This window comes from Denticeps clupeoides, chromosome 7 (genome assembly GCF_900700375.1).
Source record: "Denticeps clupeoides chromosome 7, fDenClu1.1, whole genome shotgun sequence".
NCBI classification, from domain to species: Eukaryota; Metazoa; Chordata; class Actinopteri; order Clupeiformes; family Denticipitidae; genus Denticeps; species Denticeps clupeoides.
The window spans coordinates 20,726,871-20,798,193 of NC_041713.1; the positions used below are offsets into that span (position 1 = coordinate 20,726,871).

The 71,323-nt window shown below is 42.5% G+C and overlaps 4 protein-coding genes across 9 annotated transcripts in view; 2 read left to right on the forward strand and 2 right to left on the reverse strand.

The window, feature by feature from the left end:
- Positions 1-11,569, reverse strand: part of LOC114793856 (zona pellucida sperm-binding protein 4-like) — a 12,099-nt gene extending 530 nt beyond the window's left edge. The window contains exons 1-9 of the mRNA XM_028985988.1: positions 11,557-11,569; positions 1,926-2,174; positions 1,668-1,855; positions 1,364-1,461; positions 1,138-1,295; positions 876-1,068; positions 661-808; positions 498-573; positions 372-424 (exon numbers count right to left, since the gene is read on the reverse strand). Coding sequence (XP_028841821.1) covers positions 372-424; positions 498-573; positions 661-808; positions 876-1,068; positions 1,138-1,295; positions 1,364-1,461; positions 1,668-1,855; positions 1,926-2,174; positions 11,557-11,569 — 1,176 coding nt within the window. The remainder of the gene's footprint in view (positions 1-371; positions 425-497; positions 574-660; positions 809-875; positions 1,069-1,137; positions 1,296-1,363; positions 1,462-1,667; positions 1,856-1,925; positions 2,175-11,556) is intronic.
- Positions 11,570-15,686: 4,117 nt separating this feature from the next.
- sgsm3 (small G protein signaling modulator 3) lies at positions 15,687-40,181 on the forward strand. Of its 3 annotated transcripts, none has more exons than XM_028986124.1 (21): positions 15,687-15,886; positions 22,259-22,334; positions 22,435-22,520; positions 24,292-24,352; positions 26,986-27,197; positions 27,852-27,959; positions 28,658-28,801; positions 29,536-29,731; positions 30,787-30,932; positions 31,010-31,234; positions 32,279-32,461; positions 33,990-34,145; positions 34,293-34,347; positions 34,473-34,522; positions 34,650-34,802; positions 36,036-36,106; positions 36,330-36,378; positions 36,825-36,910; positions 37,244-37,366; positions 37,467-37,527; positions 38,738-40,181. In XM_028986124.1, exons 2-21 carry the CDS (start codon positions 22,328-22,330, stop codon positions 38,819-38,821), a joined length of 2,256 nt encoding a protein of 751 aa, XP_028841957.1. In that variant the 5' UTR covers positions 15,687-15,886; positions 22,259-22,327; the 3' UTR covers positions 38,822-40,181. The 3 variants fall into 3 exon arrangements, with proteins under 3 accessions (XP_028841957.1, XP_028841958.1, XP_028841959.1); XM_028986125.1 differs by lacking the exon at positions 15,687-15,886 and adding an exon at positions 16,310-16,363; XM_028986126.1 differs by lacking the exon at positions 15,687-15,886 and adding an exon at positions 22,076-22,129.
- On the reverse strand, positions 39,788-47,098 carry gtpbp1 (GTP binding protein 1). Of its 4 annotated transcripts, none has more exons than XM_028986128.1 (14): positions 46,706-47,098; positions 45,217-45,328; positions 44,631-44,811; positions 44,172-44,355; positions 43,907-44,071; positions 43,710-43,833; positions 43,339-43,453; positions 43,110-43,254; positions 42,830-43,012; positions 42,341-42,476; positions 42,026-42,204; positions 41,739-41,903; positions 40,812-40,862; positions 39,788-40,624 (listed from the first exon to the last, which is right to left on the reverse strand). In XM_028986128.1, the coding sequence occupies exons 1-14, from the start codon at positions 46,889-46,891 to the stop codon at positions 40,523-40,525; spliced, it is 2,028 nt and encodes a 675-aa protein (XP_028841961.1). In that variant the 5' UTR covers positions 46,892-47,098; the 3' UTR covers positions 39,788-40,522. The 4 variants fall into 4 exon arrangements, with proteins under 4 accessions (XP_028841961.1, XP_028841960.1, XP_028841963.1 ...); XM_028986127.1 differs by having other exon boundaries at positions 41,739-41,915; XM_028986130.1 differs by lacking the exon at positions 40,812-40,862.
- Positions 47,099-48,088: 990 nt separating this feature from the next.
- lgals2a (lectin, galactoside-binding, soluble, 2a) lies at positions 48,089-54,191 on the forward strand. Its single transcript, XM_028986610.1, has 4 exons — positions 48,089-48,164; positions 49,843-49,922; positions 50,059-50,230; positions 53,844-54,191. Exons 1-4 carry the CDS (start codon positions 48,159-48,161, stop codon positions 53,988-53,990), a joined length of 405 nt encoding a protein of 134 aa, XP_028842443.1. The 5' UTR covers positions 48,089-48,158; the 3' UTR covers positions 53,991-54,191.
- The last annotated feature ends 17,132 nt before the right edge of the window (positions 54,192-71,323 follow it).

The window sequence follows — 71,323 nt, forward strand, 5'->3', positions numbered from 1 at the left end:
CAATCCTGAGCACCCCAGTCATTTCCCACCTCCACTGCAATTGTGTGCCCCCCTTAACATGTATGCATACAAGGGAGCACACAGTCTAGAACAAGCCCTTAGGGAAAGAGTAATATCAATAAAGCTGCTCATGTACATTGGCCAGTAACAATTAGTCTTGTCAGTGCAATGAAATTAGAAACCATTTGCAATGTTGCATTGGATGAACCAACAGAGTAGCCCAGAGAAAAGGAACATTTCCTTACAGCTGTACAAGATCATAAAATACTTGGAATAAAGCCAGTTAAGGGCATTCACCATTACAAAAACCACACTGCCAGAACTGGAGTCATTTAAGAAGGTTTATTTCAATAAAAATATCCCAAGTGAACCTCGCCACTGGAAACCAGGGTTTCTTTACCAGTGTTCACATTTGTGGACCTCCCTGCAGGAAGAAAGAAGGGGGTCAGCAACAACCACTACTAGATCATTTCAGATGGACTGCACAAGCTACTCACTCTGTCGACCACACGTCTGTTGACAGGATGTTGTGGGAGAAGGATAGCAAACTGCAGTATTACAGTGGATGAAAACCTAACACAAGAAGGTAGGATTAGCACATTTAGCCTAGCATGAGCCTTGAGGGGGGGGGGGGGGGGGGGTCATATTTAATAAGAGTACCTTCTCAGTCAACGCCACATAAGATGTAGGGTTCACAAATGTAAACATCTGAAGGATGAAGCGTTTGTAGTGCGTTGGATACTGAAGCACGGAGGAGCCAGATACAGGAACCAAGGTGGACAGGTAACGGTCATCCTGGTACGGACATCTAAAGAGAACTCATTAGTGAGGACACTGCATACAGTTTTATCCAGTTAGCCAAAACCGCTCCTTACCCATCAACCAGGATGTCCCACTGTGGGGAGCTGTAGGGGTTTGGGTTGGATGTGGCCCAGCAGCGGCCCAGCATCAGAACAAGGTTGGGATCGGTTCTCCCCACAATACGTACTTCAGCATACACTGGGTCCCGCAGAATTTTAGTGACTGGGTAATCAGCATCACCGTAGTAGGAATTGTACGCGACAGTCGCTACAGAGAGAGGAAACGGCAAAGCTCACAATTCAATAGAGGAAAGGACGAATTTATGACGTGCAGTACCTTCCACACATCCTTTGATGGCACAGCGGCCATTAGCCAGCCTGAGCTCCACCTGGAGTGGACCAAGAGCAGCAACTGGAAGTGGGGAGTCAGAAAAGCCAGTTTGAACCACCACTGCCTCCACAGCAGCACCAAAATAGCGACACTGAAAGAGAAGCCTGCAGAAGACAGTGCATTAAGACCTCCCCACACTCATTCCACACACAAAATAGAACTGCTCACTCACTCAAATTGGCTGTCTCTTGTGATGGAACCAAGAGGACCAACTCCCACCTCATAAGAGGAGAACATCCTATTCTCATAGATCACATAGCCAGCCTCCACCTGCAACAAGACCGTACAGGATAAGCGTTTGTTCTGGCTTCACTTACAGAAAGGGCTCCTGAGCCTGGTTGAACCTCCCTACTGAGCACATTCAGTCCAAGCTTAATTAGGCCATTGAACAGTGGTTACAACCAGAACTGCCAGGAGGGCCTACAGGGCAAAGATTGGAAAGACCGGACATACAGGAAAGAGTATTACATGCCCACCGTCACAAGGGTTCCACATGCAGTCACAGGGAACTGGAAAATGGCAAAGGCACCGTTGGAATCAACAGCAGCACAGGGTGCATGGCTTCCTCCCAACAACGTAACGGAGTCTAAACTCAGCCGGGGGAGGGTTGCGTCCATGGACACCACAAGCACAAACTGTCCATCCCTGGTGCACTGGACAGTTACTGAGGAAAGTCAAAGAAAAAGTAAAGATCCTCCTTACACAGTCAACCATAAAGTAAAATGGACACCTACCCATTTTGCCATAATAACATTGGTGACCATCAAAACAGCATCTTATAGCACTGCAGTTACTAGCAGAGATTCCAGGTTCCCCACAGGGTACCCGCTCAAAATTATTCACTTGACATTGGTCTGAAACTGGCAGGCCTGGATCACGGGCCAAGGTGGGGATCTGTGGCCCAGAGGGAGAAGGAATGGTCTTTATTTGGGCAAAGCACAAAGGGCCCCCAAAAACCAGCACCAGGACACCAAACATGCTCCCTCCTTTACCCATATCCACAACACTACAAACACTCCCTATCAACCTGCATGCTGAGGGACTCTTTTATAGCTCACCGATTCACTGGTGTATAAGTGGAAGTTGTTTAAAACCACACCCCCTCATTAAAAATCCTGCCCCACTGCAATAAAGTAATCAGTTAGTTTAGGAGATTTCTGGTGTAATCAGCTTGATTTGCATCCGCACATTTTGCCTGATATACATTGATGTGAATAATCCTACCTTGCCACCTGATATTGCCACACTCATATTTCAAAACTGTCAGTCTATCTAGCTATTTATTTGCTCTGGTCTGAGCCAATAGGAGACGCCATTAAAGTTTGGACAGGTTCAGCAGTTTTCCCTTCAACCATTCTAACCCTCCAGCCCCAGCCAAAAGCCATAAATTTTTCAGTTTTAACTAACCTTTCAGAGTGCCCACCTAAATATTTCATCACCTCAAGCCCTTGCAGTGGATTGAGATGTATGTCACGTTCTCTTTCCCTGTCCACCTGTCTGTCTCTCTCTGTAACAGCCTGAAAAAGAGGTGGTTCTTTCTGAGGACCAAACAAGCCACATGTTCAGATAAGTCAGGTATCATTTTCACACACACACACTCTTTCACACACATTTATGGCAGATGCATTCTGCTGATTCTAGAAATGTGCTTTTTGTCCTGGTGTCCATATTTTGACCCCATTCATTTAGATTCATTAAGACAGTATCCTGTTAACCCAAGATTGTTGTTGAGACTTGCCTGTTCTTGCCTTTACTTACATTTTTAGTTTTACCCCTAAATTGTTGCATGTTGTATAGTGATGGGCCGAATCTCAACTTAAAGTTCTAAGCAAAGACTTCTTCCTGAACAAAACACAATTCCAACATCAAGCAAATAAACAAACATCTATTTTGTGAGTGTACATCCCAGAAATATGTCACTACAAATTAAGCTAACCAGCCAAACCATGATTCACATTAGTAGTAGTAAAGCCTGCTATCAAAACTGATTTGCAGTCCATTTCCAGGTTTAAAAAAGGGGACATATCCATGGAAAAGAGGACATATTGTCACCTTACACATTGTATTATATCAGTTTCTTCAGTCGGCTAAGGAGTCTTTTGGGGAAAAAAAACTGCCACAAGAAACACAGAAGTGGGCCAGAGACCTCCCATTCTGTAAATAGACAATGTAGGGAAGGAGGGAAAGATACAGACCAGGCAGGGAAACCAACTGGGTTACCTGCAGAAGCATGGCCTGGGTCAGTGGCAGAGGGACAGACTGGACTGGTGAAGATGCAGGAGAGTCAGAGAAAACTGGCTTTGGTGGATTCTGCACAGTCTCCAGCTTTATCTGGGTTTTTCCTGCCCCGGTTCGAAATTGCTTGCTTTTGTTCTTTATCACACAGCTAACCTCATCTTGGCCCAAACTCTGTTTGTGTGCAATGCAGTTCCAGGCTCATTACAGTTTCTGGATCTGGATTGTGTGTAAGCAACAGGCCTGGTCTGTCTCCCTAAAAAGTCACACAGTCAGTATGGGTTCTCTTGATCTTGGTTCTCCTCACTGGCCCTCAAAGCCTTGGTATGCCCAGGGATACTCTTCCCATGGATCTGCTTGTAAAAGTGTAAGAGTGGCAGCGGGAGCAGCTACAGCTTTAACTGGGGAATACTATTTTATTAGGAAAATTTATCAAACAGAAGGGGGAGAGCTTTCCTATCCCAAGCACTTGGGCAGATGTACAATTTGTTGGGGATTAAGAGTATAAGGACCACTCCCTAACACCTGCAGACAGATGGGCTGGTAGAGTGATATAACCATACTCAAGGCATGCTGTTGAAGTTTGTTGCAGCCAATGCAAAAAGACGTGTATGGACACATATGGACGTGTGGTTGCCCTACCTCCTGTTTGCTTATTGGGAGGTGCCTCAGGCACTCCACTAAAATCCTTGAGCGGTGTGTCTACAATCAGCTATCACTCCATCTATCACAGAACAACCTCCTGGATCCTAACCAGTCTGGCTTCAGAACTGCTCATTCTACTGAGACTGCCCTTCTGGCGGTTACCGAGCAGCTGCATGCAGCCAGATCGGCAAAACTGTCATCTGTACTTATTCTCCTCGAGCTCTCCACAGCATTCGACACTGTCAACCACAAGACTCTCTTGTCTATCCTGAAGAGGCTTGGAACTGAGGGCTCAGCATGGCAGTGGTTTGCTTCCTACCTTGATGAGTGATCTTACCAAGTGACTTGGAATGGATCCACCTCTACCTCACGTAGACTCTCCACTGGTGTCCGTCAAGGCTCAGTTTTAGATCCTTTCCTTTTCTCCCTCTACACAAGATCACTTGGTGAGGTCATTTCCTCAAATGGATTATCCTACCACTGCTATGCTGATGACACACAACTCCTCTTCACCTTTCCTCCCTCTGATCTACATGCTGCTTCCAAAATATCTGCATGTCTAACCAACATTTCATCTTGGACGGCAGCCTATCACCTCAAACTCAATCCCCCCAAAACTGAACTAATATTCATTCCAGCAGATTCTTCACCACATCAGAATCTTGTTATTTGCCTGGACAACTCACAGCTCTCTCCTTCTGCAACAGCCCGCAACCTTGGAGTAACAATAGACAACTAACACTCTTTCTCGACTCACATCAGCAATCTTTCCCGCTCATGTCGATTCCTTCTCTACAATATCAGACAAATCAACACAGGCCACCCATCTAATGGTTCAGTCCTTAGTAATCTCATGACCGGATTACTGTAACTCCCTTCTAGCTGGTCTACCTCTATATCTGATCTTCCTAGTTGGGGGTCCTAATGAACCAGAACTGTTCACTTCATCAATGGTAACTTGGAATCACGTTGTAAGTTGCTCTGGATAAGGGTGTCTGCCAAATGCCTTAATGTAAAAGGAAAAATCAAATAAAAATGAACTAACACAAAAAACACATACACATACATATGCTTTACATCTGTCTAATATATAGACTTTTAAAATAAAGTGCCACCTGAGCTACACAGCATGTCCACATGCTCCTGGCTCAGGCTAGCTTTTTATCTTTTTATCTCCAAATGTTGCCTAGTGCAGAAAAAAGGCACTCAGATGGTGTTAATGTGGCAGATATGCAAAGGTAAGACGTGAAGTGACTGCCATTGTGAAACACAGCACAGCACACGGTGATGCAACAAAATGTGTCCTCTATTTTTAAACATCATCCTTGGTGAAACACAGCGTGAAAGGGGAGCAGTGTGTGAGGATGGTGCTTTGCTCAGTGGCACCTCAGTGGTTCAGGATTCTGTTGTCACATGGGCTGACGAGCACGCTGTTTTGTTGTGATAGGAGACCAGGAGTCTGCTAAAACAGACCACGCATTGCCGACTCTTTTAGTAATCAATTCTTATAGATTTAATCGATTTGTTGTTGCTGCACTCCAGGAGGGGTTGGAGAGGATGCAGCTGTAAAATACAACACAAGCACTGTATTAAACACACTCATCTGATGTTACCTGGCATGAAAGAGGCATGACACAACAGAGGTTACAAGAATGAACAGTTTCTAATTGATCAACACCAGTAGATTACTATTGCAGTCACATATAAATATTGTATGTAAGAATGGTACCAATGTTACAGAAAAACCCGAAATAAAAGAAAAGAGACAGAGGGATAGAGGAAGTTGAGTTGAAAAGTCAGGAGCCAATCTGTAGAGCAGATGAGAAACAGGGAGGGAAAGCAAGACTCAGAACCCACAGCTCCCAATGAAGGAGGAAGAGAACATTTTTTAGACATTTGACCTCCAAACAGACCATTACCCACAGACCATTTAGGATTTGTCCTTTGATGTCACTGACATTTCTTTCTCAGCGTGACACCTCAAGCCATTTGCTGGTTTTTGACACCTTTTATTTGGGGGATGTCACAGTTTGACAAAGATACAGGCGGGGGGACCTTCACGAAAGACAAAAGCACAAAATGCTATGGACCTTAGAGTTCCCATCTTACAGATGACCACTTGATTCACTGTGACACTACAGAGTCAAATGGGGATCACAATTGGTCCATGATTGGGCATGTGCTTGTTTGTCCTGCTCCTTCCTGGTCAATTGGGAATTCAAATGGAGCTGATGGTGGTGGTTCTGTGTCCTTTATGATCTTCAGGCATTTGATATCACACTTGCAGGGAACCTGCCTTCTTGACAGAGATCAAACACAACAGTGGGTGCAGTAGAACCAGCTTTAAAATACTGGAACTGGAAGGCATCTGGTTTTAATAGTTGTCTGCGGGCTTGGATCGGTTCACAGAGAGGGGACAGTTAAACTGAAGCTCCAGCCAGTGAGAGTCGAGTGGTTGGGGAGGGAACCACTAGCTGTGGAGTATCCAGTGGTAGAAATATCAGTTGCAAGGGTGAGTGTGGATATGTGGATTTTTTACTTTATTAAACAGGAAAAAAAATGCATAGACACACATACGTACATGACCATTCACTGTATGACTGGCAGTCATTATCAGTTTGACAAAAAGGTTTTTAATATTCAGTTTGCATCTATTCTTCATCACCCTCCAGTATCATAAATCATAAATCAAAACTCAATCTGTCTGAAGATGGGTTCACATGCACTGTCATGAACACAAGCTGCAGAATGCAAATACATGGGGTAACAGATTCATATATAAATAATACAATAATGGGAATAATGAACTGTTATCCATGAATTTGCAGAATCCATGAATGTTCCCATGACTAATGTTAAAGTCAGATATTGGAAATAATCATTAATTTTTGAGTTACAGTATAAGATTTTAAAATGAAATGTTTTATGAACAAGTTCCAATGGCCCCACCAGGTCAGCCCTTCGGAACAGCAAACCAAGAGGCAAACTTCATCGAGTTATCACAATCATCAGCCTTTCTTGCCACTCCAGAACCTTACACAACCGTTTGTGATGAGAGTGGAGATGCATGCATATCCCAAATCAAAGACAAATTCCACCATAATCTGCACCAAACGTGGCACACTTTGCCATGTTTGCACGTCTGACAACACCAACATCCCTCATGCAGTATTCATGAATATGTCTAATTCATGCCTCTCCCAGGGCACTGGCTCCGAGATCTGAGCAGTGTCAGTCTGAGCAGTATTACTGAGGCGTGACAATTGCAGCAGTGAACCATTGGCCTGACTCAGCTGCTGAGCTTTACAGACACAGAAACGGCAAGGGTTTTTTATAAATTTGATGTATTATTTATTTAAATGTATAAACAGTGTGGGACATGCTGGCTGTAATCCACGGAGTGGATTAGGGCCTGGCATGTTTCACTTCTTGCTGTGCCTTCAGAGTATTAGGAGGCTTCTGGGAATCAGCATGTTTTTAATTAAATCAGCATAACTCCTTCACCTTGCTTGTAAGCTTTACACCGTCCGCATATGCAGCACATACACACACCCATACGTGCACAGACTGTAGTGGAAAATGCATATATTGCATATGCTCATGTTATTCTTAGGTGGTGCATAGAGACTATATTTACCATATTTTCACAAGAAGATTGTAATCAAGCTTTGCACAGAGCAGAGATACTGCTACGTTGCCCATTCTCAGTCATTAGTTTGATATTAAAGGTCCCCTTTTATGAAAATTTCACTTTGTGAGAATATTTAACATTATTACATTATTTTAAATGATTAAATTATATTATATTATAATGGCATTATATTAAATTATAACATTATGTTCCCCTAGCCTGTCTATGGGCCTGCAGTGGCTAGAAATGGCGATATTTGTAAAAAGTGCTTTGGTCATTCTGCTTCGCCGCTCAGAGAACGACAGCTCAGACGGTTGGATCTGGAATGTGTCCCCTTATATCGTAGGTGTGCTGTGCAGGTTTTTAGCAATGACAATCCCTTCGCTTTTTCACTTTACTTACAGTTCCTTGTTGATGTGCAAAAGCAGCAATTATTTAATTGTGTGACATTACAAATTTAAAATTGTTACGTCGCGTGACGAGGCCTGATGGAAATTAATATTCTCAGCATTCTCTTTTCTATAACCATTTCATCAGACCTTGTCAAGGGAAAGAGATGGTATATACCAAAAAGATGTTCATATTAAGTCTCTTAGACCAGGGACAGAGGCCACGGGTAAGCTATGAACATGACTATGTAATGATACTGGAAACTCACCCACCTTTTGCACCACACCACTATTGGGATAATCGTTTTCTCCATTATTCCTTCTTTCTCTCTGCCCGGTCCCTCCAGCAAGACAAAAATGCTTAGCACTCTCCATCATAAGGTGTGTATCTTTTTTGGCATGTAAGTGAATGTAGAGTAAATTATTTTAAATAACTTGGCGGCAGTTCATGGTACATTAGATGGCTGCCTGTGTTGACCCACACAGACCGCGACAGACCTTAGTAAAAGCAGTAACATATTTTTATTCACCTTTACTTGCGTGTGTGTTACAGTATCTCACAAAAGTGTATCTCGCTTCAGTGTTTTTAGATCTTTTTGTCAGTTGTTTCTGTGGTGTATTGAATTACAAGCATTTTACAAGTTTCAAAGACAATTACATTAAGTTTATACAAAGTATCAGTATTTGCTGTGTTCTTTTCTAGACCTCGGCAATTCGCCCTGGCATGGTGTTAGTGACCTTCTAGCCCAAATCCTAACTGATGACAACCCATTACTTCAAAGTCAGTGCTTGGAGTTTGTCAGAGTTTGTGAGTTTTTGTTTGTCCACCTGCCTCTTGAGGTTTGACCGTAAGTTCTACATTGGATTCCGGGGAGTTTCCTGGCCATGGACCCAAAATGTCAGTGTTTTGTTTCCTGAGCCACTTAGTTATCGATCACGATCTAGCATGTGAGGCGCACAAGCGGCTGGCACTGGGAGTGGAGGCTGTGGGTACCTGAGCTGGGACCAGGTGTGTGCTGTGGGTCCTTCTCAGCTCCGGTGGAGGGTGAGGAGGAGACACTGGAGACTCTGCACCAACCTCTGAGTATTGGTACAGGAAGGATGGAGGTTGTAATCGTGGTCGTCAAGCACGGTTGTTCTTGGAGTCGGATGGGGTGTCGGGGGTGGAAAAAGTAGTTGGTATCATCAAGGTCTGACAAAAGGCAATAGGGATATCCAAAAATCGTTGTCGTGGTTTAAAGCAGTCGGCTTCAGGCAAGATCTGTTCAGAAAATGCTTACAACACACAGGAACAAGTTGTCGTATGAGTTCACATCTGTAGTTTGTTGTCTAAGCCCTTTTATGGTGTTTGCTGTTTGGCTTCGGAGTGCTTCTGAGTCAACGAGGTTGGGTTGTGTTGGCGCCCTCTGGTGGCCCAGCGGGCAGGGACCGGCCATGAAATTATGACTTTGGCCTTATGGCACAGTGCTCCATCATTTTGGGAAAAGCATTGTTCTTCACCAAACTGTTCTTGGATGGTTGGGAGAATTTGCTGTTGGAGGATGTATTGGTACCATTTTTCATTAATAGCTGTGTTCTTAGGCAAAATTGTGAGTGAGCCCACTCCCTTGGATGAGAAGCAGCCCACACATGAATGGTCTCAGGATGCTTTACTGTTGGCACGGGACAGGACTGATGGTAGCGTCACCATTTCTACTCCGGACAATCATTTTCCCAGACGCCCCAAACAATCGGAAAGGGGTTTAATCAGAGAAAATTACTTTACCTCAGACCTCACTAGTCCAATCCCTGTACTTTTTGCAGAATATCAGTCTGTCTGAATATCAGAAGAAGGCTCTGGTGCTTGCTGGACTTTCTGGGAACTTCTTGTGTTAACGAGATAATCATCAAAATTGATCTCAGCAGGTCTTTTTGTGGCAGGGCTGAAATGGGATCACAAAGAGGGATTTTGCAGTTCATTTTATCACTCTTCATAACATTCTGGAGCTTGAGGTCTCAGGTTATCGGTCTCACACTCTCTCATACTGGTCACTGTTCAATATGGCACCTCGTGGCATAGAACTCTCTGAGGATCTGAGAAACGAATTGTATCTCTACATAAAAATTGTCCAGGCTAGATTGCCCACTCCCTGAAACTGAGCTGCAGCATGTTGGTCAAAACCATATAGCTACTGAACAGTTTCCACCAGCATTGCTGCAGATGTTGAAGGGCTGGAGGGTCTGCCTGTCAGCAGCAGACTAAGGATATGGATTACTGAAACCATGTCCTGTGGTCTGATGAGACCAAGATAAACCTAGGTGGTTCACATGGTTTCAAGGGCCTGTGGTGGCAACCAGGTGAGGAGACATGATAATAATGGACATGATTGATTTGATTTTGACTGTCCCAATTTTTTCCTAAACTATACATATTAATATAGTTCAGCGCAATTGTTTTAAGTAACAAATTATTTTATTATGTTGATCATGCATAACTTGATATTGAATCTACATTATGAAACACATTTTTCTTACATAATCAAATTATTTTTGTGAGAGTTGAGACAGTGCTGGACAACATTGACACGTTGGTCACAATTTGGACATTTTCACTTAGGTGTGTGCTCTCATTTGTTGCCAGTGGTTTAGACATTAATGGCTGTGTTCAGTTTCTGAAATAGATTAAGCTGCTGCTGACAACTGCAGGGAAAAACACGTTCACACGCACGGCACCAGTTGATCCGTAACACCAGGACCCAGGACCTGCCCGCCTCAGCCGGCGCCTGGCACAGAGATCTGGCGCTCATCGAATGGCGTCAACTAACACTCTGGTCAGCACACACAAAGACTTGCACTGCATGTGGCCAGTCCTATTCTTGAATAATTTTCTTTCCCATTGCAAGTGTGCGTGATGTAAGAGCTGATCCAGGGTTTGGAATTTGGTTGGAAAAAATGATCTAATCTTTAACTAGTGATAGAGAATTGCAGCTATTTGCAGCTTTCCTTTGGATGACACTGTGAGTTTGGGCTTGTAGTCGCCTATGAGCCAGAAGTTCACAAATTCACAGGTTCAAACCCCACTTACTACCATTGTGTCCCTGAGCAAGACACTTGAGTGTCTCCAGGGGGACTGTCCCTGTAACTACAGACTGTATGGTGGACTCTTCCCACGGCTTTCATCAAACACCCCACAGAAGCCGCAGCCCCCACCGCCGCTCGGGGCTCGGCCCTGTCTCCTGATCGCTGACTACCAAGGTACCTGCAACAACCCACAAACAACCACCTGAGACCGAAGCACCAGCCACTATTGCATCCGATGTGCATCGTTCTGACAGTGTTACATCTTACAAGAAAGCATCACATTCAAATCTGTGACAACCAGCAATATCCCCCCCAGATACCTCCAAATATGTGACTAATTGTGATGAACATGTTACAGGTTTTTAATTCAGTGACACTCCTGGGCATAATGTGTGAGTTTGACACTAAAAACCTCCATCTAGGGGACGGGGATGGAGATGTGTGAGGTGCTTACTTGAATGGTTAATTAGCTTTCACTGAAAAGCCGAAAGATACATCCGCACTATATCAACGTTTAGTAGATGCAGCTTTTTTTTGCTTTTGATTTTAAAGCCAGAGAAATGTTTATTAAATGAGAAATTGTTTTTGGGTTTAGGTCACAATTATTACAAATTGGCAAAATTATTTCAGCAGACTTTTTTTCGCTTAATTGATTCTGCTCATTTGTATGAAGAGAAATGCTATTATCATTATTTTATTGTTTTACATCATTTCTGTAAAACTGTGAAAATGGAAAATAATCAATAACTGAGTTGCAATGCCAAATGCTTCAGCTGTGTACTCATTCTGGTTTTAAACAAATGAGAAGAGAGATCTTGGAGCAAGTGATCATTCAGAGGGGTCGTTCAAAAGTGCTTTTATGACAAACGTCCAAACCCACCTTAACTATACCCAATAAGCTGAAGATGGAAAGAAAACCACAACTGCAGTTCAATCTCAGTAACTGGCTACTGCTGAAGATTTACGGATATATATACGGCGCATTATCGTCTGTGGTTATGCAGACATCCCATCTCTTCCACAACCCTCTTCCAGGGGTTCACTGACTCCCATTAAATTTTATACAAATGAAAATGTGTTTTTACAGAAAGTGCATGAGCGCAGTAGAAACAGTAGTAACAGAGGGAATGGAGATGATTTTTATAGGGTTCCTGTTGAGATGGTGATGAAATGTACAGCAACAACAGAAATAAACTGATTCTAAATGAAGTCCTGTTGCACTGCTTTATTGCTACTGATAATTGTATATATTAAACAGACTTTACATAACCATACAAATATGAATATATGTACTCTGGACGCACCTACTCTGTGGCCATTATGGTGGTCAAGCTATGGGGGCAGAATTGGTGGATTTTTAAAAATTAGAATAACTGGCCACAGCAACGCATGGTGGTATTATTCCACATTCTATCTATGAACCTTAGGAATTAGTTTCACAGTCTGTCATTTACCGTCACATATGATTACATTCAAATACCATCACAATATAATGCTGTAAGGTAATAAGTTTATAAGGTTGTAAGGTTATGGACAAGGGGCAGTGGTGGCCTAGCGGCCCCGTAATCAGAAGGTTGCCGGTTTGAATCCCGGGCCGCCAAGGTGCCTCTGAGGTGCCACTGAGCAAAGCACCGTCCCCACACACTGCTCCCCGGGCACCTGTCATGGCTGCCCTCTGCTCACTAAGAGTGATGGGTTAAATGCAGAGGACAAATTTCACTGTGTGCACCTTGTGCTGTGCTGCTGCACCTCAGTGGCACCTTGGTGGTTCAGGATTCAAACGGGCAACCTTCTGATTATGGGGCTGCTTCCTTACCTGCTAGGGCATTACTGCCCCATCTATATGCTGGCTTGGGCCATCGACACTGTGCTGGGCTGACATTGGGTGTTTGCTGCATCTAAGACTAACATGGCTTTTAAGCATTTTCAGGTTTTCATTTAATTATTCTTTTACAGGGTGGAATGATTGTACGACATGAACTATATGGACAAGAATATAGTGACATCTGACACATGACAGCCTCATACTTCAGTATGGTGTTGGTCCCACCTTTGCAGCCATAACAGCTTCCACTGTTAGAATTCTATTCTAATTTAGGCTTTCTAAATTAGAATAGAATTAGAATACAATTAGAATGCAATTATTATGATGTCTATCAAGGAGATCAAGAGACAGAGAGTGAGAGGAGAATACGAGGTGGTGGTTGCAGTCTTAACAGGAGGAAAAGCAGAGTAGTGATCAAAGGGATGTATATTTTGAGCTGTAGCTCAAGAACGTAATTCTGGTTCTAATAAAAAGGTGTTAGAACACACAGTTTATTTGTCAAAGTAGCTATGCCAAATGATGTCCAATAATAAAACTGTGGCATTTGAGGATCAGAATTGGACCACAAGGTAAGGAAAGACAGTGGCCTGGTCTAAAGAATCACACTTTCTTGGTGACTGGCCATGTGCAAGTGCCTCTCTTACCTGGGGAGAACATGGCTCCTGGAAGACAGGCAATGTTATGCTGGGAAACCTTGATATTTATATAGCTGTTACTTTGACATACCGGCTACCTAAAAATTGTGCTGACACTGCCTCCTAATTCTCAAGATCTCAGTCTAATGAAGCATCTGTGGGATGTGATGCAAAAACATGTCCAACCCCCCCACGACCTTCACCTTGCAATTTCCAAGACTTAAAGGATCAGTTACCAGATACCACAGCATACCTCCAGAGGTCTAGTGGAGGTCTAATGCTCCAACGCATTAGGCCTGTTTTAATAGGTGGGTGGTGTTAGCGTTCTGGCTGATCAGTTCATATATATACACCAAAGGTATATATTTGCACAGGCATGCAAACAAAGACGAACAAGAGAAACCAGCAAGGCACAAAACACAAGGAAACAGATGGAGACAATGAAATGTTGAAACAGCTCAACTCAAACCAACAGCATTTCACAATGAGGGGGGAAAACACCTTTACTGTTCCTGAAATTGTATTCCTGAAGTATTCCATTTCAAAAGAATACTTTCCCGTGTAGTGCGGTGTGTACACTGTGCATACATAACATAAGTGTCTGTGTTTTAACACAATAGCATCGGCTAAAATTATGCAGCAGACGTTGTGCGTGTATCAGAGAATACATCAATTTCAGATGATTTTATTTGCAGTAGCTTCAATTAGGTTTTTATTGATCTCAGTACAGCAGCATATAGTTCATTTGTCAATTTATATAAAAAAAAGGAATGAATAAGTTCTGAAGACTCATGGTACTAAGCCTTTTTCCCATTAATTTTATAATCTCTAATATCCCCTGTTTTTGGGTGAAATAGGCAGGAAGTTTTTCTCTTCTGATTAATTAACACTTACGCTTCTAGAACTACATGGGAGGGGGTGGAAGAATCATCTTGTGATCCACATGTAGTCATATAAAATACGTCTTTTTACAGTACTTTTAGTCAGAAGTCTCCTAATTATTTTACACCAAACATCAAGCTCAAGCAATAAAGAGCCAAGAGCAGCATATGTTACTTCAGCTGAAAGTTCGAAATGTCAAACTGAAACATGACTAGAGAAAAGCCAGTGATGTCCATATTGGTCTTGTTTCATGACAGTGAGTAAATCAAAGATGACTCTTGCTCCTTGGGTTAAGATGGGGCTCCACAAACTTATTACAATGATCTATTGGGAAAGACTGCACTGTTGTTTCTTTTTTATTATTCAAGCATTTGGAAAGGTAAACTAGTAAATGTGACATTAGTGATAATATCCAATACATGAGGTGTTAATGTCACAATCACTAGTTTACATTTACATTTACGGCATTTATCAGACGCTCTTATCCAGAAAGACTTACAATCAGTATTTACAGGGACAGTCCCCCCCTGGAGACACTCAGGGTTAAGTGTCTTGCTCAGGGACACAATGGTAGTAAGTGCGGTTTGAACCTGGGTCTTCTGGTTACCCACTAGGCTACTACCACCCTACCAGATACCCTAGTAGTTACTTGAAGATGTTTGAATCAAGGGTCATAGTTTCATAAATATAATCACAATGTCTTTTAATCAAACAACACTAGATAAAATAATATCCCAGTCAGTGTGGGCCCTAAAAACAAAAGTACAAAGCAAACTTCATCTCAGACTATTTTCTATGCATGTAAATATTTCCTGAAAGAAGTCATCGTATTCTTTAATTTTCACGTTTATTTTTCAAGCATCACATACATTTTTGCAGGTTGGGGTATCTGCCTTATGATCAATGGGTTGGGCCAAGAGAAGCAGACGCTTTAGACCAAGACCAAAAGGGTTTTGAATGGAGAACTTTATTGAAGATCTCTTTTCGTCTAGTACTAGGCTTAATAGATGAACGAGAAACGGACTCATCGTGTCTGAACAAATCATCCCCCGCATAAAGGTCAACCTTGCTGGAACCCTTGGACTGAGTGACAGCCTATTTTAGTGGAATACACGCCAATGATACGCCGATCTGGCAACACAGACGGTGGTCCTTTGTTTTACCGGGACTACTTTTATTCCGTATAGACGCGACGTCGGAGGGATACGAACTGTATCTCCCAGGCGCAGGTGTATGAGACCAAGCGCTCCGTCCTGTCAGCGTAGCGCCGTAAACGCCGTCGCCCGAAATATTGTGTCATTCGTCGTTTTCCGAAGACCCCGCCGAAGTGTCCTCGAGTGTCGCAGGACTCCGAACAGCGTTTTGCGGACGCGGCGGCAGCATGGCGGCGAAGGTGAGGTGGTGATGTCTCGGGGCGAGAGCGCTTATGTTAGCATGGCTAATGCAGCTGTCTGGCGTTTTCTGATTTTCCTCGACTCTCCCTCCGTACAACCGCGCTGAACTGACAGCGACGTTTTCCCAGCGATTCCCGCCGAGTTTAATACGGTGTAATGTTCGGGGCCAGCTCTGTTAGCTGTTTTCACTGCAAATGGAGCACTTTCATATGAAATAAAATGTAGTTTGCAGCTCCACGCAGCGGCTGACATATGGCGTGTAACACGTGTAAACATAAAAATGAGTGTAACCGGTCTGCTCACGTCCCTGTACGAGCATGCGCGCGGTTCCGCGACGGTAACAGGTGTGGCGGCGACCGTACGCGGTGACGTATCTGCTGACGTCATGGCGGCAGGATGTCTGTTACTTCAGCTTCGCTCCAGTTTCCCGGGCGGAAGGGAGGAAGGAGGCTGAGCTGTAATGGCCGTGCTGACAGGTGACACGAGCTGAGAAAGCTGCACGGTTTTTAAGAAGTGTGTGTGTGTGTGTGTGTGTGTGTGTGTGTGTGTGTGTGTGTGTGTGTGTGTCAGAGAGCGAGAGAGAGAGAGAGGGTAGGAGAGAGCTTCTGACGTCATTATTAATGGAGATATCTGGACTGGGAATGACTCATGGTGTGTCTCACAAGGAAGGAGGTGGGTGTGGTGAGACAGACAGACAGACAGACGTACTGGATGAAAGGGCTCGCTATATCCACAGTGGCTGTGGGCTGCGTGGACAGTAGGTCCATAATGATGGTTGAGGTGAAGTGGATAACTACTTTTTTTTTGTCTGTGTATGGAAGTAGCCTAGTGGTAACACACCAGAAGACCCAGGTTCAAATCCCACTTACTACCATTGTATCCATGAGCAAGACTCTTAACCCTGATTGTAATTCGCTCTGGATAAGGCCGTCTGATAAATGCTGTAAATGAAATGAATGAAATGGCGGCACTGCTTTGTGTGGGAACTCTCATTGTAGAGAATCGACCAATATCAGTCTGTGAGTTTGCATGATTATGAATTTTTCTCAGTGTGGTTGATTACTAAATAGTATGATGTTGATTCAAATGTTGAATGTCACAATATTATCTCAAAGATCTCATATTTACAGCATGTGTGTAAAGCCAGCTACAGAAGCTGACTCACAGAGGCAAAAAAAAGTATGTGAACCTTTTGATCATGGTTTTCTGCATTAATTTGTCATAAAGATCTGTCATAAAGTCAAGGGATTTTACATATATATTGAGCCTAAGAATAACCATAAACAATTTCATATTGAAAAATTAAGTTAACCCTTGTAATGAATAACTGGTTGGCAGCAATAACCTCAACCAGGTATTGTATTCCTGCGCATCATTCAGCAGGGATCTTAGCCCATTCTTCCTGGCAGAACTGTCCTGGACGTCTCATCTTCAGGCTTCCTCCTAGTCATTCCTGCGTTGACGTCTAGGCTCCGACATGATCGCTCCAAGTGGCGGATTTTTTTTTTTTTTTTTTTTTTTAGTCGTTCTGTTAGGTCATTGTCCTGTTTCAACACTCAACTTACACAGAGTTTCATCTGAAGTAGAGATACTCTCACGTTATACTGCAGAATGTTTTATACACTTGCGAGTTCTACAGTCAGCGCTGTGGAATGTCAGTGTGCCCTATTGCAAAGTTCAGGTGTTGCAATGCTGGATCCTATGTGGTGTCCTGCCATAGACACTCTGCTTGTTCAATCTTTTACGTTACTGTAGACCTATGAACACAAATGTTTGCCAATTCCAATGAAGCCTTCATTGCCTTTGGGTGTCACTTTGGGTTGTATCCTTAATTCATTGATGAGTCTTCGTTGTAATCTTGTTGGAATTTTGACTGGGTACCCATTAGGGCTGCAACTAGTCATGGACTAGTCAGATTATAAATTGCATAATTATAAAGTAGTTCCCATTTAGCTACCAGTTTCACATTTAGCATGAGGTTATTTAAATTATGTGTCAAATATGTGTCACATTACTTTGTATTCATACAAAGTAATGTCAGAATTTCAACATTGTTCTGGGGTCACACTTGATACAGTGGGGCAAAAAGGTATTTGGCAGCCACCGATTGTGCAAGTTGTTTCTCTGATGAGATTTATGAGAGATGGAATGTTAAAAAACATCCAGGAAATGACATTGCATGATAATGGTGACTAAGACGATAAGTATTTGGTCAATAGCAAAAAGTTCACCACAATACTTTGTAATCCTTCTTTTCTTTAAAATGGATCAGTTGTCGTGTCCCGCAAAAGCATAATGTTTCCATCTCCATTCTCACAGTGGGTATGTGTTCTTGGTCTGCACTTCAGCATTCTTCAGCATTTTGGTCTCATCTTACCACATGACAGTCCTGACGTGGTGTGTTACTAATAGTAACCTTTGTTACTGTGGTCTCAGCTCTCTTCAGGGCATTGACCATTTCAAGATCATTTGTACCCCACGAGGTGAGATCTTGCGTGGAGCCCCAGATCGAGGGAGATTGTCAGTGATTACATTTTCTAATAATTGCTCCAATAGTTGATCTCTTCAAAGTGCGCACATACGCTATGTATTCCTTACGCATCTACATGCAAAGGTATTATAATGAGGACCATGCAGAGAGCATTGCCATTGGCCGGTGAACAAAATAAGATGTTGAAATGTAAAAGAGGTGAGAGGTTGGAATTATGACGACATGCTTTTGCGTAAATCTTGCTCTTTTTCAATTTCACTCCGTTTTACATTTTACGCTGCCTGAGGATTCAGTTGGACTTCTGGCACAGTTCTCTGAACTAGTGATGGGAAGTTTTGTTTTTTCAAATAGCTGGGTCTTGTGGCACAGCTCTTAATTTATCATCTGTAGCCTCATATTTTAGCCTTATTTGGCAGATATAAATGCTTTGTCTGTTGATAAATCCTATTTGCCAAATAAGACACTCTGAAAATGGACGATCAACAGCACGATTTACCAATTGTAAGTATAAATCAAATACGCTGATTATGTGATCTGTATGTGATTGCTAATAGCTGTTGCTGCTCTTCGTGTTCTTGATGCCCACGTATCTCGCAGTGATAGTTCTGGGGAATGGAGCGGTCACTCAAATACCTGCTGGCAAATGAGGCAAAGCGCTGCCTACACGAGAGATCTGTGCCAGAAGTCCAACCAAATCCTGAGGCTGCCAAAGAGTGACTAAAAAGCAGCGAAATTGAAAGTTTCACGTCCGAAAATGAAAAAGCGTGAGATGTAAGGAAAAACATAGGTTGTCAAGTTGGGTGTGTAATGGCAAGTATCATGATACGGTTTCCGCCTGGAAACCCAAACAACCCTATCCTATCTGCTTTTGCTTCCCCTAATCAGCAATAGCCTCGACCAAGGCCGCTGCTGAATCAAAAACGCCCCCCTGGAGAACAAGGCAGTCAGACTCTCTGCCTTCCTCAACCCAAGGACTCCCCTACCCCCATCCCAAACGTGAAACATTTTTATTTCACAAATGGAACAATGTGTAATATTGTGAAATTGCACATGTTATTTACATGTAAATGGTTTACAAAAGCAAATAGTAAATGTCCAAGCACTCTGGTGAACGGGGATTAAATGTAATTTGTCATATTGCATTTGTTCCTTTTTCACATCCATTCCATAATCACACAGGTGAAGAAATATGTTTATAATGCAAAACATGGAATTTAGAAGAATTAAAATGGAAAAAATTGCATTTAGGAAAAAATATAAGAAGGCAGCACAAACGAAGGAAGAAAAAAAAACTGTGTTTCTTAAAACTGGTTTGTATTAATGTCTTAATATGAGACCACATTAATTATCCTGCGTGGCAAACCTGTTATTAGAAGTTGAGGTAGTAGTAGGAATAATAATGATACGTAAATCACAGCGCATCCTTCCCCTTCCACTATGGCAAGCCAACAGACCCAGTAATTGGCATGTTCAAAGTGTTAGTAGGCTACAAGTGCAGCGCACACTATGGTATTTGAGTGAAAATTCAAAACCTGACTGCTTTGACAGTAAATCTGAATATCTGGCACGTAACATCCACACCATGCATGTTTTTTAGGATCATAGAATATATTAATTATGTATTTGCCTTGACAAAATTAAAATGGTACACAGTTGGTCTCCCACCATGTGCACTGTCATCAGCACAAGATATGTCTATAAAGAAAAAAAATTCCCATCCCCCCTGTTTTTACAACTTGACTACTGAGTGTATTGAAACAGCAACAAAGGACTCATCACGACACATGGGCCACAATACGATTATATTTCGATGTATTGTGTTGCTGTACATATTGTTCACTGATCATTTAAAAACAGAGTTGAAATACATGCTTTGCAATTTCACTCTACCTGAAATGCCAGGCTGGAATTCAACGTACCCAGCTGTAAGGCGCCATCTGCAGGAGTGGAGGTTGTAGTCACACATTGATTCTCATCTCTGTTGAAAGCACCACCCTCAATTTGTACACAAAAATGTTGATATTTAATGTCCCTGTATCGATAAAAAATCTCCACGTAAAATATCATGATGCATTATAACACCCCTATTCTCAAGATGTCATCCTTACAGTTCAATGTTACTTTTTTTTTTTTTTGCTTGTTTGATTGTAGGAAAGAGTCACAAATCTGATATTAGGCATATAGTCACAAATCTGACTATACCAATGGCACTATGGACTGGCCAGACTCACAAACCAGTTAACTGGTTGTCCTCTGTTCAGTTGGGTGAAAAAAATGTATTGCTTGTGTGTGATGAACTTATGGTTTGGTTGTGGAAAGTGTAATTACTATTTCCCCCCATTGGCTTCATTACTGATTCAGATTATTCCATATTTAACCATGTGGTGTGTTTTGTGCCACTCCTTGTCCTGCCTAGTTTACAGGATCTCCTGTCCTGTGTAGCAGTTTGAGTTGAAGGGTGTGTTCCACTAGTAGACAAACTGAAACTGCAGCACTGAGCTCAGACGTTTCATGATTTTTCTTCTCCTTCCTGCTCCTGTTAGTGTTCCAAAAAGGTTGCTAGATTAAACATCCATTTATCATCATTTAAGTTTGCTTGAATGACTAATAACAGATTTCCTTATGCTGTGATCAACTTTTATTGCTTTAAGGGAGCTAGTTAGGTCCATAGGAGACTGGGGTGGGAACTCTGTGCGTATATGTTAATGTCTGATAAAGCGATAATGTGATTTACTAGTAGTTTTCTAAACCTACAGCTTTTCTGTTGACCAGTATGCTTTGTTTTTGTTCTGTTGAGCTTTTTAAGGGCTGGATGATTTAAGAAATGATTCATTCCTTTAAGTTCAATTGAAGTAGCCTGCAATATTTGTTTTATTTATTAATAAAAATGGTTAATAGCAGTTTTGGCTGTATCAGTGGTGGTGTGAAAGCAGGCCAATGGAAGGGAGTAGCACCAGGTCACTTCTGGTCACTCTTCAGCAGTGTTTCCACTGTGAAATTTACTGAAGCGTTGTCCCTTCAACATGTTTTGCATTGCACCAAATGGTTTATAAAATTGTTGGCTTTGTGAGATTTTTCCAGAGAGGTTCAATCAGATGAAGGTCGGGCATTTTGTGCTGCCACAGACCTAATGCATTATAACAAAAACAGCACTAAATGTGAAATACATCTGCAATGGGAACTCCTGTAAAAAAAGAAATAACTCCAGAAAAAAGCAAGAATGTCTTTAATGATTAGTGGAGTTTGTCTGTTTGTCCAGAAGAGGGCGCTTACATGCTGTTGCCAGTTCTTAAGCTGTATAAAGAGTTCCGGTTGTTTGATGGGACAGCAATTTGCAGTGGTTGTAGGCTAAGGCAATTCTAGTGAAGGCTTGCTTAATTATTTTAGAGCTGGTACCATGTGGAAAGTACAAGTTAAATAGTTGTGCTTGTGTTGAGCCATGTGAGGTAAGATTTGCCAGTAAAGTGAAGTGATTATCACATGTGATACACAGCAGCACAGCACACGATGCACACAGTGAAATTTGTCCTCTGCATTTAACACATCACCCTGAGTGAGCAGTGGGCAGCCATGACAGGTGCCCGGGGAGCAGTGTGTGGGGATGGTGCTTTGCTCAGTGACACCTCAGTGGCACCTTGGTGGATCGGGATTCGAACCGGCAACCTTCTGATTACGGGGCCGTTTCCTTAACCGCTAGGCCACCACTGCCCCAACTGAGTCCGAACAGAACACGGAATGTACATACAGAACAGTATGTACTATCAGCTTTTTGTTGCTTGTTACATCATTTTCAGATGCAACAGATGATTGATTCCTTGTTCAAAGTGAAGGTCAAAATGGACCATTGGGTCTAATATTATTAATATTTTTCTGCCTCCAGAACTGCTGGTGTTAGGCTCCTTATTGGCTCCTCAGATCCAGAAGCCATTTTGAGCTACTGAACACCACCATGTCCGGTAAGAAGAGTCTGATTGAGAGTCATTATTCTGTCTTTGTGCCTTTTTGTCTTTCTTGTGTGTCCTTTCAATGGTACTGTGTACACTGGCTGTGTTCCAGGGGTTTACACTCCAGCCCCAGGTGGGCCCTTCTCAGCTCTCACACCCAGCATGTGGCCGCAGGACATCCTGGCCAAATACCATCAGGTAGGATCTTTACTACAGATCAACCTGTATTGGCTTTTCACCACCGATATTGATTATTAATAGTTAATGGGATCCATTAAACAATATTTGGAACCACTGAAGTACACAGTTAAAGCAGAGATACACCTTAAATTTAACTAGTATAAGTCTTTAAATGGACTTAAGTACCAAAAGTAAAAGTACAGTGTTTTATTATGGACCTAATTTTCTGTTATTGGTTTTGAAATAGAGCTCCTGCTTAATCAACTAATCTTAGGTGAAAAAACTATATTTTAATAGAATTAGTCTCATATTTGTTAAAATGATCATAAGCACAAAATATTGAATGCAAACAAGATTTTCCAAATTCCAAATCCTAATTACTGTAATAGGATCTTATGTAGGGTTCCTTATGTCATTACAAAAACCTTTTTCCTCAGAATTCTACACACAACACCTCATAATGACAACATGAAAAAAGATTACTTGAAGTTGGAAAAAAAAAAAGACATATTTACATATGCCTACATATTGACAGCATTTGCACAATATGTTGTCGATGCACCTTTAGCAGCAATTACAGCCTCAAGTCTTTTCGAATATGATATCACAGGCTTGCCACGCCTATCCTTGGCCAGTTATGCTTTGCAGCACCTCTTTGCGGCACCTCTCAAGCCCCATCAGGTTGGATGTGAAGCGTTGGTGCACAGACATTAGATCTCTCCAGTGATGTGATGAGTGGTTCCTGGTTTCCTCCAATTGTGAATACCTTGTGTAAATCATACCAAAGACCAGGGAATTTTGTTTCTCATGGTCTGAGAGTCATTCAAGTGGCTTTTGGCAAACTGTGCCTTTTACTAAGGAGTGGTTTCAGTCTGGCCACTCTACCATATAGGGCTGATTTGGTGGATTGCTGCAGAGATTGTTATCCTTCTAGGAGGTTCTCCTCTGTGCACAGAGGACCACTGGAGCTCTGACAAAGCTGATAATCAGGTTCTTGGTCACCTCCCTGATCCTTCAGGCCCTTCTTCCCCGATCACTCAGTTTGGGTGGCCCGGCCAGCTCTAAGAAGAGTCCTGGTGGTTTTGACCTTACCTTACAGATTGAGGCCTTTGTGCTCATTGTGACAATTTTAAGTTTCATGGCAGAGGCTGTGATTACTCATGTATATGTGCTTGCTCAGTTTTTTTATTTTTAATAAATTTCCCAAAACTTTTTTCAAATTGTCTTTAGGGAGTTGTTGTGTGTAGAATTCTGAGGGGGAAAAATTATTTAATCCATTTTGGAATATGGCTACAACATAACAAAATGTGGAAAACGTTATGTGCTCTGAATACTTTCCGGATGCCCTGTATATGCTTTTTGCCTGTGTACTCCGTACATTACATTGCTCAAACTAAACCAGAGTTTTACAGTCTAAAACTGTAGTATTCTGTGCGGAATGGACAAAAGGACAAAAGCAAGGACAAAAGAACAGTTTGTTAAATACGAATTGTTGAAGATTTTCACAGTTTTGAATACTTTGATTTTGGCTTTATTAATACATAGTTTGTGCATTATATCGCCTAAAAGTTGAATAAAAACAGCTAGTGCTGTATTGGATTTATTACTAGTCTGTTAGGTTTCAAATAGATATGGTCACAAATAGCATTTGGACATTGCTGATCAGCCGACAGACTGTGACCTCAAAATTGTGTTTAAAGTTGTGTACACCAAACTAGGCGTAAAAAAATTGCATGTGTGTTTTTATGTCACATATTAATGTTAAGTGTGTTTTGTTTTCATCATTCAGAAAGACTGTGTGGATCCTGAGCCTTCTTATGATGAGTTTGGGTTCCGAATTGACAGTGAAGGTGGGCTAACAAGTGCTTCTTATGTTCATTTAATCAAATGGAATTTTAACCATTATTATTTGCATGTTTTACACTTTCAAAGTGTTCTTTCAAAGCTAATAAAAAATATACAGATTTTCATGTTATTTTTATTTAGTTTTGTTTTAGACTGGCAAGGACTGAGGTAGAATGGAATTCACCTGTTATGCTTGAGAAATACAATGATCTTTTTTTCATTCATTTATTAAAAGCACTGAAAACGTTCCAGTGCTTGACCGCCATTCCCTCCTTTTTAAATATCAGTAAAAGTGTAGGGGTTGCTTAGGATATAGGTAACGTTTTTATAACTGTTTTATAAAAGTCTTGTTTTTCTTTTCTTTTTTTTTTTTTTTTTTTTTAATTGTTCTTTTTTTGAATGTTTTGAAGATGAATTCATATCTGGGTCAAGGGTGCTTCCTGATTTTAAATAACTACTTATGAACACTGTATTTCAAGATGTTTTGGGTGACCGGAAGGTTTCCGTTTTGAATCCCCAACCACCAAGGTGCCACTGAGGAAAGAACCATCTCCACAGTTATTTTTAGTTATATTTAATTTCTAAACTCATAAATTTCTAAATTTCTAACTGTATTATTATATTATATGCTTAGGATATAGCCTTTAACCTTTATTAACCAATTATTGTAATGATTATTGTTATGGTGCGTGGAACTGAAAGTGAAGTGATTGCCATTGTGAAACAGTGCACGCACTGAAATATGTCCTCTGCTTTTAACCCATCTTTTAACTCACCCTTAGTGAGCAGTGGGAAGTCATGACAGGCAGCCATGGCACCGCAGTGTGTGGGGACGGTGCTTTGCTCAGTGGCATCTTGGTGGTTCAGGATTCGAACCAGCAACCTTCTGATTACGAATCTGTTTCCTTACCTGCTAGGCCACCACAGACGTCAGTATAGACGTCTGAAAGAAGCACATCAAAGCCCAAGTGCAACAAAAAAGTGATAGATTGCAGGGTGGTAGTAGCCTAGTGGGTAACACACTCGCCTATGAACCAGAAGACCCAGGTTCAAATCCCACTAACTACCATTGTGTCCCTGAGCAAGACACTTAACCCTAAGTTGCTCCAGGGGGACTGTCCCTTGTAACTACTAATTGTAAGTCGCTTTGGATAAGGGCATCTGATAAATGCAGTAAAATGTAAATGTAATAGACATGACAGCCACACACTCTGCATTGAGTGGTAGGGGCCTACTAATCCACACAGTGGACTAGCAGCAATGACAGCATAGATGCTGAATAGAATAGGAGGACCTTGAATCTTGATCACCATGACAGAACATTGGGATCCCGGGACTTACTGAGGGGTTGATCCCGGATGTCCTCAACCAGGAGCATTTTTTCGATTGTTCACATTCACTCTCTCGTTCCCAAGCTTAGGCCAGGGTGGAAAGACTTCAGCGGAAGTCCAGCCAGTAAATAGTTGGGCAAGTAACTAGGTAGCATTGGTGGTAAGAATCAGTCTGATTCATTAGACATTGTAAAGATGGTATCTGCATGACCAGGTAACAATTTGAGAATGAAAGGGCTTTGTCTATTCCTTGCATTCTTTGAAGGAACAATAACAGAGTTGTCATATGAAATTGTGAGATCATGATCTGGTGATTGGTTCCCTTTGTGAAGAAGTTCAGAAGTTGATGTGATTGAGCAGATCCAAAGCTATTGCCTGTATAGTCAATGGAATGGTATCAAGTGGAGATGTGGTTGGATTGCTGGAAATAGTGTCACATCCTGCAGAGTAGCGAGAATCCAGGAAATTGTGCATCATGGACAGGTAGGTGGTTGGCAGGTTGCTTGTTAAACAGAGGAAAGGATTGTTCAATGGCATCAATCTTTCCATCAAAGAAGGTGAAAAGGTGTCAAAAAGGTCAAAAAGTTTCCACAATTTTGATTTAGACTTTTCCATCTTAGACTGGTAGAAGGAAGTCTTTGCATCAAACACTTTTTAAGATGGACTGGAATGGAGATTGTGAGCGATGCCGTCTCATCTAACATCTTTGCCTGACCTCATAAATGCTCTACAGTAGGGGTGTCAAACCCTCAGTGGCAGGAATTGCTGACAACACACAAACTATCCCATAATGCAGTTCTTCAGTTGCCTTGCTGAACGTGATCTTTAAAATAAAGCTTAATCTGTACAGGAGCAGTTCCCACGTCAAAGGAAAATGGGCTGTGAAGCAGCTCTAAATAATTTTTTCCTCCTTCAAAGTCACTGAAGCGCCTTGCAAACTCAGTTTGTCAGAAAACATGCACTGAATTATGGGATCCGCAGCCCGAGCGTCACAAGGACGTCACATCGCCAGGCCTGAACAAAAGATCTATACAAAGTGATCTTGCGAGACGTAGATGAGTTTGACACGTGGTCTATGGAATTTGCATCAATTCCCTCAAACATTCTAAAATTTAGTGGAAAGTCTTCTAGAACAGTGGGAGCTGTTATAGCAAAAGGGGAAACCAACTGAATATTAAAGTCTCTGCATAGTCATTAAAGTCCCTGTTAGCGTAATGTCACAGTTTGTATCATAGTGTGTAGAATAAAACATTCTGGAGTATTTTCCATAATGAACCATCTGTCATGGCCTTCTGTCTCGTGCTCAGATGGCAGTGAGATGCGTGAGTGTTTGCAGAGGGAAGGGTCACCCCAGCATGAGGACCCTCAGCAGAGGCTGCGCTGGCAGGCCCACCTGGAGTTTACACACAACCACACAGTGGGAGACCTCACCTGGGATCTCATCTCGCCCTGCCTGCCACGCTCCGAACGCTTACGCACGCTGGTCCTGGGAGGGATCCCGCACAGTATGAGACCACAGGTTGGTTTGGTGGTAAACCAGGGAACCAGAGGGGTGCAGCAAAAAAAGGGGAGCAGATAACAAAAGTTTTCATTTTGGCTTTAGACGTAATATTGGAATTGGAAAGCTAATATCTTTAAGGTCTTTGCTAGGAATATTAACATTTTGAATAGTAATATTTTAAAGTATGGATATTTAAAGACTTTCACGTTGTATTGGCCTAAGAATTAAGAAATCAGACCTAAATATCTTCCAAACTAACTTGTTAAACGGATGCCTGGTAAACATGCAAGTGGTATTGTGAATTCATTTTAAGGATTAACATTGAACATCAAAGCTCAGTTTCCCACTCATGAATTAAACCTAGTCCTAGACTAAAAGTTTAGCGTGAGAAACTGATAACAATTATAGAAATTAAAAATCACAATGTCAAAGCAGAAAAGCACTATGAAACACATTTCATGCAGCGTTAAATGCACTGGCCCAGTGTTCCCTCTCCCCGCTGCCTTTCTGCAACAGTCAGCATCAAACTGATCATCAGGCCGAGATGATAATCAGGTTTAAGATCTCTTGTAAACAACTAAACTTTTTTTTTTTTTTTTTTTTTTTAACTCGTCAGCATCTTGTGAACTGGTTCTCCATATTTATTTAACAGTTCTTCTTTACATTCACCAGTTGTGGATGCGTCTCTCGGGAGCTCTGCAGAAGAAGCGAACATCAGAAATATCCTACAGAGAGATTGTAAAGAACAGCTCAAATGATGATACGACTGCAGCCAAGCAGGTACGACCCGCCTCACACAGTCTGGGTGTGGCCCAGAGAGACACATGAGTAATGGGGATCATAGGCACACTCAGTAGTCTGTGCACAGGGGGAAGTAACACAAGGTGCCAAGTGTTTGTTTTATTGACTTGACATGCATTACTGTGTATTCCGTATCAAGATGTTAAGTTAAAATTGATACTGAACGGCAACCATGTTAAATGTGACAAAACAGCTCTATAATCCTCCATCAAGGCATGGACATATGAAGGTATGCCATGGAATCTGTTACCAAGACATAAGCACCCGATCATTTTTCTGTTATGAAAAGCCTTAAGCTTTTCAAATATGTCTAGGTTTTCAGGTAGGCTAGGTGAAAGTAAGACGACGACTGAGTTTGGGTCCAACAATAAATAAACAAAGAAATATTGAGACTTGGGGGCCCATGACCAGTTTGCTTAAGGGTATTATTCTGCCCGTGCTTAAATTTGATCCATATCAGGTGAACGGTGTAGGAATTACAGCAGTTTGTATACGTGTCGCATGTCTGCAGCTAAACCACATCTTTTTAAAAAAAATTTATTGTGTATATAGCCAAATCGATTAGAATTGTGTCAATGTCTCGATATTGTAGCTGTGATTTCAGTGACTAGATGTACTAATAAATCAGTAGACTCTGAACGCTTGATGGATTTTTGTTCTTGTGTCCTTTCCTTCAGATCGAGAAGGATCTTTTGCGCACCATGCCCACCAACGCCTGTTTCAGCAGTCTGTTGAGCGTGGGCGTGCCCAGGCTGAGGCGGGTACTGCGGGGGCTGGCATGGCTCTACCCAGATATTGGCTACTGCCAGGGTACAGGCATGGTGAGACCCTGCTCATCCTCTTTATAGCACGGACCAGTTCTATTCATACTCCTTTACTCCAGAAACAATTATTTTACGAAATAAAAACGTTTTATTTTTTGTGCAAAACCGCACAAAGCACTATAGCAGGCCTAGCATATAGGACTTACGCCAGGTCAAGAACATCCGTGAATAAATAGTTAAAAACACTAGATGCCTATGTATATCTAGAAGAGGAGAAAACGCTACTGCTACTTCTTATTTCTGTCACCCAGCACAGTCTCACTCATTTTTCATAACCGCTTAGTCCTACTGCAAGAGGCCATCCTGGGTGGGGGGCAGGGTCCATTCACACCATTCACTCACACACTCCGATCTATGGACAGCTCAGAGTTGACTATTCACCTTGGGTGCAATTGTATTCAAATGTATTTCAGTTCATAAATGCACAGCAAATTAGTTAAATTAACTAATTAAGTGAACTACTACAAAGAGTCCTCCAAACACTCACACACTTACCCACACCTACACAGCAAAAATGCATACATTACATACATGTATGAAAATAGACAATTTCCAGAATGAAATTTCCATATATCTATGAATGGGTTTCATCTCCAGTCTATGTTCGTATACGGCTCCCAAAGGTATAGGAAGTCCCTTCATTTTTTTTCGTGAACACTTCTACTGGGCTGTTTTAAATAATGCCTCCAAAGTATTCCCCACTGTGTGTCTCATTTGCTCTGTTTCCTCAGGTAGTGTCGTGCTTGCTGCTCTTTCTGGAGGAGGAGGATGCTCTGTGGATGATGTGCGCTCTAATTGAAGATGTGCTGCCCCCTTCATATTTCTCCTCCACGCTGTTGGGTGTGCAGACTGACCAGCGGGTTCTCCGGCAGCTCATAGTACAGTACCTGCCCCGCCTTGACCAGCTGCTTCAGGAACATGACATTGGTGAGCCCCACCCTGCAAAGTACCACTCATACAGATTTTAGTGCTGAAATCACCCAAAGAAAAAACTGGAAAAAAAATCCCGTAATTATGAAATTAATTGTTTTGTATTATTCTTCAGTCTTCTGAACTATGTTTAAGTTTTTTTTTTTTTTTTTACCACCACAGACTACAAATGAAATATATACAGGCGATTCTCTGGAAAATAAAACCATGTCTGTAATATTTGCACTTTACTTGTCCTAATATTTGAGATAGGTACTCAGATAATGTGGAACATCATTTAATTTCAATGTATTTAAAAACTGAAGGTTTTGCAGATATTTGAAACACTATCACCTCTTCATATGAAATTTCTACTATTCACAGCAAATTATTTTCATAACCCAGACATTCAGAGTTCAGTTTCTATATGATATGTTGAATCAGGCTTAATTAAAATATTCATGTTTTAAATGTAACAGCACTCATGTTGGTCATTTTACTTGCATATATTGGTATTGCATAAACATTATTTTATTGAAGTGTTGCACAGTTTTGACACCCATTATACATTGAAATATTTGGTACAATATTTTTTTCTGAATGCTTATAGAGTTCACAGAATTTTATTGTGGAAGTTCGTTTTAACAAGTGAGACTATTTTGTTGTGTCCCGTGCATCACATGGCAAGTTCTCAAACTTTTTGTATCCCTTTGTCATAACTTTATATTGAACTACCCAGTAATAAGACACGGCAAGTACTACATACATGTCACACCTGTTTATAGTTTAAACCATTGGTATGGGGACAAAGTAACTTGTGATATCAAAATGTCCCACGCATCATGTAGAGAATCGTCCGTATTTTTAAAAATATGGTGGAAGATTTATTTTATTCTTAACCAGAATGTATCATGACAAGTTTCTCTTTAAGCTCAGCTCAGTTTAGATCTCATTCCCAGTTCAGCTTATGAGAAACTTTGTGTTTATTTGCAACATCTGGCAGTGTTGGGGAGAAACAGTTCAGGTTATTCTGTTGTGTCTGTGTTTCTGACTCCTCTCCCCTGGCTGTTCAGAGCTCTCCCTCATCACTCTGCACTGGTTCTTGACATCCTTTGCCAGCGTGGTGGACATTCGCATCCTGCTGCACATCTGGGACCTGCTCTTCTACGAAGGCTCTGTTGTGCTCTTCCAGGTCACACTGGGCATGCTCAAGATCAAGGTGCCTGGCCCGTCCTTTGAAGTCTCTCTGTCTCACTTTATATCAGTGGTCGTTGTAACTCTGGTTTTACTTTGCAGGAGGAGGAGCTTGTGTCTTCTGAGAACTCTGCTTCCATCTTCAACACACTGTCTGACCTTCCCTCTCAGCTGGAGGATGGCAAGATGGTTCTGGGGGAGGCAGTGCGGGTGGCTGGGTCTTTATCACAAGACAACCTAGATGCGCTGCGCCATAAGCACTTGGCCTATATCTTGGCAGAGCAGGCGCAGCTCAGCACCAACCACTCCCATGCCAACCTCAACAAGGTAACATGCAGCAAGTATCCCTGCACACATTACAGGATCTGAGTCTGATTGGCAGGGCTCGAGTGCGACCAATTTGTCCTGCACATGCAAGCAAATTCTGTGTCGTATTCTAATCGGAGATAGTCAAGGGTGGGACCGCTCTATGTGATTGGCCGTGGTCCAGATATTCCTGTAATGACTCGAGTGTTACACGTACAGCTTTTTAAAAACCCGAGCCTGAGATTATTGTAGCAGTGGATGCCTGCAAATATAACTGTACCAACATGCTCCGTGTGCGTTACGAGTCATTTATACATTTTTAACACCATTTTTCATGTTCACATTTTTATCGCCTTCCATTTTAGCGCTAATCAAAACTAATCACCTGACCGCGTATTTACCAACCGAGCCCGAGTAAAATGATTGCAATTAAACACTTAAAAAGCACAGTGCATCTATAAAACACATTACATGCAGTGTTAAATGCACTGGCCCAGTGTCCCCTCTCCCCGCCACCTTTCAGCAACAGGCAGCAGCAAACAGATAATCAGGCCGAGATGATAATCAAGTTCAAGCCCTTAAAACACTTCCATTTTTAATTTATATTTTCTTTTCATTTAATACCAGCACATTTTCAGTAAGATACATTTTCTTATAGAATTGTGCTTCAAATAAAAAAACAGATTGATATTTAATCATTTACAAGTCAATGTTTTCTTATACACACAGCAATTTATAAAGGAGATAAACAGTGTTATTAAATGCAATGCACCTAAAATAGTGCACCTAACTTATATGCTGGTGCACCTAAGAAAAATAAGTTAGTGGGTTTTATACTCGCCTATGAACCAGATCACAAAGTCACAGGTTCAAACCTCTACAACTGTGTCCCAGAGCAAGACACTTAACCCTGAGTGTCTCCAGGGGGGGGACTGTCCCTGTAACTACTGATTGTAAGTCGCTCTGGATAAGGGTGTCTAGGTATTTTATTAGCAGTGTAACAACTGTCCAGTTGTGGATATATTAAAGCTCTGTCTCTCCTCTTTCCCTGTGTTGGACATGTAGGTAGTGCGCAGACAGAACCTACATCGGAAGTCGACGCTGAGCTCTCTGCTCTGGGGGGAAGATGAGGCTGAGGCCCTGAAGGCCAAAAATATCAAGCAGACAGAGCTGGTGGCCGCCTTGAGGGAGGCCATTGTCCACACCGCCGAGCACTTTCACTGTCTGGACCCCCGAAACTGCAGCACCGTGAGTTGCTCTGCAAAAAGATAAAATGCAACTCCAGTGTTCTTTTTGCAGTGTGTTTTGTATATTTTTTTATTTTTAAGTGTTTACAGCGCATCTGGAAAGTATTCATTATGTATTGTTATGTTGCAGCCTTATTCCAAAATGGATTTAAAAAAAATTCTCCTGAGAATTCTACATACAACACCCCATAATTACAATGTGAAAAAAGTTTACTTGGCAGTTTTGGCCATTTTTTTTTTTAATAAAAAAACTGAGATCACATGTACATTAGTATTCACAGCCTTTGGCATGAAGCTTAAAATTGAGCTGAGGTGTCTCCTGTTTTCCCCTGTTCATCCTTGAGATGTTTCCGCAGCTTAATTGGAGTCCAATTGTGGGGAAAGTTTTTGATTTGACAGTTCATGTCAGAGCACAAACCAAGCATGAAGTCAAAGAAATTGTCTGTAGACCACCGAGACAAGATTGTCTCGAGGCACAAATTACAGAATAGTTTCTTGGGCAGTGGTGGCCTAGCGGGAGAGGAAACTGACCCGTTATCAGAAGGTTGCTGGTTTGAATCCCGAGTCACTGAGGTGCCATTGAAAAACGCACCGTTCCCACACACTGCTCCCTGGCTACCCGTCATGGATGCCCACTGCTCACTATGGGTGATGCTGCAGTGTTTCACAATGACAATCACAAGTGGAAGAATTTCAAAACCATCAGGGTTCTTCCTAGAGCTGGCCAGGCACATAAACTGAGCAATCAGGGCCCGGTGGTCACTCTGTCAAAGCTCCAGAGGACAGAGGAGAACCTTCTAGAACACGTGTCCGAGCTTCATATTATTATATAATAATATATCTATATAAAGTGACCTCTCGGGATGTGGCCCTCAGGCCGTGGGTTTGACACCCCTGGTCCACCTGAAGCTAAATTTTTTGGTCTGAATAGAAAGAAACCAGGCACTGCTCATCACCAGACCAGTACCATCCCTACAGTAAAGCATGTTTTAAAGCATGCAGGAACTGGGAGACTAGTCAGGATAGAGGGAAAGTTGACTGCAGCAACGTACAGACACATCCTGGATGAAAACCTGTTCTCTGGAGAGATCTTAAAATGTCTGTGCAGCGACACTTCCCATCCAACCTGATGGAGCTTGAGAGGTGCTGCAAAGAGGAGTGAGTGAAGATGGCCAAGCATAGGTGTGCCAAGCTTATGGCATCATATTCAAAAAGACTTGAGACTGACTTGAGCAAATGTTGTGAATACTTGTGTAGATGTGATTTCTCTCTTTTTTTTTTTTTTTATTTTAATTTTTTTCCACGTTGTCACTAGTTTATGTTTGTAGTTTATGGGAAAAAATGAATTTAATCAATTTTGAAATAAGACTAACATAACAAAATGTGGAAAATGTTGATGCGCTTTCAGATGCACTGTATATTTAAACAGAATCTCATATCTTGGTGATGATCGGTGATGTGCTGCTATTTGTATTGTGTGATCAGCTTCTCTGTTTCTTCATGTTTCAGTGAATTTTTTTCTTACTCAGGATCTCACTCCAGATTACTCAATGGAGAGTCATCAGAGGGATCATGAAAACTTCCTAGTAGTTTCACGAAATCGTCGGAGAAGGGCCAAGGCCCTACTGGACTTTGAGCGACATGATGATGACGAGTTGGGCTTTCGCAAGAATGATATAATCACGGTAGTGACCTCACATCAAATAATGAGACACTTTTTCATATGGACAGAGCATATGTTGGACTATTTTTCATTTACATGTCAGGATTAACTGAATTTGTGTGTGTGTAATGTGTGATTCCACTGATTTTGTGTTGTGCTTCTCAATCAGCTCATCTCACAGAAGGATGAACACTGCTGGGTAGGGGAGCTCAATGGCCTGAGGGGTGAGGCAGCATAAACACCATTCCCTTTTCCATCTCTACCCAACTGTGCCCAATACCCCACCATGACCATAGTTTTCCAGTCAATCTGTACTCATCTCCTGATTGTGTGATTCCCTCTGTTCTAGGGTGGTTTCCTGCCAAATTTGTGGAGATACTTGATGAGCGGAGCAAAGAGGTTTATGAATTTGCTGTACTGTTTCATTACAAACAATGACAACATACAACTGCAGTCCTTTAGTAACACATACAGCGCCAAGGTGCTCCTGTAATGACCATAATGCACAGTTGCTGCTGTTTTTCAGTACTCCATGGCAGGAGATGACTCTGTGACTGAAGCTGTTACTGATTTGGTTCGTGGAACACTGTGTCCAGCTCTGAAGAACATCTTCCTTCATGGTCTGAAGAAGCCCTCCATCCTGGGGGGTCCTTGTCATCCATGGCTCTTTATTGAGGAGGTAGGAGGTTCATGGTCAACTACAAATATACATAGTGGTTGTACTTGTCCTTGGAGGTCCCAGATTTCTTAATTATGTGAATTGGCATGTATCACTGTGTGCTTTTGTGTGTGTTGTACATGAAACACTTCCTTAATTAAAGTTACACGATCAGAGAATTCCCCCCCAATTCCTCAAAATAAGCCAAACAGATTTCAGTGCAGGTGGGCTTTTATTAAACCTCTTGAAGTTATAATAAGAATGATCAGTTTTCAAAGTTTTCTGTTCAGTGGAGAACAAGCTAGCAAAGAGCCCAGGAGGGCATTGATAATCATGGATAAACACTTGGGGTCTTCGGTTTTGAATAATTCGTTATGTGAAAGTACCTCATGATCAATTTCTTTACCCTTTCATGCACTTAAGTGGCCGTGGCTTTAACAATGGGACCAATCTGATTGGTGTGCATGACGTCACCTCAATGTGATTGGGGTTGGGTGCGCCCTCGAGCCCAACAGGTAGCTACAGCTGTTTTCAGACCGAAGTCAACATGCGCTGTGCTTTGCTTTGAAACCCATTATATTCTATGGCTTGTGTGGTATAAGAGCCTATGTCAGTGGCGAATCCGAACCACTTGCCGAATCGGTTACATGCGTGCGTAACGGTCAGGGTTTGGCACTGCGTGGTGCGCCACTTGGCCTCCTTACGTATGCGCATGTCTTCCCGCAGCATCCCTGACATTAACCAATGGAGTCACATTCTTCGGTTTGATTTCGATATATTGTTCAGCCCAAGTTCAGGATTGGTTTAAAGGTTTTACTGTTACTATGGCGAGACTCCAAAATATCTGTATGGATAGAATGTCTTTAAGGTCCTCTTGCCAAGACATGGTTGAGGTGGATAGGTGCCTTTGTTGCATATGTCTCAAAACTATGGAATAATCTGCCTTTGGCTGTCAAGACAGGCAGGCTCAGTTGACATTTTATATGCATTTGAGAGGATGGTGTGTTTGCTTATTGTTTGTTTATCGGTTTACTTTGCTTACTTAGTTCTTGATAATTTGCTTAGTTTTAGCTTTGCCTACAAAAGTTCTATATAAATAAACCTACCTGATTTTGTTTTACATTTAAAATAGTTTTTAATCTCAAGTTTTTTATTTCTTTTGAGTATATTACAAAAAGTATTTTTCTGCCAGAACACAGCTATATACGGACATGAAATGCAGTGCTGCTACTGATTGTGCTGTTCCCCATACAGGCAGCTAGCCGGGAGGTGGAGAGGGACTTTAACTCTGTTTACTCCAGACTGGTTCTTTGTAAAACATACAGGTAAGTCAGGTTTGCCCCGTTCTTTGTCAGCTGCTACATAAATCATGAGGTTCATTTATTAAATTATTGTTGGATTGTCCTGCCTTGGAGAAAACGACTTTACGGTGGTTTAAAGTGACAGATTATGTCTGTGCAGTTTGGCTTTGTGTTTCCTTCTCACCAAATGTAAAGTGTATTGTGTTGCAGCAGGAAGTCATGTGTTTGTGCTGTTCCCTTTCTACAGACTGGATGAGGATGGGAAGGTCCTCACGCCCGAGGAGCTACTGTACAGAGTACGTGTCTCTGCCATGTCACTCTATTAGTGTTCATTTTTGACTCATTGAGGTAATGTAAAATACCAGATACCTTTGCTATACTCTCATTTTGGAGGAAAAATCAGTAGATTGGTATGTAATTACATTTTTCCTTGTTTGACTGCAAAATGCCTTTTGGAAGATTTATAAGACTCTAGTGGTGGTGCACTGTGGAGCAAAGCTTGAACAAATATAACCATGGTACAGGTAGCAAAAGAAAAACCTTGTGCTACCCACACAATTCTGCATCCAAACAAAAAGAACATCTAAACAAGGCAGTCCTGTGGCCTGATGAAGTCAACATAGTTTTTGGGCACAAATGTATGTTGCAGGGAACTAATGAATATTTTCCTGAACTAAATTTGAGGAGACCGTTAAGCTTCTTAGAACTTACTGCTGCATTGAGGCATATCGCTCTGTTTCAGGCAGTGCAGTCGGTCAACATGAGTCACGACTCTGCACATGCTCAGATGGATGTGAAGTTCCGTTCCCTCATCTGCGTGGGCCTCAAGCAAGTGTTTCTCTCTCTAAAACATTCTCTTGCTCTCTTACACACACACACACACACACACACACAACCTTTATGGCTGGTGACTCTGGTTACTCCAATATATGTAATTTCATGCAGCAAAATTAAAGTTTCCCCTTTCATGGTAACTGATCATGTCATTCTTTGACTTGTAATGACAATGTGGTTTGGTCATGATCTAAATTTAAATAAAAAATGCATTGTTAATTAGCATATCCTATAGATTAAAAAGTGTTGATGAGAAAGCTTAGATGGAATAGCTAATGTCATTGAGCAGCTGTGTTGTCTGGTGTGTGTACACGCTTTGGTGGACAGTGAGCAGGTGCTGCACCTGTGGTTGGAGGTGCTGTGCTCCAGCATGGCGGCAGTGGAGAAATGGTACCAGCCCTGGTCGTTCCTGCGCAGCCCTGGCTGGGTGCAGATCAAATGCGAATTGAGGTAAGAGAGCATGACAGACAAAGTACAAGGAGGAAAGTTTGCCCCAGCGTGTGCGAATCATCATAAATGTTTTAAACGTTTGTCTTCCCCATGTTTACAGGGTGCTGTCCAAGTTTGCTTTCAGTCTTTCCCAAGACTGTGAACTGCCTGCCAAAAGAGAGGTCAGTTGTAAATACGGCAAATATTCCTCACGCATCTACTCGAAGCAGTACATGTGCGAGGAAAAAGTCATGAATGTGCGAGAGGAATACATGTGTATGTGCGAGCTAATATTATAATGAGGACCGTGCAGAAAGCATTGCCATTGGCTGGGTTTTCCAGCTGGACATTCAGACAGAACAGCGACAGCGGAATTTACAAAGCGTTCATTTCTAAAACAGATTTGCTGACTGTACACCTCGCTGACAGTCCACCACTTCAGGTGGAACGGACAATTATAATAAGGAGCTAACTTCACCATGGTCTCCGATGATGTAATTATGCTATTATTTAAATTAATGGCTTGACTCAGTGCTTCCTGCCATTTTCCCAGGATGGTAAAATCTGCTGTCGATGTTCTGTCTGAATGTCCAGCTGGGCAAGCCAGCCAATGGCAATGCTTTCTGCACTGTCCTCATTATAATATTAGCTCGCACATACACTGTTTTCCTCTCGACTCTATATACAAACGTCGCACATTCACCACTTTTTCCTTGCACAAATATTACTATAGTTTTTCGTGCACATCACACATGACATGAAGAATATTTAGCGTATGTGTGAAGTTTGTATGTAGATGCGTGAGGAAAGGTTGTGTATGTGTGAGCTTTTCATGATGTATGAAGGGGGTGCCTCCAAGTTAGTGGAGATTGCTTGAACTAGAAGTCATGACTGTCCAATAAGAAGGTAGGTATGGAGCAGTCCTATTGGTCAGTTATGACTAGTGTGTGAAACACCATGCTGTTTTGGTTGAACTGTGACCTTTCTTTTAAACTCCCACCCTCCAAACCTACAAACACTGAAACGCTGGTCAGGCTCCCTTTGTGTAAATGTGCACGTTAAACCCAAAACCAAACAGTGACCATGCCAACTCTGCAAGTAGCTCCATTCAAACACATTCTGTAGAGGTTCCTCCCATTGTGTCAGCTTTTACTCTGCTGTTGACGTAGACGAGAGCCAGTTGACCAGTTTGAAGGGAAAAAGCAGAATAGTGTTGGGTGTGGTCTTCACCGTTTCTTGAAATTAGGTGTAGGCGTGTGGAACACAGTCCACTGGATATACATTTTTGTATACGCCTCTTCAGCTTCAGGGTGTAACTGTCGCTTGCTGAAATAGGTGCACCCAGAAAAGCCCAAGCTTATTGGGTGGTTCTTTTTCTCTGTGTGTGTGCAGGAGAAGGCGCAGACCCCGCTGAAGGAAGGGGTTCAGGACATGCTGGTGAAGCACCACCTGTTCAGCTGGGACATTGACGGCTAGAACCACCTTTTACCTAAATGTTCACTCGCAAAAATAAAAACCGCAGCTCTGCAGTGGACTACAAGTGACTGTCACCGTCACCCGGGCACAGTGATTGAATGTAGCATGTTTTTTTTTTTTTTTTTTTTGAGTAGTCACCTCGAGCTTAAAGAAGAGCGGACAGACCCTCTGTCCAGTACCACCGAATACATTCCCTGTGTCATATCGTCCCTTCAATGCCAGGGACCAGGACCTGCATCATTTGGGGAAATGATCATCATCAAGTTGTTGATGATGATGATGATGATGATGATGAAGACTAGCCCTGGATGTGTGAGGAAACAGGCACCTACCTCTTCCCAAAGGGGTTAGGGGCGCATTCATAACAGTTTCAACCCAGGCTATAGAAGAGAGCTTTCTTTCCACTTCCATCCCACTCTGACATTAACAAACTGAATGCTGTTGTGGCGTTGCGTCTGTGTTGTGTGCTTCATCGTTTCGTCAGGTCGTAGCACTAAAGATTCTGCTAACAATGAGGGGGATTCCAGAGAACATATGGCACTGAATACGTGGAAAGAGTTTTTATTTTGTGGGGTAAACAACAGCGATGTTCTGGATGTTTAGACTGTGGCTTGAACAGCAACGAATGGGATAAATGTGGTAATTTGGTATAGCAAGAGACGAACCCCAAGGGAACCATATTTGTTAGGTTTCTACATACATACTCGAGTAAACTTTTCCAGCACGGTAGGGTGTGGTTCAAGGGACACTGCATACTAATGTGTGTGTGTAAAAAAAAAATGATCATTTCTTTAAAATTGTACATGTTCCATAAAACAAACAAAAAACATATCATGTTTAAAACACTGACTCCTTTCCTTGTCTGTAGGAAATAGCTGCTTATTTCAACACCATGAAGCAAGTCAATGTGATGGATGCCCATCAAGTCGTGTTTACTGAACACATCATCACAACCTCACTCGGGAGTTCAGAAAACAATTTTATTCAGGAGATTAACTAATGCTGCCACTTCCTTGAGTACAGGCTTGGTGTATTTTGAAGGGGGTTTTGTACGTCAGTGGGTGTCCCATTTAAACAGCATAATAAAAAGGTAACTTAAACAGAACTAGGTATAAAGAGAAGTGGAAAAGTGGGTTCGAGTTCAAGGCCTGAATGGTTCCTGTTCCAAAAGCCTTATTTCGAGCAGTGACATTTCGCTTGTAGGTTACAGGTCCTGAGGAGTAATAACTGTGTATGGAATGGGTGTAGGCTCCTGCAGACTGTACATGCTTTAACCCAATCCGGTGCTGCTTATAGATTTCTGCTCATCGGCACAAAACAACTAAATTGAAAGTAGGTTCAGATTTACAATAATAATAATAATAATAATTAAAAAAAAAAAAAAAAAAAACTCTAAAAAGATTTTGGCTACTGAAAGGCATGCCACAGCTGACCGCAAGCAGATGACTGCTGGGTGGCCTAATCAGAAATCAATATATTTAAAATGAGGAGTGGGCCATACACATGGTCAGAACCATGTATAAATATCTCTTCCATATTGACAAGAACAATTATGAACAAAACATGTCAATAATTTAAATTAAGCCCATGAGAGACAATTGTAAGGTTAAGGGTGAGGGCCACAGAGGAGAATCTGGAATCGGGAGAGCTACCTTTTTCCTTCAGTGCTCTATGAGCAGAAGAAATACACCTTAAGGGGGTTTAGCAGCCCCCTGGTCCACCAGTAGGTGGTGCTGTCGAGTTAGTCTGGGACTTCCCTTTATGTCGCTGGCCACCTCGTCTTCGGCCACCCCCAGACTTTGGCTGAAAGGGAAAAACAAGTTACATTTACAAAACCATAACGAGTCGATATAAAGTTTCTGGTCGGTAAACCAGTCCTGAGGGATCCCCGGGGGTCCCTGAGGAGTGGAGTACTGTAAATCCAACTCCACTGATCAAACTTCCTGCCCCGGGTTTAAGGGAAGAGCATTTGGGGGGATGCTCCTTTTACCTTGTTCTCTTTGTTCCCTTCTTTATTCTGGGGGTCTTCCTCCCCCTCTGTCTGAGGCAGCCAAGCAGCAGAGGACATAAAAGTGGGGGAGAAGTGAGGAGGCAGCGAATGTGGAAGATAGGCAGATGGAGTGGCAAGTTGACAATAAAGGAAAAGGGGGAAATGAGTGGGAAGGGTCAGCAAATGAGTGTACGGAAAAGGTGAAAAGGGTAGAGGAGGAGGAGGAAAAAAAGGTGGAAAGAGAGAAAAACAGCAGCAAGAGAGATTAGACGAGCTGGACAAGCAGAGCAAACACACCAAGCATCAGACTGTCTATAATGAAGAAGCTTCCAGCAGCGTTTAAACGTCGCACATTAACAGATACCACATGGAATTTTTATTTTTAAAATCATTTTTTAAATATTCAGTGTTGTGAGTGAACGAAACGGACCTACACATGGGGATGGGCAGCATTTCCGATGCATTTATTTTAAATATAAAATAAAATGCTGTCATTTGTATTACAAATGAGGCCTTGTGATTCTAGAAAGGTCAACCTGGAGAAGATGAGACCATAATGTGTTCTAAAAACAAACCAATGCACTAAGAATTAATATAAATAGCGCTTTGTCAATAGTGATTGTCATTGTGAAACACAGCACACAGAGACACATTTTGTTTTGTGTCCTCTGCTTATAACAATCACCCTTGGCGGTTCGGGATTCCAACCGGCGACCTTCAGATTACAGGTCCGTTTCCTTACCCGCTAGGCCGCCACTAACCCTTAAGGTGGTCAGTGGTCAACTCTGTTACGCGGTGGAATTACAGGATATTCTCCTTGGTCTGCGAGGATGAATGACCACTCCTTTTGACCAGCTCATTATTAGGCAGAGAAAGGCTGTTGGTCCACGGCTGAACCGTGAAATGAAGATGTACTTCGGTGCTCACCTGCTGTTGTGCTATGTGAGCCATGGCTACCAGTCCTGCACTCGCTGCTTCTTCATTGGCTTGTAAAGAACCATCGTCTCGACGGGTCGGGGTCTTCTTTGTCGAAAGCATTTTGATTTGCGGAGGCTTAGAGTTGGAGGGCTGGTTATTAGTCGACTGCAGGAGCTGAAAGGCAGGCTGTCCAATCAGAAACACTGGAAAGGTTTCACCAAGCTCTTGAAATCAGTTCTGAATTTACAGCCCCTCAGATGGGCATTTCCATACACAGATCACTACCCTTCCCTAACCTTTATAATGGTTCCCACAGCTTTGGTCCGTCCCTCTCTAAAGACCAGCCTCTGGTCTGTGTGCAGGTACTCTGGGGTCTTGATGAATCGGAAATGGACCGTAGCCTTATCCCCGGTCCTCAGGCAGTCCCGATTCATAGACAGTATGGTGGCTGTTTGTCGGATGCTTCCACAGTGAACTAAGGAGGGGGATCGAAAATATAAACAGTAAGGGACACATGTAAGGGTTACACTTGGGACACATGGTGGTGCTCATTTCTCTTAACAAGATTGGAGAAGGAAGACAAGCTGAGACAGGAAAAAAAAGGCTCAAACCCATAGCCTGGTATCTTGGCGAGATGGTGGTCGGGTGGTGGAGAACCAGGATCTCTGCCTCAAACTCCCAGGATGCTTGTGGGTTTAACCTGGGCGAGACCATCACCATGCCTTTTCTTATAGAAGAACGTTTAATCTGGGGAGGGGGAACACAGTGCAGCTTGTAAGAGCTGGTATCAGGGCCTTATCCAGAGTGACTTACATACATGCTTTAAATGGCCATCATTGGAATCCTTCACTTGGCTCACTAGAACCTGATCTGTAGATACAAGTTTAGTTTACAGAGGAGTCCTTCATCTAAGTATTTCCCTAATTTTTTTTTTAATACATACATTTCTATGTAATTGTCATAGCGACTTGACTCGAGCGGGAAATTCTAGTGAAGGTCATAGTGCGTCTGTGATGAGCTTTTATCTGCTCATATTAAAACAAAATTCACAATCCTACACTGTAAAAAAAAAAAAAAAAAAAAAAAAAGAGGATCCTGACCTTTTTGAGCGCGAAAGAGGCCGTCTGTCCTCCCCGCACCTCCTTCACAGGCATCCTCTTACGATGGATGGACTTCACCGCAATGGGGTTGAAGCTTCCGAGAGGGTCAGGACCCAAAAGCAGGGTGTCATTCAATCTTATCAATCCTCGTAACGTAGTCCCAGACACCACCGTTCCAACACCCTGCAGAGAACCAGCTGTTAGATAAGACTGAATGCTTGTGCTGATTAGGCTTGTGCAAGTGTGTTGTGTGTGTGTGTGTGTGTGTGTGTGTACTGACAGGTACTGAATAGGTGTCATCTATCTGGAACTCTGCAGGCTCGTCATCTTTGAATGATGTTCTAGATGATAAAAGGTTGAGGAACATCTTTAGGAGGTCCATGTTCTCGCCAGTTACGTTTGAGATCTGGAAGATTGGACACATTCTGCAAAAGAGAACATGAGATGAATAAGTCAGGGGAAAAAAATAATAAACTCCCCGCATGCACATAAGAGAACATTGCGAGTACCTTTCTGAGCTAAAGTTGGATGCTGTGACAATGACGTCATCTTTGTTTTGGACCAGGACTGGAATCTTCCTGCACCCGGGAGACTTCAGCAGCCTCTGTAAAAGCTTCAGAGTCTCTGCAAAACAAATGAAACCTCAGACAATCCCTTGATATATCCCACAAAACACAGAAAATAAATATGTTGACTGTATGTAAATATGTATAGGGTCATTGGCATTATTTAGTGATTGAGGACATCAATTCTGTAATCAATTACATGCTTTAATGATTGAGATATTTAAAAATGTGCTGCTGTAAAGTTTTAGAACACCAATTCTAATTCAGACAATAAGATGAGTCGGCCGTCCTACCCACCAGTCAAAAAGTCTCACCTTGGAGGATGTTGGCTGGGCACATGTCAATCTTTGTGACAACCACAAACACCGGCACATTCAGCGCCAGCGCCAGGCCTAGGTGCTCCTTGGTCATCCCCACTATTCCTGCATTACTGCCCACCTATGAAAATGAATTATTCCAATGAAACGACCCGCCACTTGTTAAATCACCAGCAGCACACGCAGCTCCTCACCATCAGCATGCAGAAGTCTGGTAAGTGACCGGTCATTCCGAAGACTGTGGTCTTCAGGTACTTCTCGTGGCCGGCCAGATCAATGAAAGTGATGACCTTGGATGACTTCTCACAGATCTTGGTCCAGTCAAGGCTCCCTCCATGACTATCTGGCTTGTTTACTACCTATTTTAGCACAAATTAGAAAGAACAAACACACACACACACAGATTTATAGAAGCTGATGGGACACAAGCCTGGATGCACTCAATAGTCTGATGCCCACCTGACCCTCTTGGTCAAAGCCCAGGATGTCATTTCCAACACTGCTGGTTCGGCCACTCTCCATCTCGTGTTTGTGACGGAACAGTTTTTGCCGGGCGAAGCCTCGGCCGTTATCCAGCTCCCCGTGAGTGAGCACGCCAAGAAGCGTACTTTTCCCGGCGTCCACATTTCCTACCACTGCCACCCTGAGGCCAGGCGAAAGGCAGACGGTTTTTATTATTTTTACCATTTTATCGTGGGAAAAAATAAAATAAAAAAAAAAACATTTACAGCATTTATCAGACGCCATTATCCAGAGCGATTTACAATCAGTAGTTACAGGGACAGTCCCCTTAGGGTTAAGTGTCTTGCTCAGGGACACAATGGTAGTAAGTGGGGTTTGAACCTGGGTCTTCTGGTTCATAAGCGAGTGTGTTACCTACTAGGCTACTATCACGCCATGCAGGGATCCTTCGCTCACCTGACCTCCAGGAAGTCCGCTTCACCTACACGGCGGCGGATGAGGTAGTCTCGCACCCGGCCACCAGCGTCGCTCCTTTCTCTCAGCAAGATTAGGTCGGAGTCCACCTGCTCGCACAGCGACTGCACCGTAGCAACTGACGCCTCCATGTCGCTCTCATTTAAACCGTAGTCTCCACCATCTGATCACAGGACGTGGACAGTGTGAGATCCGAACTGGTGCAAGAGTCTTGTAGCTTATAAAGCGTCGCTGAGCAGTCACAACGCAAATCGAAATACTGCGCCACTGCCCAACTACCTTCTTCATTTTGAGCTCCATGAAGCAAAGTTTTGTATTTCCTCTGGTTACTACAGCAGTGCTAAAATATTGGCTAAGTAGTTTCAAACAGTATTCTTTCAGTTTGTACTTCTTAAGCATAAACTCTTGTTCCAGAATGTAGTGTTATATATAACAGAAGCTTCATAAGGACTGCATACTGAAGGGTCTTCATAACAGCTACAGAACTTTACAGACCCACTCAGGTAAAATCCTCCAAAAATAAGTATGTGCAATAAATGAACAATTTTAAAAGACACAATCCTCTCACCTGAGCCCACGCCCACCACGTAGATAGTCTCGCCACATCCCTCATCCATCCTCTCTCTCATCTGTCGTAATAGCGAGTCGTACTGCTCTCCATTCGGACTGACCAGAGCCAGCTGAGCAGAGAAATGATGGCAAACGATGAACATTACATTCATGGCATTTACCAGGTGCTCTAGTTCAGAGCATCGTACATCGGTGCTTTGTAGTCCATAGCTGATCTTCACAGCTGCATAGCTATTATTAAAGGCCTATTAGAGTGCAAAGAACCTTGCTTTTAAAAATCAAAAAGTAGTCAGGAGAATAAGCTTCAGTAGGGGGACTTTTGTAAAAGGGGAACCTGTAAACACCATGCAGAGGGGAAAAAAAGGAATATTATAAATTTTGCTAAGCAATTATGACTGATGGTCTAATCACTGATGTGATTAATAATCATTTCGAGTTGCAATCTTGACCAGTGGTAATAATGGCTGAGCAACCATACACGTGAGGGGAAATAGACTGCTGCCTAAGGCTGCCGGTTCGAATGCCACTGAGTAAAACATGTCCCCCACACACTGCTCGGCCATGATGCAAAAAGCCCTGGTTTGAAGAAAGCTTACAAAAGCTTACATGTGTCAGCAGTTTAACATTTACATTTACAGCATTTATCAGATGCCCTTTTCCAGAGCGCCCCTTGCTCAGGGACACTATGGTAGTAAGTGGGATTTGAATCTGGGTTTTATGGTTCATAAGCAAGTGTGTTACCCACTAGGCTACTACTTTTGGAAGCCACCTCACAGCCAGGACTGACAGAGTGCTTGTGGGACTCAGGTCCACGTGTCAGGAATGTTTTCTCTGTCCACGCTTATCAGTGTTTAGTGACACCATTGCCCATTTTCACACGCTGCTCACCAAGGGTGATGGTTAAACGCAGAGGACTCGTGAAATGACAATCACTTCACTTTCACTTTCAGCACAGTGAAAATCACGTGACCGGGGCAGACGTGCGTGGGGTCCGGCCAGGTACTCCGCGTTTCAGCCGCTTTCATCAGACAACGTTATGAGTCAGCAGCTGTCAGATCCTGGCGGAGGGAGGCACCGGAGGAGGACGCGTTTCGCCACTTTACATCAGCCAAGTTGGCGAACGTTAGCCCGGCGGCTAGCGGCTAATTAGCTGGACTCCCGGGGCCCACGTAGCCCCTGCTCGTCCCCTCTGCACCAGAAACGTGCGTTTTTAGCCCTAAAACGCGGAGGATGTTTCTACATATAAAATTCCAGATTTCTAAACATGGGGTTTGAAGCCGTTTGAATGAATGCAGCCCATTTACGGCCAGTTAGCATTGTTAGCACCATAGCTAAAACTTGCTCAAACGCCTTCCTTCAAAAGCACAAAAGTGCTACATTTAAGTCCCCGAACTCGCTATTAGTGACCATGAACCAGGACACCCTTGAGCCCGAGCAGACGCCTGGCGGCGAACGCCGCGCTTGTTCACCCCGCTGCAGGCCCGCACCTTGCTGGAAAAGTCCACGCCGGGATCCCCGGGCTCGCCGTCGAAGCTCTCGCCGTCCTCCAGGCTCTCGTCTCCGCCGTCGTCACCGCTGCCCCGGTCCGGCGCGAACATGCTGGCGGGCACCAGCTCCTCCGCGGCCGGTATCGGGCCGGGACTCGGCTCCGCCGCCGCGGCAGTAGACGCCATCCTCCCAGCGTCGGCGAGGAAGCGTGCGGCGCCGCTGGAACTGGGTCGGTGCTTGGGGGAAGGGGGTTGTCGCTCGGGGACAGACGCGGTTGGCCGGCTTCTCGGCGACAGCTGCTACATGCTGCGAGACACGGCAGCCACGACCTGTTTACTAAAGTACGAGGCGACCGCAACTCATCTGTCAGTTTAGTGGTCGAGATATCCTCCGCCAATCAGAAACGCGCATGGAAACAGCCAATCAGCTCATTAGCACCCCGAACGTCATGACATCAGCACGTTAGCTGCTCAGAGACTACGTGTGATGGCCAAGGAGCCACGTTTCCCATAAACTCCCGACTTGTGGAAGACGTTGTCGACTGGAACCGCCGTGCAACGTAATACACCGGACATTTAAAGCGTTGTGACGTTGTATTTGTCCGTGTCAGGTATAGCGTTGTCGCATTATATCATCTGATGCAGACTGATTTCACCCATTGTTCGTGAACAATGTGTCTTTTAGACAAAGTTTTGTAGGTTCATTGAAAGCGGCCAGGGGAAGCCAACCTTTACACGGATTCATTTCCACTATGCATACATAATATAAAAATTATAGTCATAGTTTTGATATTTATTTATTGTCAGTTATTGTGTTATTCCGGATGAACTGTTATCCATTTTATACAACTGTAAAACATATACAATTTGTTCTGTATAAACTGTAATATAAAGCGTTATTTTAAATATTTTATTGTCTTAATCTTGTTTATGATAAAATAAAAAAATAAACTTATCCTTATCTCATCTTAACAGAGATTCTAAGATTCTTTTTCTTGTAATTGCGTGGATTTGCCTCGCCTATTTTAACGCGCAGGAATCTGACACCTCGCAAACAAATATCACAGCAACATCTCATAATTAAATCTGCTTAAACAGTTTCCAATGTTAGCAAAGTATGTATTGCCTATACATTACATTTTGAACAGGTTTAATGTGAAATGGGAACTGTCTATTTATAAAGAGCTGATTCTGCGGTGGATGTGCCTGGGCTACATAAATATTTCTCATCACCTTGGCAACCTTGGTCCCTTTTAAGGGAAATAAGTAGAAAATGGGTAGTGGCCCTGTATATAGTATTCGCGATGTGATTGGTGAAATTCCTGAAGGGCAGCAACCCAATTGGTCGGTCCGGATGTCAATCACAGTCATTCGTTTCTTTATAAGGCCGCACACGCGCTATCTTCTGCTTCTCTGCAGACTGTCTTGTGGTGTGCACATAGGAAGGGTCACCATGGCTGTAAGTGTGAACCTTACATATTTATCACATATTTAAACGTTAAAAGAACCTTTTTGCTGCTTTTTGTGTGTGACTGGATACTGCTTATTGAAACTTTATTTTTTTTACTCCTTTTGGGGATGGGGTGTAAATGTACTTGCACTGCACTGGTGTGGTTTTGGGTTCGTGTACGGTTATTGTTAATATATATGAATACTTTCATTTAGCGGGTGGGGGAATAGAACGTTCAGTGTACATTATACATGGACATCTGTGAAGGTTCTCATCCTGGTTGTCTCCCGAAAGGTTATTTCACTGGCATCTGGACTTGTTATATCAAATCCAGTTACCAGTGAAATAACCTTTTTTGAGATTATACATGGACATTATATCTGATAAATATTTTCAACAAGCAGTGATTCAAAGTGCGGTCAGGCCCTCAGCATGATGCTGCTGTAGCCTCATTCTCACAGGACTCAGGACTCCTGAAGTTTCCTGCTCGCCATTGCAAATTCTCCCAAGAAACCAGGAAATAATAGAAAGTTTTGACTGATTAAAATGTATGTACACACATATTCCCACCCATTGGGGGGAAATATGTTCACAATTGCTGTCAGTAGTATTATCTGAGCATTGGCAGCAGTTACACGGGTACTTGCCACTGTTTGTTGGTCACAAGCTACTTTGCAGTAATGAAATGATGTTGCCCTGGGCTGCAGATGGCCTACATTAGATTACGTATGCAGTTCTAATGTAATGGAACAGACTATTACATTGCCGGACAATCAAGTTTTATCCATTAAGTGGATCAGGCACTAGTCTGAGGTTTTCTGACCACAAAGTTGGAGTTTTGAGTACAGTCCAGAAAGTGCAGCCTAACAGCTGTATCTTCTCCAGTAAAGAAGTGGAGAGGATGACCATCGGCTGCATACTTTCCCCCATCCTGCTTCCCCATTTGCTCTGACCGGATTTAGACTCGTCCCCCTGCCAAGATGAACACCACTGTTAAAAATGCTTCTCCGCTTCTGTGTTCCAGAGCTGGATCAGGTTTCACGGGCTTTGCACACTGGAACCCTCTTTCGGAATGCGTGGAACGGATAAAAAATGTGGACAATGTACAGTGTTAGTCCAGTTGAGTGATTAATGATTCAAATTTCTTCATAAATGCACGACTGTTTCATCATGCATGACTCTCACTGGGCTTTTGTCTCGTGAGTGATGAGGTCATGTTCTCTATTTTTGAATTGTCTCTATAAGGGCTTTCCACAATTTGCCCACGGTCTGAGGGGTGAACATTAAGATTACGACCAGGCAAGAAGTGCTTTCACACTGACTCTTTCTGCAAGCCGTGCCTGTTTTTTTTCCATTAGAGTGATTGTGCTACATGTGCAGTATGAGTGGGGGGTTTCTGCTCATCCTGCCAAGTTCCTCAAGCAGTAAGGAATATGTGACTTTAGTTCTTTACATCATCGTAGTTTCCCAGCTTATGTGCAGCTGCGGGTCTTTAGCAGCTATTTCTAAAGGCTAAAAAGCATTCAGAAGCTTCATGACTCTGCCCTTCTGCCTGAACCACTGGGGTCTGTTCTTCTTGGAACATTTGTACCATTCCTTGGGCCTTAAGGAACAAAAACACTTCCAGCAGTATCATGCTGGGCTGCACCTCTGAGGCATTGTAATGATGGCAACTTTCTCTCTCCAGGGTGTGGTTGTTCAGAACATGTCATTCAAAGTGGGCCAGACCCTGACCATCACCGGGTTCCCACAAGCAGATTCCACCAAGTGAGTTAAATGACTTTCCATTGCTTTATAACTTTCATGACAGAGAGCAAGATCTTGCCCACATTCCCAATCCCAAACCTAAACCAAGCATCATAAGTGACCGGGTTAGTTGCTCATCACGTGTCTCTCTATGCAGTTTTGCCATCAACATTGGGAACAGCGAGGATGACCTGGCCCTACATGTGAACCCCCGCTTTGATGCCCATGGTGACCAGCGCGCCATCGTCTGCAACTCTTACCAGGATGGGAAGTGGTGTGAGGAACACAGAGAGGGGGGCTTCCCCTTCAACCAGGGGGAGGAGTTTAAGGCAAGAGCTCTCCCTAATGTCCTGATGTGCTTCTCTGATTCCTACAACTGCACAATTCAAGTCTGATTCTGCCCTCCTCAGGTTTTATATATAAGATCATTTACAAACCGGATTCCAAAACTGCATGCAATGATGTGGAGATGGCAAATGTCAATATTTTATTTGTAATAGAACGTAGATGACTGATCAAACGTTTAATCTGAGTAAATGTACAATTTTAAAGGAAAAAAATGTTGATTCAAAATTTCACGGCGTCAACAAATCCCAAAAAAGTTGGGACAATTAGCAGTAAGAGGCTGGAAAAAGTAAATTTGAGCATAACGAAGAGCTGGAAGACCAATTAACACTAATTAGGTTAATTGGCAACATGATTGGGTATAAAAAGAGCTTCTCAGAGTGGTAGTGTCTCTCAGAAGCCAAGATGTCGCGCAGAAAGCTAGTGGAGCAATATCACAAAGGTGTTACCCAGCAAAAAATTGCAAAAATTTGCATCTATCATCATCAACTGTGCATAACATCATCCAAAGATTCAGAGAATCTGGAACAATCTCTGTGCGTAAGGCTCAAGGCCGTAAAACCATACTGGATACCTGTGATCTCCGGGCCCTTGAACGACACTGCACCACAACCAGGAATGCTACTGTAAAAGGAATCACAGAATGGGCTCAGGAATACTTCCAGAAACCATTGTCATTGAACACAATCCACCGTGCCATCCGCCGTTGCCAGCTGAAACTCTACAGTGCAAAGAAGAAGCCATTTCCAAGCAAGATCCACAAGCTCAGGCGTTTTCACTGGGCCAGGGATCATTTAAAATGGAGTGTGGCAAAATGGAAGACTGTTCTGTGGTCAGACGAGTCACGATTCAAAGTTCTTTTTGGAAATCTGGGACGCCATGTCATCCGGACCAAAGAGGACAAGGACAACCCAAGTTGTTATCAATGCTCAGTTCAGAAGCCTGCATCTCTGATGGTATGGGGTTGCATGAGTGCGTGTGACATGGGCAGTTTGCATGTCTGGAAAGGTACCATCAGTGCAGAAAAATATATTCAGGTTCTAGAACAACAGATGCTCCCATCCAGACATCATCTCTTTCAGGGAAGACCCTGCATTTTTCAACAAGATAATGCCAGACCACATTCTGCATCAATCACAACATCATGGCTGCATAGGAGGAGGATCCGGGTACTGAAATGGCCAGTCTGCAGTCCAGATCTTTCACCTATAGAGAACATTTGGCGCATAATAAAGAGGAAGGTGCGACAAAGAAGGCCCAAGACGATTGAACAGTTAGAGGCCTGTATTAGACAAGAATGGGAGAGCATTCCAATTTCTAAACTTGAGAAACTGGTCTCCTTGGTCCCCAGACGTCTGTTGAGTGTTGTAAGAAGAAGGGGAGATGCCACACAGTGGTGAAAATGGCCTTGTTCCAACTTTTTGGGGATCTGTTGACACCATGAAATTCTGAATCAACATATTTTTCCCAGTTTAAACTTTTTTGTTACGTGATTTATGTTCTATTCTGAATAAAATATTAGAAGTTGGCACCTCCACGTCATTGCATTCAGTTTTTATTCACAATTTGTATAGTGGTCCATGTTTTTTGGAAGAATCCGGTTTGTACTTATTCAACTTTTTTTGTCAACTTTGTTGTTGATAACCTCACATGTATTTTTTCAGTGTTCTGTGTCTTCAACTTTGTTTTATAATATAAAAAAATCGCAAGACCCATAAATGAGTAGGTTCATCCAAACTTCTGACTGGTAGTGTATGTATTAGAAATTAATGTTAGAAATTAGTGTTAGAAATTAATGTGTGTAGAGACACTCTATCACTAACATTTAGTCTTGAGTTACAATGGTATAGTGTTTTCATTAATCAGTGGTGGAGGAAGTACTGAAGCTTTGTACTTAAGTAAAAGTACAAGTAACCTGCACAATATGTACTCAAGTAAAAGTAGAAGTGCTACATCAACAATCTTACTTAAGTAAAAGTCCTAAGTACTGTGTTAAACTATGTATATAAACCTTATAATTACGAGAGATTGCATTTAAGTGAATACAAAACCAAATTGGAGGGGGTCCTGAAATATGTGAGAAACCCAGGAAATACAGGAGTGTTGGTCTATTGTGATCACATCTCTAGACAGAGATGACTACTGATCGTGAAACAGGCGGAAAGCACCACTTCCAGCCAAGCTGGACCAGTGTTGTGCATGAACTCATTCATCGAACGCGTTCCTATTTTTCGTGAACGCTGAACTGAACGAACCAGTTTACAAATGATGAACGTGAACGTGAGTGACGTTCACTCTGGCGAGACTGAACGCCGCTCACGTTTTAAAGTTTGCTGGTTACAGGCTAGCATGGCTGGTGCTTCGAGTCCGAAAAAAATAAATAAATAAAGAACGAACGTGAACTAGTTCATTTTTTGAGCTGTGAACTTGGTTCAAAATTTTAAACAATGAACGTGAACTAGTTCTTTTTCAGTGTGAACTGGCACAACACTGAGCTGGACATTATGTATAGTATCATAACATGTCATAACATACCCAAAAGCATAGCATACCATAGCATAGCTTACCTCTATATGTTTTTTTTCAAAGGGGAGTTTTTAAATGCCAATAATTCTTTATGTTGAGGCAGGCATGGGATGCAAAGAAATCGCAAGGACTCATTCTTTGCTCCTTTGTACTCAAATTAATTTGTGTCATGATCCGGACCGGCAGGGGTGACTCCGGATCCTGAGTCCCGACCGGAGTTTCATGTTCGTCTCGTGTGTAATATTTATATAATTGTATAAAACTATCCTGATCGTGTCTGTTCGCCGTCAGGTCACTGCGTGTTAATGTTCCCTTGTCGTGTGAGGTTTGTATTAAACCCCTGTCGTGTGAAGTCGTGCATATGCGTCCTCCTTCATCGCCATGTCCAGCCCCCACGTGACGATTTCTTAAATCCGGCCCAGGATTTCTTTGTGCTTCAGAGCTCAGTTGATGCAGCTCTGGGTCCATGTTGATCGTGCTGCGAACTGACGCGCGCTCTGCCATCATCGGATAATAAAGCTAATTGGTAGGAAATGGCAAACAACGCCAGAACGCGATATTTTTTCATGCAAGATTTTGAGGAAATTGTGTTCATAAAATGTAACGAGTAACGGTATAAATTGTAGAAATGTAGTGGGGTAGAAAGTACAGATAATTGCCGCAAAATGTAGTGGAGTAAAATAACAAGTATGCATTATTATTTTTACTTAAGTAAAGTACAGATACGTAAAAATGTACTTAAGTACAGTAACGAAGTACAAATACTTCGTTACATTCCACCACTGTCATTAATGCGTGTCAATAAAAGCTTCACTCATTATTATAAAAATAAGCTGTCTTAGTGCAGTTGCACTGATTTAAAGAAGCAATACATCTGTTCTTCTTCTGACTAACTTGACTGCCTGGTGCATCAGCAAATGTTCTTTTTAACATTGGCATTTAATTTCTTTGTGTGGTTTTCTATACAAATACTTATTTTCCAATTACCCTAGAACCTAGTGGATAATTGAAGTGGATAACACTGTATTCATGTTTTCTATGTCTGTTTTGTGGTTTCTTTCCCATGTTTAGGTTGTGATCACCTTTACCACTGAGGAATTTGTTATCACTCTTCAAGACGGCTCACAAATCCATTTCCCAAACCGCCAAGGCGGTGCCAAATACAGATACATGCATTACGAGGGAGAGGTCAGAATCCATGGCATTGAGATCAAGTAGAGCAATCAGTGTGGTTCCTCTGACTTTCTTCTCCACAGCTCGCTCACTCATGATAGTGCCTCTGCAAGCCAGTCTGTCGATGTGATCAGCAGTACTAGATTCCACCACCAGGGGTGCCAGATATCAAAACTTGGAGCTCATCCTGACTATGGAGATAGATAGCTTGTTGAATTTAATTAAAATGGCTGGTTGAATCAAAAATCGGTTTTTTTTTTCCCATGTGTCTAAAATAAATAAATTCTGACAACATTTTGTAACAGTCAAGTGCATTAAAAATTGTATCTATTATTTTCTGTGAAGAAACACAAAAAACCTTCAAATCACAATAGTTTAATACTGCATCCATGTGCAATTCTCCAATGCAATGACACAAACTTGAAGAAATTAAACACACAACAGTATTACATTTTGTACCTTATTAGCAATAAACATCCTTATTTTGGGGAATAGAACAACTGCAGTAGATAGATAGATGCCTTTGTCACTGTACAAGTACAGCGAGAAAACATTTGGAGCAGATGCACATTTAAACTAGGGTTCAACAAAGATAAGTAAAATTAAATAAAGATACAGTCTAGTGATACTTCCTTTAAAGTAAGCAGTGGGTTAAAGTGCAATTAAGATGGTGATTGAACAAGAAAAGTAAAGTGTGATATTGCACTACAGTTATTTTCACTTAAACAGTTATTACGCACGTTCAAAAGGCACACAGAATAGACAGTTGCACAACTGTTTTTTTTTTAATCACAGAATTAAATACTGATAATAATGACAGGGTAGGTGTGTGTGCATGTACTGGTCCAGGGTAGTAGCATGTGTATGTGTGTGTGCAGTGAGTCCTGATGTAAAAAAGGAGGTGAGGGTGTGCCGGGAATTCACCAGTTTGATGGCAGTGGCATAGAAACTGTCCCTGAACTGGGATGTGTGTGCGAGTCCTGTAGTGCTTGCCAAACAGTAGCAGGGTCAAGAGTGTGTGTGCAGGGTGTGTCTCATCTCTGATGATGCTCTCCACTCTGCGTCTACACCGGGTGTGATGGATCTCTTTCAGAGTTGGGAGTTGGGGCCCAATGATGCGTTGAGTCTTCCTATTCTCTGAGGTGCAGTTAGAGTGCACCTGTTAAAGTTGGTGAGTAGTTTCTGGGGTAGTTTAGCCTTTTTAAGAGTCCTCAGAAAATGGAACCCTTCTTGGCCTGTGCTGCTGTATTCATGGTCCATATCAGATCCTGGCTAACAAGGAAACCTAGGAATTTGAAGCTCTGGATTACCTCTACCGGTGCTGATGGCTTGGAGCCACCATGACTCCCCTTCCTGAAATCCAGGATTACATCCTTTGTCCTCTTAGAGTTCAGGACAAAATCTCCAGCACTTCAAGTTCTTGACCTCTTCCCTGTAATCTGTCTCGTTGTTGTTGGAGATGAGACTGATCCCAGCTGTATCATCTGCAAACTTAACAAAGACGTTGGAATCATGTATGGGGTTGCAGTCGTGTGTGAAGAGGAAGTAGAGGAGGGGGCTGAGCACGCATCCCCAGCAGGAAAAAAAAAAAAAGTGAAGTGATTGTCACATGTGATACACAGCAGCACAGCACATGGTGCACACAGTGAAATTTGTCCTCTGCATTTAACCCATCACCCTGAGTGAGCAGTGGGCAGCCATGACAGGCGCCCGGGGAGCAGTGTGTGGGGACGGTGCTTTGCTCAGTGGCACCTCAGTGGCACCTTGGCGGATCGGGATTCGAACCAGCAACCTTCTGATTACGGGGCCGCTTCCTTAACCACTAGGCCACCACTGCCCCGGAAGTGGAATATCCATTTGCGTAGGTGAGTGTCCAGTCCCAGGTTGTAGAGTTTTACAGCCAGTTTGATTGGAGGGATGGTGTTAAAGGCGAAGCTGAATCCGCACATAACTGTTGGGTCGTACCAGGTGTGACTCCTGTAGGCAAACTGGTGTTGGTCTAGGGAGTCAGGGGTTGTGTTTTTGATGTGCGCTAGGATCGGGCGCTCAAAGCACTTCATCACAAAAGATGTGAGGGCCACTGGACGATAGTCGTTCAGGGACCTTTTCATCTTTCAAACACCTCTGACCGAGTGTCTGACACCTCAGTAAAGTTAGCAGTGAGTCCTGTTTTTGACAGGCATTCATAGAAATTGTGAAAAATTTGTGGACGTTTTTCACCAACACATGTTGGATTTTCAGTTGCTGCAGCCGATAAACAGTGAAAATGCAAAATATTACAGCCACGCTTCCAATTTAAAGTTCACAGACATACATGACTTTATAAAAGTGGAGATTTCTAGGTTTTTGTTTAATGAGTAAGAAAAAGAAGATCTGTGAATGTCTGTCAAATACAGAACTCACTGCTAACTTTACTCATGTTGCACTGGCGTCAGGTAACCCACAGGACAGTGGTACCACACATAACCACACAGGGCCAAGGCTGAATCCCGCCACCCCCTAAAAAAGAGAATGACGGCCCTTGCGACCCAAATATCAGACTGGCCCATCGGGAATCGCCCTTATCCAGAGCGACTTACAATCAGTAGTTACAGGGACAGTCCCCCCCTGGAGCAACTTAGGGTTAAGTGTCTTGCTCAGGAACACAATGGTAGTAAGTGGGGTTTGAACCTGGGTCTTCTGGTTCATAGGCAAGTGTGTTACCCATTAGGCTACTAAGACCGAGACATGTTCAATACTTATTTTGCCTGCTGTATGTACTGGCATTGCATGTATATGTGAGAATGAATATATATGTGACTGAGCTGAACACACAGCTTGGCCCTTAGAAATTTTTACACTGAATTTTAGTTTGGCAAGTCTGCATTGACACGTGATCAAAAAACAAGAAAGACTGGTTTGGTAGTTGTCTGTATTCTGAAGAAGAGAAACTTTCAAATGGAAAGTCAGGGAAGGATTTAATAAACATTCATATAAAAACCTTTCAGTTTGGGGTCAAACTACTTGTATAAATTAATATTCATCATGCATTTTCACACTTGTGAAAGCTGCAGACAATATGGTTAGGGTTATATTTTTAAAACGTCGCATACAGACATAGTTGTAGAAAGGGGCATCTTCACTTCTTTTTTTTTTCTTTAACACATGTGTTTTTTGTGGGTAGAAGAGCGGCTGTATTATTTTACATCCTCACAGTGTGTCGGCTGCAGCAATTGAAAAAACAACATACAGAACTCACTGCTAACTTTACTCATGTTGCATTGACGTGTTACGTCAGGTAGCCCACAGGACAGCGGTAGCAGCTTACGTGAACCCCACAGGGTCAAGACAGAACTCCACCCTTCTAGTGGCCCTTCTAGTGGCTTTATTTTCTTTCTCTGAAGTCAGTACATTATTTGTAGATAGGGCCCACGTATCCTTCAGGATTTGAAGACTGTCTGTGTGGACAAAAATCACAGAGTTTCTCCCTACAGGAGGCGTGTTGAAGCTCTCCAATAAAGGCCTTTGTAGTTTGTTTCATTTTATGGTGTTGTATCTTTGAATAGCTCATGTTCTCAGAATCAATCATTGCTGGCAAGGGTGTTTAAGATTTTGTCATTCTTTAAGCTTCCATCCAGAATGTATTTACACTTTTATTTTGCAAGAGTTTCCTTGCAAGAGCTTTTGACCTCAAAGTGTTTTCAAAGGAATGTAAAAGGACATCCGTTTTTTAATAGTTCCTCATGGTTTTGCCCTTACGAAACAAACATATATTGCTATATACTAGAATTTATATTGCAATACATTGGTAAATGTATTTCAATATATGAGAAATTTCCCCATATATTTGCAATGACTTTTTCAATATATAATCTCGTTTAATGTTGGACATTTTTCAGTATATATAATATAGTAATATATAATAAGTATTTATTCAATATATGAAAACAGTAATACATGCAGTATTTCCATATTTTTATATATTGCTTACATATAAAATATATTATTATACAATATATCAACATATATTAATATGTACAATTCCCAATATATTAATACACATGAAACATATTGTCACATAATATATTGAGAAATATATTTTTGTTGCGTATGGGTGCTGACCTGTTTCAATCCAATCATTAAAGGCCCCTCTAGCCTAAGCTCTTCCACATATTCATTTCAGCCTGGTTTAGCTTCATACCTCTTAGACTTAAACAGGAACCTGCTTGGGACCGGACTCCACAACATTCTCATATAGAGAACACAATTCTGCCCCATGTTGAGGATTTTTGCAGTTAATGTCATAGGGCAGTGCTTCTTTTTTGCCCTCTTCAGGTTTTATATATAAATAATTAGAATATATTTAATAATCTATGCTAAAAAACATCATATCTGAAAGTGATTAGTTGTCACATGTGACACATCATAGTAGAGCACCCAGTGAAATATGGCCTTTGTATTTAACCCATCCCCTAAGGGAGCAGTCAGCAGCCATGGAATTTTTAACAAAAGTTCTTAATATCAAACGACAACACGACATTGAAATGTAAAATAAGAGGTTGGAATTTTGACAACATACGTTTTTGCTTTACATCTCGCTCTTTCTTCGCTTGTGAGACTTTCAGTATTTGACTGACACTGCGAGATACGTGGACTTCAAGAACACACAGAGCAGCATCAGCTTTTAGCCATCACATGTGGATCACATCATAATCAATAATTACAACTGGTTAATCGTAGTGCACAGATCGTGTGCACAAATCTCATTCCATAGATGATCGCATATCGCAGTGATGGGGTTCAGTTGTGATGGGAAGTTCGGATTTCTTCAGAGTCCGTCATATTTTAGCCTTATTTGGTTAATATTATTTATTAAAACACAAAGCATTCATATTTGACAAGTAAGGCTAAAATATGAGGCTACGGATGCCACAAAAGCCTGAAAAGAGCCGAACTTCCAATCACTAATTCCGGGGAACGGAGCTGTCACTCAAACACCTGCTGGCCAATAAGGTGAAGCCCCGCCCACTCCAGAGAACTGGGGCGGAGCGACGGAAAAGCCCGCAGTGAAACTGTAAAACCGAGCAGCGGAACTGAATTTCTCACAAGCAAAAATGAAAAATATTAATGAGTTGGTGCATCCAAACTTTTGACTGGTAGTGTGTGTACAGTACCATTTACAAATGAACTAAATGTGTAGAGGCTCATAATCACTAACATTAGTCTTGAGTTACAATGGGATAATGTTGTCATTAATGCAGGTCACTAAAGCTTCACTCTTTATTAGTTTTAGGATAATTGGAAAATTACCCTAAAACTAATAAACAGTGAAGCTTTATTAGAGACCTAGTGGATAATTGAAGTTGATAACACTGTATTAATGTTTTCTATGTCTGATTTATGGTTTCTTTCCCATGTTTAGGTTGTGATCACCTTTACCACTGAGGTATTTGTTATCACTCTTCAAGACGGCTCACAAATCCATTTCCCAAACCGCCAAGGCGGTGCCAAATACAGATACTTGAGTTTTAAGGGAGGGGTCAGAATCCATGGCATTGAGATCAAGTAGAGCAATCAGTGTGGTTCCTCTGACTTTCTTCTCCACAGCTCGCTCACTCATGATAGTGCCTCTGCAAGCCAGTCTGTGGTTCTCGATGTGATCAGCAGTACTAGATTCCACCACCAGGGGTGCCAGATATCAAAGCTGGTGACTGGAGGAGGGATCACATTTTTATTCTTTTCCATTTGTCTGAAATCAAAAAGTTCTGACAACAGTTTGTAACAGTTTTTTTTTTTCTGTGAAGAAACAGAGAAACACAAAACACACCTTCAAATCACAACAGTCTAATACTGTCACTGGACAATGAGAAAATCAGTTGTTTTAGATAAAATATAATGCAACGCTCCACACACACACACACACACACAAAAACATGATATTGTAAAAATTTTACCTTTTAAGCAATAAACCTCTCTGTATTTTCATACAACCTGCATTTCTGGTTCCCACTCTCAAATGCTGAAGTGCTGTAGTCAACAAATAATAATATTCATGTTAAAATACAGCAAAGGATCTATGCTGAAGTATTGCAAAAGGAAATTAGTTTCTTTTTTCTCATTCAACCTTTATTGAAAAGGAAACTATGTTCACATGAAAGTCGGGTGTGTGCGCTGAAAGCCGCATGACTTGACACGCTCCACCGTGCAAATTCTAAAAAATGTTTTTTTTTCCACACTTTTTAAAGTTTGGTACCGGACTCTGAGTGTCCCGCAGTTCCCAAGAAAGCAACCAATATGTCATGTCCTGCGGAGAGGTTTGTGTGGCAGACTTGAAGGTACCACGTGTTCTTTTTTGCATTTTTCCCAGTTTTCCATTTTTTTTTGGGGGGGGGGGGGGGGGGTTCCTAACCCTCGTTGGTGACACTGACTCGTCTGATATGTCCGATTGTGCGTCCTGTGGCCTCGCCTTGACCCCCAGGTCCCCAGCCAAAATCACATTCCTAGCACAATAGTAAATGGTCTGTTATACTGACAGGCCCAAATAACAAGCATGAATGAACACAAACGTCCTTTATATTTTAAATAAAAAACACCCTCCCCACACCCTACACCAACCAGAGAGAGGAAAAGAAAAGGGATAAACTATTCTGTAACGCCATGGCGCTCATATCCCACCAGGAGGCGCCATATCCTTATCTTAATCACGAGTTCCCATGTGTAAATCAGCACATGCCTTGTCTAAAGATCTGGTGTGTGTGTGTGTGTGTGTGTATATGAAAATATATTTCCATACAGTCAACATACATTAAACTGTATCAGTGAATGCATGTAGCCAGAGAATATATAACTGTCACGGGTGGGCTGGACATGGCGGTGAAGGAGGACGCATTCGCACGATCACAGGACAGGGGTTTAATACAAACTTCACAAGACAGGGGAACATGAACACGCACAATGACCCGACGGCAAACAGCCACGAACAGGATAGTTTTATACAATTATATAAATAGACACCAGGTGAACACGATCAGGGAACATTACACAGGACAAACACGAAACTCCGGATCATGACAATAACATATTGTTAGAAGCTCTGCACTATTACTTTGGTCATGGTCTTTACTTTGGTCATGGTACATAGTAGGAACCTATGTAGGTCTGCACAATTATTAGAATTTACAATGGAATGTTATCAAGACGCGTGGTTATAAAAACGTGCTTGTCCGTGTGCGTCTGCAATTTTTTTAAATCAGCTGATTTGTGAATGGACACTTTATGCCCTCGTGGTTCACTGAGGATCATCAATCTTGATGTCCTGGAGGCAACTGCTGTGATCAAGCTCTTCTCCAGGCACAGTCTGTTTCGTTCAACCTTCGCACTTTCAACCTTCAAACCACCCCATATTTCACCTATTCAACCAATTTAACCCCATTTAATCTCTATCACTCTATCCCCCAGTCCTCCTTTTCACCCCTCCATTCTCTCATTGCAGACCATTCATTTTACACGATAGTCACATTTTCAACCCTCCAACCATGACATATTTCACTTATTACACCACTGTAACAGATTCAACCACATTTAACCCTCTTCCACCCCCCCTATCCTCCACTCAACCCTCATCCTCCACTCTTCTGTTTCATCCCTCCATCAGCCTACTGAAGCCCATTTGTTTTACAGAGCAACAGTGGTCGCACTTTCAGCCTTCCAACAACCATATGAATTTAAAGTGAACGTGAAGTGATTGACACTGCAGCACAGCACGAAATGTGCTCTGCTTTATCCATCACCCTTGGTGAGCAGTGGGCAGCCATAACAGGCGCCCGGGGAGCATTTTTTTATATACTGCTCACCTCAGTAGTACCGGATCGGCATTCGAACTGGCAACCTTCTGGTTACGGGGCCGCTTCCTTAACTGCTAGGCCACCACTCCCCATTCAACCAATGTGACCAATTCAACCACATGTAACCTCCCTCCACGCATCCCCTATTCTCAACTCCTTTTTTCATCCTTCCATCGTCCTAATTCAGCCCCATACATTTTACAGAGCAACAGTGGTCATACTTTCAGACTTCCAACCACCACACGTTTCACCCATTCATCCAGTTCAAGCACATTTAACCTTCATCCACTCATCCCCCTCTCCTCCACTCTTATCCCTCCATCTTCCCATTCACCTTCATGCATTTTTTCAGAGCAACAGTGGTCATATCTTTAGCCTTCCAACCTCCACATATTTCACCCATAACCTCTTTTCCCTCATCCCCCTATAATCCACTACTCCTTTTTATCCCTCCATCCCTCCATCCTCCTTCAGTAAAGCCCATTAATTTTACAGTCACGCTTTCAGTTTTCCAGCCAAGACAAACAACATGTCCCAAACATGACCAAACCTCATGTGATGCATCATGGCCCTGTCCGTTAGAATTGTTGAGGGTAGTATGTTAACATTCTAATTTTAACACATTGTTTTAATATGCAAATTAAAGCCATAATAACCTAAGTTATCCTTCCTCTCAACTAACAAGCAGTCCTTTCATACTCTTCATTGTTCATTCCTGAAGACCAGACTTGATGTGAACGTTGTCTGGTAATTACATACATAATTATTGAAATAATGTACCAATAACAAAGCTTCTGTATGTATTCTGGACTGTTAGGAAAACAGTGGGTGGTATGTTGAGTCTGCTTGTGGTATTGTTTACAGAATTAATGGTGAGTATGTGGAATATTAGGAGTCTCGTATCATTTTCCGGTATGCAGGAATGCTCTGTCATCGTTTTGCCAGCCTGGTTATAAACTCAGTGAGATCTTTTTCTGTGAAAACTGCTGAGGAAACTGGTTTCCATGACAGCGACAGAGCTGACATTCAGACTCATAACAGCAGTGGGCTGGCAGACACCATGTGAGGGCTGAGCATTACTGGGCACGTGCAAAAAGAGGCAGAAGGGTCATTAGCATTTTTTAGAATTCAGATAGGCCTTGCTGTGGCATTTACTCTGTCCCATTCTGTGGCTCTGGCCATGACCACAAAGGTCAAAAGTGGCCATGAACCAAAGATGCTCCCTTCTGAATGTATGTCTGAGTGTGTTTTGAGAGAGACTGGTGCTAGAAACACAAGAATCATGCAAAACATGTATAAATACAAATAATTTCAGTTTTTAAAGTGGGGGATACATTTCTATATTAGTAATCATTTAGAAAGATCAAAAACAGGAACGATTGTGAAAAATCAGGCAAAAATAAAAAACTTGTATTAATTTAAAAACTACTTTTTTATTACTCTGAAGATGCACTATGTAAAAAACACTAAAAAATGATTCTTAACGTTATTAACAGCAATATTATTACAAACATATGGAAACCATAATCATAATCATAATGGAAATTACTCTATTAACGTGAAGGTTATTTTAAAAAATATTCTTGAATTGTTAAATTATTATATAAGTAAGCTGGATATCCCACAACAGTTTCTGTTAATGAGAGAAAATATTTAATTATAATCACTGCAGTATTCATGGAGCGCATCATGGATTTAATGGCCCAATTAGAAGGACATTTCACACATTTTACGCTGCTTTAGTGCTCACAATCATTTGTAATGGCACAGATTATTAGGCAGAGGCCTGGGCAGGAGTTCTGGTATGGAATATCATGTCTGAATGAGAAAACCTGTCCATCAGTTTTTTGAAGCACCAAAATTTTAGAGAACATTATTTAGTTTTCTCAAATTCAAATCATGAATTCAAAGGTTGATATAAATTCTAAATCTGATGAAGCAGGTTTTCATACATATATAATTTAATGGGGCAGTGGTGTCCTAGTGGGTAAGGAAGCGGCCCCGTAATCAGAAGGTTGCTGATCCGCCAAGGTGACTCTGAGGTGCCACTGAGCAAAGCACCGTCCCCACACACTGCTCCCCGGACGCCTGTCATGGCTGCCCACTGCTCACCAAGGGTGATGGTTAAAAGCAGAGGACACGTTTCATTGTGTCACCGTGTGCTGTGCTGCATTGTTTCACAGTGACAATCACTTCACTTTCACTTCACTTTAATAATAAATAAGAACAGTAAATGGGCACAAGGGTGTTGAAGAACTGCCGTTGAGCCTGGCAAGGAACAAGGAAAGTGGGGCCCGGTGATGTTGCGCCCTGAACTGCCACAACCCCGCTCTCGTCTTCACCCTCAGACTCAGGAGTGTGGTGTGTCACCGAGTTGGCGGGGAGAGTGGACTAGTGGACCATGTTTGTGCACCTTCCTGTGTTAATTCAGGCATTGACTGAATATGAATTTCATCTTTCAACTGAGTTTGAAATCAGAGTTCATACTAAGAGCACATCCTGGTTTCTACTGGGCTTGTCTTCCTCATTACCTCTTCATCTCCTCTGTCAGCATGATCATGGCTTTGCCCTTGGCAGTGAACAGAAGCATGATTAGTCAATTTAGCCATCCTAGCTCATCCCAGGAGTAGCTGTAGGTGAGTGAACCCTGAAGATACTGAATAGTGTGGCGAGAGGATTGCGAAAAGAAGTCTGGTCTACTCTTCCTATCCTTTTATTTTCCTGTCTCTTCTCTGGACAGCTCATCCCTGCTAGACAGTAATAATGATTTGGATTAATTTTCTACTGTAGAGAATAGAGAGGCGTGTTTCATTTTTTTATTAAATATAATGGATCAATTGATTTAAACTAAAAATGTTTCCACAATGTTTGATTTCCAAAAGAATCTAACTGGGAGCAGATTTGAGAGAAAAAAAAAAGAAAGTGCCTGGGATATCTTTAATTAACACACCTAATGGCTGTAGCTGTAGTACAATAACTGGAAATGACATTAATGACATGGGTGATGGTGACATTTGGAGTTAAGGAAGTATGTGACTTGTCTGATAAATTTATTGTTCTGAAGAACGCATTTAAATCAGAAGTTGTTTCTGCTCCTGTACACATATGCACAATACAGTATTTATTTCATTAGTCACTCAATAATTCTGGATTCTTGGTGATGATATTCTGATCTGAAGTGAATGCTGTTGGTCTTCAGCTCTACACCTAATTACATCTGATGGTATCATCAGGAAATGAGCAAAACGTTAGAAATCTGACAGCATGACAGCACACCCAGGTCTGTGTGCTCACCGTGAATGTGTCCAGGGTAAATGCCAGTGGCCGGGTGTAAACAAAAAGCCCCTGCTGGATGGATCAGGAGGTCACACTGACCTTCAGCTGCAATGGAGGGAACTGAACAGGGTGTGACGGTCTAGTGCAGACCTCCATCTTGGCCAAGAGGGTATTGTTTATTTCTGATGGACAGTGCTGAACATGATGACCCCACCGCCTTACATGTACTCACTGGTCTGTGGTGCTTATAGCTGCTACTGGATGACTATGGGTGCAATCTTCCTGCAGAGACATTTAATAACATCCAGTGACATTTGAGATTCTTTAATAGCTCATTCCACACACTCTCGCTCATGAAGTGTTCATTTCTTAAGCAGCATTTCTAATTAGCTGGACAATTTAAGACAATGCACCAGTCAGAATAAATAAATCTAAATTTCAGATCAAGCCAAAAAATAATAACTGTCACTCATCCCCTAATGCTTCCAGAATTACTACTTCATTATTTTTTCAATTTGGCAAGCTCATTTAGTTGTTCCCTGTCCAATGCTTGTATGTTCACATTGAAGGACCTTCCGTGCCTGTTCATGATCTAGTGGGCAAGCATGTCACTAAGAAAGCACTTTACTTTAGTTCAGTGTGGACTGTCTTAGCAGCAGTGAAGAAAATAATCACTGTTTATAAAACTATTATCAATGGCAATGGTGGCAGTGGAGGCAGGAAATGAGTGGGGTGGGGTGCTCTGGATACCTGTTTTTATCATGTAACAGGATTGCACTTTATCAGGCTTCCAAAAAATCGATTTGATTTACCTCTATAAATAACCTTTCTCCATGTACCAATCATGATAAGTAGGTACGACCACATCTGAACAAGCCAAGATTCCATGTGCTGATACAGATACTTCTGTATTTATACATGCTCAGTGAGGACAAAGCCCTACAACTCATCACAATATTTAAACAATTTTGATATTCTTGCAGCCAGCCAATTGTAGGCCATAGCCTGGTCGGGAGGGGTGAATTGGTGATCGTACATCATGTACACTGCATGATGCACGATGCAAGACCAAGCTAGGACTCAGCCGGACTCAAGGAATTATGAGTGCAACATCGCCTCTAAAACCGCACAGTGTACGCCCAGCTGAGAAACTTGACACCAGCTAATTTGCGTACTCACAGTGATTGGATGTTTAGATGGGGGGAGGCGGAGTGGGGATCTGCGCAATAACAGAGCTACTGTAGTAAATCTTGTCCATATTCAGATAATGGGTAATGTTTTAATTTCTTTTCTCAGCTAAATTTTAGGCAGGACGTTTGTTTAAGGGGACATTGCCCCCTTTTGAACCCGCAGAGAGCTGTCCCTGTTTGGGAACAATAGGTTTAATCACTTCTTGAAAAGGTTGTTCATGTCCAGCTACAGCCCTTTTTTTCAGTCTGGGTTTAAATCACATCACAGTACAGATTCAGCGCTGTTAAGAGTTTTTAATGACATTCTCTTAGCAAATGATTCTGGGGACTCTTCAACAGCACTTCCATTGGGGGTACCACAGGGCTCCATTCTAGGTCCTCTTTTATTCTCATTGTTCTTACTTCCTCTTGGATATATTTTTTGAAAACACAATGTTTCTTTTCATTTCTATGCAGATGACTGTCAAGTGTACTTTCCCCTTAAGTGTAGTAAGGGGTGCTCCATCCAACCTCTCCTCGACTGTCTGACTGATGTCAAGAGGTGGATGGCCTTAAATTTCCTGGACCTTAATGAGAGTAAGACAGAATGTATGCTTTTTGGTAGTGGTGACCCCCGTATTGACCTCACTTCCCTAGCCTCTTGTGAAAAATCATTGATTACAAACATAGGTGTTAAAATGGACTCAATTCTGAAAATGGATGCACGGGTTAACAATATTGTAAAATAAAAAAGCTGAGGCGCCTGACCAAAGTCAAGCCAGTCCTTTCCAAACAAAATCTGGAAACACTTTCATTGCATCCCATATTGAATTCTGTAATTCATTGTTTTTTGGGATCAACCAGACATCTCTAGCTTGCCTTCAATTAGTACAAATTGCAACTGCATGTTTTCTCATGGTACAAACAGGCGAGGTCTCATAACCCCGATCTAAGTCGCACTACACCGGCTGCCTGTCTGTTTTAGAGTCCGTTCTAAAATTATTTTATTTGTTTTTAAATCTCTGAATGGCCCGGCTCCAGCCTATTTGTCAGACTTACTCTTTGTCATTCCTACACTCCACCCGTTCTCTCAGGTCTTCAGACAAGAGACTATTGTCTATTACTATTGTCACTTTTAAACCCTGGCTTTTAACCCAGTGTGAGGTGGTTCTAATACGGTGTTCTTATGCAGTGTTTTATGTGTTTTTTTAGGCAGTCAATTCTTAATAATTAAATACATATTTATTAGTATTTTAATGTACAGCACTTATGTCAGCTCCTTTAATGTGTTAAAGTGCTTTATAAATAAATGTGATGAAACATTTTATGAAACCTTTTACTGGAAACCAATGTGAAAATGGCAAGAGTTCATAGTGATTGACAACAATCATCACTCTCACACACCATATGGTCCATGACCAAACCAAACATGCAGACAGATTATCATGTTAATTCAAGAATTTTGGATGGCAAACTAGTGACTCTGACATTCTGAAATATTCTCAGTGCACTTATATTGGCTCTCGATGGCATCACAAGACAAAAACAAAATTAAACAAACCCCAAAACAAACCGGACTTCAAGACAAGAGAAACCGGAAGTGTACCACCATACAGATAATGAGCAGGACCTGCACCTTCCTCTGGTAGCTGAACATGCAAGCAGGCTACTCTGTGCTGTGTTGTGTGTGTGTGCGCTCCCTATTAATGGGATCTGATGTAATGCAGTGTAACGAGGACGGAGACACAAGAATAATATTCAGTCAAACAAGCAGAGCTGTAGCAGGAGACATTTCTAAAAATGAGTGGTGCTCATGTTACAGCAAATCTCTGATTGTGTGGGTGTGTCGCTGACAACTCTGAGCCCCGGTGGTCAAACTAAGCATCTCTGATCATGATATGATGTATGGATAGACTTGAAGTCACATGACTGTTTAGAATGGGGTTATTTATGTGTGTGCAGTTAGGAGCATCATTAACCATTCTGATGATTGTGTGTGTGTGTGTGTGTGTGTGTGTGTATTTGTTTGTCTTCGTTTGAGTCTCAGCTGTGCCAATGGTAATCAGCCAACTGATGTCAGAGGTCATCTCCCTGGAGAGAACGAGGGTGCTGAGACTTGGATACCATGGCGACCAGGTTTTCTTCATCACCTACTCCCAAACCCTTTTCTTCTCTTCCTCTGCCTCTCAGCCCCCCCCCCCCCCCCCCCCCCCCCCCTCCGACTGTTCATTTCCTTTTCTCCTCCTCTGTGTGTGTGCTGTTCAGACATTTTTCCCCAGTCCCCCTTTTGCCTTCTGTTGCCGCCCTGAACTGTTCACGGTTCTGCTGTAGTCAGGCAGCAACAAGCAGAATTCATTGTGATTCTGGAGCTGATGTGCGCAGCCTTTTCATGTTTGCTAGGCTGCGTTTGTCTATGTCTTTGAAGACTCTCCGACGGAATAAACCAGACGAGAGTTTGTATCTGTGCGTGTGTGTGTGTGTGTGTGTGTGTGTGTGAGAGAGAGATAGTGTGTGCCGTGAGTGCACCGTGCATGAATGCATCAGGTTCAGCTTCCTCACAGATATTTTTAGCCTCGGCTCATGTCGAGTCCTCTCATCTGCTCTCTGCTCCTGTCTGCACTACAACCAACTGTCCTCCTCCACCTGCCTCCATACACATGGAGGTGATGGGACATTTAACACACGTCGGTCAGCCATCAATCACACACTCAAATACACACACTGAGGGGGACAATGAAGAGTTAAAGACAATAAAATCACACACACACACACTCTGAGCAGCCTGCATCCTCATCCTGAGTAATGCGTTTGACACACTGTCAGATCTGAGCTGCTATTAATAGGATTACAACTTATCAGGCCGTGATCTCCTGATCTCAGTGGAGCCGCCGCTGCCGTGTGTCACAGAGAGACAAATCTGTCTCTGCGTGTGACACCTCGATATGAGCTCCGCTCTGTCATGATAAGTTCAGCGTTGGTATGTGGACACCGTGCGCGCGTGTGTAGACAGAGGTGGGAGATGGAATCGGCAGAGCGCCGTGATTCACCTCGCCTTACATAAAGCCGGCGTCTAAATTTAGCACCAGCATGACTACAGATTTCTGCAGCTCAGCTATCGACCACATTGATGTGTGCGTGGGCCTGAGCTGGCGCTGCTGCAGGAGCCCAGAGTGTGTGGAGAGGTGTGTGTGATTGTGTGTGTGTGTGTGTGTGTGCGTGTGTAAGAATGCCGAACCCCCGGCGTTTAGCGCCTGCAAAATTGGGTCTCTGTTCGGTTTGATTTTCCTCGTTCGCCTTTAAATGAGGCTTGTCTCTGGGGTCAGAGTTCACCGTTTGATATCTCTTCACGCCTACCACTGAAATGTCACAGAGACAGAGCAGGAAAAGGTCAAATGTGCCGGGCGGGAGATCAGAGGAGCACGTGAGCGGTGGCAGCACCGCACCCGGGCCGTTTATGTACGGTTAACATGCACCGACGTTCGTTGCGGCAGAAATGTTGGCCTGAGCCGATGTCACGCAGCGTCACATCATACCTGCAAATTACAGCCTTGCCCCTAAATCGGCATGCCTGATTCACCCATAATCTCCCCATAATTACCCCATCTTCAGTTACCTGTCAGTCACGTCTACTGATGAAAAGGGAAGTGTGTGTGTGTGTGTGTGTGTGTGTCAGTGTTTGCTGAGAGGATTTTTCCGTGTAAAGTGGTGATGTGACCTTGCGTTGGTGACACTATTAGAAATGTAATAGGCCAGCTGGGGTCAGGACTCTGGAGAAGAAGGTCCTGCTAGTCGCCGCTTCCCCCTGTAATTCTCAGTAATTGGTGGTGACCAGAAGGTCAGGGTGACAAAACACAGAAACAAAATCGTGACCACGCTTACAAGACGTGTGATCTGTGTCTTGTACAAATGTTGTTGGAGATATTGTAACATCAGGATATACATAAATTAACAATTAGGAAATGATGTGGTCTCACACATCCTTGAGTTTGAATCCTGGCTCGAACCTCGTGTGGGCGGAGTTTACATGCTCCCCTCGTGTTAGCACGGGTTTCCTTTGGATTCTCCAGTTTCCTCCCGCCATCCAAAGACATGAATACCGGGTGAATCTGAATTCCCATTCGAATGTTGACCTGTTGCTCCGTCCCAATAACTAACATTCGGCGGTGGTGGCCTAGTGGTTAAGGAAGCGGCCCTGTAATCAGAAGGTTGCCAGTTTGAATCCCGTTCCGCCAAGGTGCCACTGAGGTGCCACTGAGCAAAGCACCGTCCCCACACACTGCTCCCGGGCGCCTGTCATGGCTGCCCACTGCTCACTCAGGGTGATGGGTTAAATGCAGAGGACACATTTCACTGTGTGCACCGTGTGCTGTGCTGCTGTGTAACACATGTGACAATCAACTATTTTGGCCCATTTTGTGTACTAATTTTTTTTATCCCAAAAATGAACTAAACATTATTTTATATAAGTTTAGAAAGGGTGGAGCCTGTACATATGATTGACAGCTCTCACACACCTCACATTCTCACGCTGAATGGCTTCAATCCCCTCCTCTTTCAGAGAGGGTGTACGTGTGCTAGAGTCGTTCCCTCTTCCCTGACCTCCCTGACCATCATTTGATAATGTCGTCCAACTGCTGCTGTGTCTGCGTGAGGCAGTTTCACATTTCCCATCATGCATGAGTGCAGGTGACCGAAACTGAGACGAGATTAATGCATAAGTAATCAGAGCAAATGTCTGACCAACACCGAGTGACGGAAAATCAGAAGGATGGAGAACCCTGAGCAAGGGAACTTATGAGCGAGAGAAGTTATATTAAATATTCAAAATGTGAAGGGGTTGCAGCGCTGTATAAAAAGAACACTTGCGGCTTTCACACTCTGTGTCTGTTTGTCCTGGGACAGAAACAGTGGAAAACCTCCGTGTGTGTTAACGTGAGTGTGCGTGTGTGTGGCTCCCATCTGCGGTGGTCTGAACATGTTGTTGACCGGACCTCCATGTTGTCTACACAGCTTTCTGCACAGAGCATGAAATGGCTGCTGATGCAGACAGGGTGGGGACGCAGGGCAGGATCAAGTCTGACATTTTTCATTTGCCTTTCCAGAAAATGTC

Excerpts from the sequence above, each read along its gene's own strand:
- sgsm3 (XM_028986124.1), top strand. Across the intron at positions 22,521-24,291 it reads TCCTGGCCAAATACCATCAG|AAAGACTGTGTGGATCCTGA; the intron begins GTAGGATCTTTA and ends TTCATCATTCAG. Across the intron at positions 34,803-36,035 it reads CATGGCTCTTTATTGAGGAG|GCAGCTAGCCGGGAGGTGGA; the intron begins GTAGGAGGTTCA and ends TTCCCCATACAG.
- gtpbp1 (XM_028986127.1), bottom strand. The coding sequence starts at position 46,891 with ATGGCGTCTACTGCCGCGGCGGCGGAGCCGAGTCCCGGCCCGATACCG. Across the intron at positions 43,834-43,906 it reads CAGACTTCTGCATGCTGATG|GTGGGCAGTAATGCAGGAAT; the intron begins GTGAGGAGCTGC and ends TCATTTTCATAG. Across the intron at positions 41,916-42,025 it reads CTGTGGGAACCATTATAAAG|CCTGCCTTTCAGCTCCTGCA; the intron begins GTTAGGGAAGGG and ends CTGATTGGACAG.
- lgals2a (XM_028986610.1), top strand. Across the intron at positions 49,923-50,058 it reads CCACAAGCAGATTCCACCAA|TTTTGCCATCAACATTGGGA; the intron begins GTGAGTTAAATG and ends CTCTCTATGCAG. Across the intron at positions 50,231-53,843 it reads ACCAGGGGGAGGAGTTTAAG|GTTGTGATCACCTTTACCAC; the intron begins GCAAGAGCTCTC and ends TCCCATGTTTAG.